Source organism: Vicugna pacos, unplaced genomic scaffold, assembly GCF_048564905.1.
Source record: "Vicugna pacos unplaced genomic scaffold, VicPac4 SAC-SAT, whole genome shotgun sequence".
NCBI lineage: Eukaryota > Metazoa > Chordata > Mammalia > Artiodactyla > Camelidae > Vicugna > Vicugna pacos.
In genome coordinates, this window is record NW_027328721.1 from 33,969,583 (window position 1) to 34,040,977 (window position 71,395).

The window sequence follows — 71,395 nt, forward strand, 5'->3', positions numbered from 1 at the left end:
CAGTCACAGGTGTTCCCTGTTCGGGGAAGTCGGAGAAATACGTTCCCTGACCTTGGGGAGGCAGCCTCTGTCACTGGGAGTTCCTGAAAACCCCCCGTAGCATTCCCTGGCACAGAGACATTAGGGAAACCCTCAGGGGACACGAGCTCAGGCATCCCGTTAGAACCCACGCGCTTCCGACCGTTGGTGGAACCTCCCAACGCTCAAAATTCCGGAACCATTGTCGGTGTGTGGGGGAGCTCGAGAGACAACTCCACGCAGCTCTCTTCAGTCACAGGTGTTCCCTGTTCGGGGAAGTCCGAGAAATACTTTCCCTGACCTTGGGGAGGCAGCCTCTGTCACTGGGATTTCCTGCAAACCCCCCCTACTATTCCCTGGCACAGAGACATTAGGAAAATCTCAGGGGAGACGAGCTCAGGCATCCCGTTAGAACCAACGCGCTGCCGACCGTTGTTGAAACCTCCCCACGCTCATGATTCCGGAACAATTGTCAGTGCGTGGGGGAGCTCGAGAGACAAGTCCACGCAGCTCTCTTCAGTCACAGGTGTTCCCTGTTCGTTGAAGTCCGAGAAATACGTTCCCTGGCCTTGGGGACGCAGCCTCTGTCACTGGGATTTCCTGCAAAACCCCCCTAGCATTCCCTGGCACAGAGACATTAGGAAAACCCTCAGGTGAGACGAGGTCAGACATCCCGTTAGAACCCAAGCGCTGCCGACCGTTGGTGGAACCTCCCCACGCTCCGGATTCCGGAACCATTGTCAGTGCGTGGGGGAGCTCGAGAGACAACTCCACGCAGCTCTCTTCAGTCACAGGTGTTCCCTGTTCGGGGAAGTCCGAGAAATACATTCCCTGACCTTGAAGAGGCAGCCTCTGTCACTGGGATTTCCTACAACCCCCCCGTAGCATTCCCTGGCACAGAGACATTATGGAAACCCTCAGGGGATATGAGCTCAGGCATCCCGTTAGAACCCACGCGCTGCCGAACGTTGGTGGAACCTCCCCACGCTCATGATTCCGGAACCATTTTCAGTGCGTGGGGGAGCTCGAGAGACAACTCCACGTAGCTCTCTTCTGTCACAGGTGTTCCCTGTTCGGGGAAGTCCGAGAAATACCTTCCCTGACCTTGGGGAGGCAGCCTCTGTCACTGGGATTTCCTGCAAACCCCCCGTAACATTCCCTGGCACAGAGATATTAGGGAAACACTCAGCGGACACGAGCTCAGGCATTCCGTTAGAAAACACGCGCTGCCGACGGTTGGTGGAACCTCCCAACGCTCAGGATTCCGGAACCATTGTCAGTGCGTGGGGGAGCTCGAGAGACAACTCCACGCAGCTCTCTTCAGTCACAGGTGTTCCCTGGTCGGGGAAGTCCGAGAAATACCTTCCCTGACCTTGGGGAGGCAGCCTCTGTCACTGGGATTTCCTGCAAACCTCCCCTAGCATTCCCTGGCACAGAGAAATTAGGAAAACCCTCAGGGGAGCCGAGCTCAGGCATCCCATTCGAACCCACGCGCTGCCGACCGTTGGTGGAACCTCCCCACGCTCAGGATTCCGGAACCATTGTCAGTGCGTGGGGGAGCTCGAGAGACAACTCCACGCAGCTCTCTTCAGTCACAGGTGTTCCCTGTTCGGGGAAGTCCGAGAAATACATTCCCTGACTTGGGGAGGCAGCCCCTGTCACTGGGATTTCCTGCAAACCCCCCCTAGCATTCCCTGGCACAGAGACATTAGGAAAACCCTCAGGGGAGATGACTCAGACATTCCGTTCGAACCCACGCGCTGCCGACCGTTGGAGGAACCTCCCCACGCTCAGGATTCCGGAACCATTGTCAGTGCGTGGGGGAGCTCGAGAGACAAGTCCACGCAGCTCTCTTCAGTCACAGGAGTTCCCTGTTCGGGGAAGTCCGAGAAATACCTTCCCTGACCTTGGGGAGGCAGGCTCTGTCACTGGGATTTCCTGCAAACCACCCCTAGCATTCCCTGGCGCAGAGACATTAGGGAAACCCTCAGGAGAGACGAGCTCAGGCATCCAGTTCGAACCCACGCGCTGCCGACCGTTGGTGGAACCTCCCCACGCTCAGGATTCCGGAACCATTGTCAGTGCGTGGGGGAGCTCGAGAGACAACTCCACGCAGCTCTCTTCAGTCACAGGTGATCCCTGTTCGGGGAAGTCCGAGAAATACATTCCCTGACCTTGGGGAGGCAGCCTCTGTCACTGGGATTTCCTGCAAACCACCACTAGCATTCCCTGGCACAGAGACATTAGGGAAACCCTCAGGGGAGACGAGATCAGGCATCCCGTTAGAACCCACGCGCTGCCGATCGTTGGTGGAACCTCCCCACGCTCAGGATTCCGGAACCATTGTCAGTGCGTGGGGGAGCTCGAGAGACAACTCCACGCAGCTCTCTTCAGTCACAGGTGTTCCCTGTTCGGGGAAGTCCGAGAAATACCTTCCCTGAAATTGCGGAGGCAGCCTCTGTCACTGGGATTTCCTGCAAACCCCCCCTAGCATTCCCTGGCACAGAGACATTAGGAAAACCCTCAGGGGAGACGAGCTCAAGCATCCCGTTAGAACCCACGCGCTGCCTACCGTTGGTGGAACTTCCACACGCTCAGGATTCCGGAACCATTGTCAGTGCGTGGGGGAGCTCGAGAGACAAGTCCACGCAGCTCTTTCCAGTCACAGGTGTTCCCTGTTCGGGGAAGTCCGAGAAATACCTTCCCTGACCTTGGGGAGGCAGCCTCTGTCACTGGGATTTCCTGCAAACCCCCCCTAGCATTCCTTGGCACAGAGACATTAGGGAAACCCTCAGGGGAGACGAGCTCATGCATCCCGTTAGAACCCACGCGCTGCCGACCGTTGGTGGATCCTCCCCACGCTCAGGATTCCGGAACCATTGTCAGTGCGTGGGGGAGCTCGAGAGACAACTCCACGCAGCTCTCTTCAGTCACAGTTGTTCCCTGTTCGGGGAAGTCCGAGAAATACCTTCCCTGAACTTGGGGAGGCAGCCTCTGTCACTGGGATTTCCTGCAAACACCCCCTAGCATTCCCTGGCACAGAGACATTAGGAAAACCCTCAGGGGAGACGAGCTCAGGCATCCCGTTAGAACCCACGCGCTGCCGACCGTTGGTGGAACCTCCCCACGCTCAGTATTCGGGAACCATTGTCAGTGCGTGGGGGAGCTCGAGAGACAAGTCCACGCAGCTCTCTTCAGTCACAGGTGTTCCCTGTTCGGGGAAGTCCGAGAAATACCTTCCCTGACCTTGGGGAGGCAGCCTCTGTCACTGGGATTTCCTGCAAACCCCCCCTAGCATTCCCTGGCTCAGAGACATTAGGAAAACCCTCAGGGGAGACGAGCTCAGGCATCCCTTTAAAACCCACGCGCTGCCGACCGTTGGTGGAACCTCCCCACTTCCAGGATTCCGGAACAATTGTCAGTGCGTGGGGGAGCTCGAGAGATATGTCCACGCAGCTCTCTTCAGTCACAGGTGTTCCCTGTTCGGGGAAGTCCGAGAAATAACTTCCCTGAAATTGGGGAGGCAGCCTCTGTCACTGGGAATTCCTGCAAACACCCCCTAGCATTCCCTTGCACAGAGACATTAGGAAAACCCCCAGGGGAAACGAGCTCAGGCATCCCGGTAGAACCCATGCGCTGCCGACCGTTGGTGGAACCTCCCCACGCTCAGGATTCCAGAACCATTGTCAGTGCGTGGGGGAGTTCGAGAGACAACTCCACGCAGCTCTCTTCATTCACAGGTGTTCCCTGTTCGGGGAAGTCCGAGAAATACCTTCCCTGACCTTGGGGATGCAGCCTCTGTCACTGGGATTTTCTGCAAACCCCCCCTAGCATTCCCTGGCACAGAGACATTAGGGAAACCCTCAGGGGAGACGAGCTCATGCATCCCGTTCGAACCCACGCGCTGCCGACGGTTGGTGGAACCTCCCCGCGCTCAGGATTCCGGAAACATTGTCAGTGCGTGGGGGAGCTCGAGAGACAACTCCACGCAGCTCTCTTCAGTCACAGGTGTTCCCTGTTTGGGGAAGTCCGAGAAATACCTTCCCTGACCTTGGGAAGGCAGCCTCTGTCACTGGGATTTCCTGCAAACACCCCCTAGCTTTCCCTGGCACAGAGACATTAGGAAAACCCTCAGGGGAGATGAGCTCTGGCATCCCGTTCGAACCCACGCGCTGCCGACCGTTGGTGTAACCTCCCCACGCTCAGGATTCCGGAACAATTGTCAGTGCGTGGGGGAGCTCGAGAGACAACTCCACGCAGCTTTCTTCAGTCACAGGTGTTCCCTGTTCGGGGAAGTCAGAGAAATACCTTCCCTGACCTTGGGGAGGCAGCCTCTGTCACTGGGATTTCCTGCAAACCACCCCTAGCATTCCCTGGCACAGAGACATTAGGGAAACCCTCAGGAGAGACGAGCTCAGGCATCCAGATCGAACCCACGCGCTGCCGACCGTTGGTGGAACCTCCCCACGCTCAGGATTCCGGAAAAATTGTCAGTGCGTGGGGGAGCTCGAGAGACAACTCCACGCAGCTCTCTTCAGTCACAGGTGTTCCCTGTTCGGGGAAGTCCGAGAAATACCTTCCCTGACCTTGGGGAGTCAGCCTCTGTCACTGGGATTTCCTGCAAACCTCCCCTAGCATTCCCTGGCACAGAGACATTAGGAAAACCCTCAGGGGAGACGAGATCAGGCATCCCGTTAGAACACACGCGCTGCCGATCGTTGGTGGAACCTCCCTCGCTCAGGATTCCGGAACCATTGTCAGTGCGTGGGGGAGCTCGAGAGACAACTCCACGCAGCTCTCTTCAGTCACAGGTGTTCCCTGTTCGGGGAAGTCCGAGAAATACCTTCCCTGAAATTGCGGAGGCAGCCTCTGTCACTGGGATTTCCTGCAAACCCCCCCCTAGCATTCCCTGGCACAGAGAAATTAGGAAAACCCTCAGGGGAGACGAGCTCAAGCATCCCGTTAGAACCCACGCGCTGCCTACCGTTGGTGGAACCTCCCCACGCTCAGGATTCCGGAAACATTGTCAGTGCGTGGGGGAGCTCGAGAGACAAGTCCACGCAGCTCTTTCCAGTCACATGTGTTCCCTGTTCGGGGAAGTCCGAGAAATACCTTCCCTGACCTTGGGGAGGCAGCCTCTGTCACTGGGATTTCCTGCAAACCCCCCCTAGCATTCCTTGGCACAGAGACATTAGGGAAACCCTCAGGGGAGACGAGCTCATGCATCTCGTTAGAACCCACGCGCTGCCGACCGTTGGTGGATCCTCCCCACGCTCAGGATTCCGGAACCATTGTCAGTGCGTGGGGGAGCTCGAGAGACAACTCCACGCAGCTCTCTTCAGTCACAGTTGTTCCCTGTTCGGGGAAGTCCGAGAAATACCTTCCCTGAACTTGGGGAGGCAGCCTCTTTCACTGGGATTTCCTGCAAACACCCCCTAGCATTCCCTGGCACAGAGACATTAGGAAAACCCTCAGGGGAGATGAGCTCAGGCATCCCGTTAGAACCCACGCGCTGCCGACCGTTGGTGGAACCTCCCCACGCTCAGGATTCGGGAACCATTGTCAGTGCGTGGGGGAGCTCGAGAGACAAGTCCACGCAGCTCTCTTCAGTCACAGGTGTTCCCTGTTCGGGGAAGTCCGAGAAATACCTTCCCTGTCCTTGGGGAGGCAGCCTCTGTCACTGGGATTTCCTGCAAAACCCCCCTAGCATTCCCTGGCACAGAGACATTAGGAAAACCCTCAGGGGAGACGCGCTCAGGCATCCCGTTAGAACCCATGCGCTGCCGACCGTTGGTGGAACCTCCCCACGCTCAGGATTCGGGAACCATTGTCAGTGCGTGGGGCAGCTCGAGAGAAAAGTCCACGCAGCTCTCTTCAATCACAGGTGTTCCCTGTTCGGGGAAGTCCGAGAAATACCTTCCCTGACTTTGGGGAAGCAGCCTCTGTCACTGGGATTCCCTGCAAACCCCCCCTAGCATTCCCTGGCACAGAGACTTTAGGGAAACCTTCAGGGGAGACGAGCTAAGGCATCCCGTTAGAACCCACGTGCTGCCGACCTTTGGTGGAACCTCCCCACGCTCAGGATTCCGGAACCATTGTCAGTGAGTGGGGGAGCTCGAGAGACAACTCCACGCAGCTCTCTTCAGTCACAGGTGTTCCCTGTTCGGGGAAGTCTGAGAAATACCTTCCCTGACCTTTGGGAGGCAGCCTCTGTCACTGGGATTTCCTGCAAACCCTCCCTAGCATTCCCTGGCACAGAGATATTAGGGAAACTCTCAGGGGAGTCGAGCTCAGGCATCCCGTTCGAACCCACGTGCTGCCGACCGTTGGTGGAACCTCCCCACGCTCAGGATACTGGGACCATTGTCAGTGCGTGGGAGAGCTCGAGAGAAAACTCCACGCAGCTCTCTTCAGTCACAGGTGTTCCCTGTTCGGGGAAGTCCGAGAAATACCTTCCCTGACCTTGGGGAGGCAGCCTCTGTAACTGGGACCGACTGCAAACCCCCCCTAGCATTCCCTGGCACAGAGACATTAGGGAAACCCTCAGGGGAGACGAGCTCAGGCATCCCGTTAGATCATACGCGCTGCCGACCGTTGGTGGAACTTCCCCACGCTCAGGATTCCGGAACCATTGTCAGTGCGTGGGGGAGCTCGAGAGACAACTCCACGCAGCTCTTTTCAGTCACATGTGTTCCCTGTTCGGGGAAGTCCGAGAAATACCTTCCCTGACCTTGGGGAGGCAGCCTCTGTCACTGGGATTTCCTTCAAACCCACCCTAGCATTCCCTGGCACAGAGACATTAGGGAAACCCTCAGGGGAGACGAGCTCAGGCATCCCGTTCGAACCCACGCGCTGCCGACCGTTGGTGGAACCTCCCCACGCTCAGGATTTCGGAACCATTGTCAGTGCGTGGGGGAGCTCGAGAGACAACTCCTCGCAACTCTCTTCAGTCACAGGTGTTCCCTGTTCGGGGAAGTCCGAGAAATATCTTCCCTGAACTTGGGGAGGCAACCTCTGACACTGGGATTTCCTGCAAACCCCCCCTAGCATTCCCTGGCACAGAGACATTAGGGACACCCTCAGGGGAGACGAGCTCAGGCATCCCGTTAGAACCGACGCGCTGCCGACCGTTTGTGGAACCTCCCCACGCTCAGGATTCCGGAAGCATTGTCAGTGCGTGGGGGAGCTCGAGAGACAACTCCACGCAGCTCTCTTCAGTCACAGGTGTTCCCTGTTCGGGGAATTCCGGGAAATAACTTCCCTGACCTTGGGGAGGCAGCCACTGTCACTTGGATTTCCTGCAAACCCCCCCTAGCATTCCCTGGCACAGAGACATTAGGGAAAACCTCAGGGGACACGAGCTCAGGCATCCCGTTAGAACCAACGCGCTGCCGACCGTTGGTGGTACCTCAACACGCTCAGGATTCCGGAAACATAGTCAGTGCGTGGGGGAGCTCGAGAGACAACTCCACGCATCTCTCTTCAGTCACAGGTGTTCCCTGTTCGGGGAAGTCCGAGAAATACCTTCCCTGACCTTGGGGAGGCAGCCTCTGTCACTGGGATTTTCTGCAAAACCCCCCTAGCATTCCCTGGCACAGGGAAATTAGGGAAAACCTCAGGGGAGACGAGCTCAGGCATCCCGTTAGAACCCACGCGCTGCCGACCGTTGGTGGAACCTCCCCACGCTCAGGATTCCGGAACCATTGTCAGTGCGTGGGGGAGCTCGAGAGACAACTCCACGCAGCTCTCTTCAGTCACAGGTGTTCCCTGTTCGGGGAAGTCCGAGAAATACCTTCCCTGAACTTGGGGAGGCAGCCACTGTCAGTGGGATTTCCTGCAAACCCCCCCTAGCATTTCCTGGCACAGAGACATTAGGAAAACCCTCAGGGGAGACGAGCTCAGGCATCCCGTTAGAACCCCCGCGCTGCCGACCGTTGGTGGAACCTCCCCACGCTCAGGATTCCGGAACCGTTGTCAGGGCGTGGGGGAGCTCGAGAGAAAACTCCACGAAGCTCTCTTCAGTCACAGGTGTTCCCTGTTCGGGGAAGTCCGAGAAATACCTTCCCTGACCTTGGGGAGGCAGCCTCTGTCACTGGGATTTCCTGCAAACCCCCCCTTGCATTCTCTGTCACAGAGACTTTAGGGAAACGCTCAGGGGAGACAAGCTCAGGCATCCCGTTAGAACCCACGCGCTGCCGACCGTTGGTGGAACCTCCCCACGCTCAGGATTCCGGAAATATTTTCAGTGCGTGTGGGAGCTCGAGAGACAACTCCACGCAGCTCTCTTCAGTCACAGGTGTTCCCTGTTCGGGGAAGTCCGAGAAGTACCTTTCCTGACCTTGGGGAGGCAGCCTCTGTCACTGGGATTTCCTGCAAACCCCCCCTAGCATTCCCTGGCACAGAGATATTAGGGAAACACTCAGGGGAGACGAGCTCAGGCATCCCGTTCGAACCCACGCGCTGCCGACCGTTGGTGGAACCTCCCCACGCTCAGGATTCTGGAACTATTTTCAGTGCGTGGGGGAGCTCGAGAGAAAACTCCACGCAGCTCTCTTCAGTCACAGGTGTTCCCTGTTCGGGGAAGTCCGAGAAATACCTTCCCTGACCTTGGGGAGGCAGCCTCTGTCACTGGGATTTCCTGCAAACCACCCCTAGCATTCCCTGGCAAAGAGACATTAGGAAAACCCTCAGGGGAGACGAGCTCAGGCATCCCGTTAGAACCCACGCGCTGCCGACCGTTGGTGGAACCTCCCCAAGCTCAGGATTCCGGAAATGTTGTCAGTGCGTGGGGGAGATCGAGAGAAAACTCCACGCAGCTCTCTTCAGTCACAGGTGTTCCCTGTTCGGGGAAGTCCGAAAAATACCTTCCCTGACCTTGGGGAGGCAGCAACTGTCACTGGGATTTCCTGCAAACCCCCCCTAGCAATCCCTGGCACAGAGACATTAGGGAAACCCTCAGGGGAGACGAGCTCAGGCATCCCGTTAGAACCGACGCGCTGCCGACCGTTGGTGGAACCTCCCCACGCTCAGGATTCCGGAAGCATTGTCAGTGCGTGGGGGAGCTCGAGAGACAACTCCACGCAGCTCTCTTCAGTCACAGGTGTTCCCTGTTCGGGGAATTCCGGGAAATAACTTCCCTGACCTTAGGGAGGCAGCCACTGTAACTTGGATTTCCTGCAAACCCCCCCTAGCATTCCCTGGCACAGAGCCATTAGGGAAACACTCAGGGGAGACGAGCACAGGCATCCCGGTAGAACCCACGCGCTGCCGACCGTTGGTGGAACCTCCCCACGCTCAGGATTCCGGAAACATTGTCAGTGCGTGGGGGAGCTCGAGAGACAACTCCACGCATCTCTCTTCAGTCACAGGTGTTCCCTGTTCGGGGAAGTCCGAGAAATACCTTCCCTGTCCTTCGGGAGGCAGCCTCTGTCACTGGGATTTCCTGCAAACCCCCCCTAGCATTCCCTGGCACAGAGTAATTAGGGAAACACTCAGGGGAGACGAGCTCAGGCATCCCGTTCGAACCCACGCGCTGCCGACCGTTGGTGGAACCTCCCCACGCTCAGGATTCCGGAACCGTTGTCAGTGCGTGGGGGAGCTCGAGAGAAAACTCCACGCAGCTCTCTTCAGTCACAGGTGTTCCCTGTTCGGGGAAGTCCGAGAAATACCTTCCCTGACCTTGGGGAGGCAGCCTCTGTCACTGGGATTTTCTGCAAAACCCCCCTAGCATTCCCTGGCACAGAGAAATTAGGGAAAACTTCAGGGGAGACGAGCTCAGGCATCCCGTTAGAACCCACGCGCTGCCGACCGTTGGTGGAACCTCCCCAAGCTCAGGATTCCGGAAAAATTGTCAGTGCGTGGGGGAGCTCAAGAGACAAGTCCACGCAGCTCTCTACTTTCACAGGTGTTCCCTGTTCGGGGAAGTCCGAGAAATACCTTCCCTGACCTTGGGGAGGCAGCCTCTGTCACTGAGATATCCTGCAAACCCCCCCTAGTATTCCCTGGCACAGAGACATTAGGGAAACCCTCAGGGGAGACGAGCTCAGGCATCCCGTTAGAACCCACGCGCTGCCGACCGTTGGTGGAACCTCCCCACGCTCAGGATTCCGGAAGCATTGTCAGTGCGTGGGGGAGCTCGAGAGACAACTGCACGCAGCTCTCTTCAGTCACAGGTGTTCCCTGTACGGGGAAGTCCGAGAAATACCTTCCCTGACCTTTGGGAGGCAGCCTCTGTCACTGGGATTTACTGCAAACCCCCCCTAGCATTCACTGGCACAGAGATATTAGGGAAACACTCAGGGGAGACGAGCTCAGGCATCCCGTTCGAACCCACGCGCTGCCGACCGTTGGTGGAACCTCCCCACGCTCAGGATACTGGAACCATTGTCAGTGCGTGGGGGAGCTCGAGAGAAAACTCCACGCAGCTCTCTTCAGTCACAGGTGTTCCCTGTTCGGGGAAGTCCGAGAAATACCTTCCCTGACCTTGGGGAGGCAGCCTCTGTCACTGGGATTTCCTGCAAACACCCCCTAGCATTCCCTGGCACAGAGACTTAAGGGAAACACTCAGGGGAGACGAGCTCAGGCATCCCTTTTTAATCCAAGCGCTGCCGACCGTTGGTGGAACCTCCCCACGCTCAGGATTCTGGAACCATTGTCAGTGCGTGGGGGAGCTCGAGAGACAACTCCACGCAGCTCTCTTCATTCACAGGTGTTCCCTGTTCGGGGAAGTCCGAGAAATACCTTCCCTGACCTTGGGGAGGCAGCCTCTGTCACTGGGATTTCCTTCAAACCCACCCTAGCATTCCCTGGCTCAGAGACATTAGGGAAACACTCAGGGGAGACGAGCTCAGGCATCCCGTTCGAACCCACGCGCTGCCGACCGTTGGTGGAACCTCCCCACGCTCAGGATTCCGGAAGCATTGTCAGTGCGTGGGGGAGCTCGAGAGAAAACTCCACGCAGCTCTCTTCAGTCACAGGTGTTCCCTGTTCGGGGAATTCCGGGAAATAACTTCCCTGACCTTGGGGAGGCAGCCACTGTCACTTGGATTTCCTGCAAACCCCCCCTAGCATTCCCTGGCACAGAGACATTAGGGAAAACCTCAGGGGACACGAGCTCAGGCATCCCGTTAGAACCAACGCGCTGCCGACCGTTGGTGGTACCTCCCCACGCTCAGGATTCCGGAAACATTGTCAGTGCGTGGGGGAGCTCGAGAGACAACTCCACGCATCTCTCTTCAGTCACAGGTGTTCCCTGTTCGGGGAAGGCCGAGAAATACCTTCCCTGACCTTGGTTAGGCAGAATCTGTCACTGGGACTTTCTGCAAACCCCCCCTAGCATTCCCTGGCACAGGGAAATTAGGGAAAACCTCAGGGGAGGCGAGCTCAGGCATCCCGTTCGAACCCACGCGCTGCCGACCGTTGGTGGAACCTCCCCACGCTCAGGATTCCGGAACCGTTGTCAGTGCGTGGGGGAGCTCGAGAGAAAACTCCACGCAGCTCTCTTCAGTCACAGGTGTTCCCTGTTCGGGGAAGTCCGAGAAATACCTTCCCTGACCTTGGGGAGGCAGCCTCTGTCACTGGGATTTCCTGCAAAAACCCCCTAGCATTCCCTGGCACAGAGAATTTAGGGAAACACTCAGGGGAGACGAGCTCAGGCATCCCGTTAGAACCGATGCGCTGCCGACCGTTGGTGGAACCTCCCCACGCTCAGGATTCCGGAAGCATTGTCAGTGCGTGGGGGAGCTCGAGAGACAACTCCACGCAGCTCTCTTCAGTCACAGGTGTTCCCTGTTCGGGGAATTCTGGGAAATAACTTCCCTGTCCCTGGGGAGGCAGCCTCTGTCACTGGGATTTCCTGCAAACCCCCCCTAGCATTCCCTGGCACAGAGATATTAGGGAAACCCTCAGGGGAGACGAGCTCAGGCATCCCGTTAGAACCCACGCGCTGCCGACCGTTGGTGGAACCTCCCCACGCTCAGGATTCCGGAAACATTGTCAGTGCGTGGGGGAGCTCGAGAGACAACTCCACGCATCTCTCTTCAGTCACAGGTGTTCCCTGTTCGGGGAAGTCCGAGAAATACCTTCCCTGACCTTGGGGAGGCAGCCTCTGTCACTGGGATTTTCTGCAAACCCCCCCTAGCATTCCCTGGCACAGAGAAATTAGGGAAAACCTCAGGGGAGACGAGCTCAGGCTTCCCGTTAGAACACACGCGCTGCCGACCGTTGGTGGAACCTCCCCAAGCTCAGGATTCCGGAAAAATTGTCAGTGCGTGGGGGAGCTCAAGAGACAAGTCCACGCAGCTCTCTACTTTCACAGGTGTTCCCTGTTAGGGGAAGTCCGAGAAATACCTTCCCTGACTTTGGGGAGGCAGCCTCTGTCACTGGGATATCCTGCAAACCCCCCCTAGTATTCCCTGGCACAGAGACATTAGGGAAACCCTCAGGGGAGACGAGCTCAGGCATCCCGTTAGAACCCACGCGCTGCCGACCGTTGGTGCAACCTCCCCACGCTCAGGATTCCGAAATCATTGTCAGTGCGTGTGGGAGCTCGAGAGACAACTCCACGCAGCTCTCTTTAGTCACAGGTGTTCCCTGTTCGGATAAGTCCGAGAAGTACCTTTCCTGATCTTGGGGAGGCAGCCTCTGTCACTGGGATTTCCTGCAAACCCCCCATAGCATTCCCTGGCACAGAGATATTAGGGAAACACTCAGGGGAGACGAGCTCAAGCATCCCGTTCGAACCCACGCGCTGCCGACCGTAGGTGGAACCTCCCCACGCTCAGGATTCTGGAACTATTGTCAGTGCGTGGGGGAGCTCGAGAGAAAACTCCACGCAGCTCTCTTCAGTCACAGGTGTTCCCTGTTCGGGGAAGTCCGAGAAATACCTTCCCTGACCTTGGGGAGGCAGCCTCTGTCACTGGGATTTCCTGCAAACCCCCCCTAGCATTCCCTGGCACAGAGACATTAGGAAAACCCTCAGGGGAGACGAGCTCAGGCATCCCGTTAGAACCCACGCGCTGCCGACCGTTGGTGGAACCTCCCCACGCTCAGAATTCCGGAACCGTTGTCAGTGCGTGGGGGAGATCGAGAGAAAACTCCACGCAGCTCTCTTCAGTCACAGGTGTTCCCTGTTCGGGGAAGTCCGAGAAATACCTTCCCTGACCTTGGGGAGGCAGCCTCTGTAACTGGGATTTCCTACAAACCCCCCCTAGCATTCCCTGGCACAGAGACATTAGGGAAACCCTCAGGGGAGACGAGCTCAGGCATCCCGTTAGAACCCACGCGCTGCCGACCATTGGTGGAACCTCCCAACGCTCAGGATTCCGGAACCATTGTCAGTGCGTGGGGGAGCTCGAGAGACAACTCCACGCAGCTCTCTTCAGTCACAGGTGTTCCCTGTTCGGGGAAGTCAGAGAAATACCTTCCCTGTCCTTGGGGAGGCAGCCTCTGTCACTGGGATTTCCTGCAAACCTCCCCTAGCATTCCCTGGCACAGAGAATTTAGGGAAACCCTCAGGGGAGACGAGCTCAGGCATCCCGTTAGAACCGACGCGCTGCCGACCGTTGGTGGAACCTCCCCACGCTCAGGATTCCGGAAGCATTGTCAGTGCGTGGGGGAGCTCGAGAGACAACTCCACGCATCTCTCTTCAGTCACAGGTGTTCCCTGTTCGGGGAAGTCCGGGAAATAACTTCCCTGTCCCTGGGGAGGCAGCCTCTGTCACTGGGATTTCCTGCAAACCCCCCCTAGCATTCCCTGGCACAGAGATATTAGGGAAACACTCAGGGGAGACGAGCTCAGGCATCCCGTTAGAACCCACGCGCTGCCGACCGTTGGTGCAACCTCCCCACGCTCAGGATTCCGAAATCATTGTCAGTGCGTGTGGGAGCTCGAGAGACAACTCCACGCAGCTCTCTTCAGTCACAGGTGTTCCCTGTTCGGGGAAGTCCGAGAAATACCTTCCCTGACCTTGGGGAGGCAGCCTCTGTCACTGGGATTTCCTGCAAACCCCCCCTAGCATTCCCTGGCACAGAAATATTAGGGAAACCCTCAGGGGAGACGAGCTCAGGCATCCCGTTAGAACCCACGCGCTGCCGACCGTTGGTGGAACCTCCCCACGCTCAGGATTCCGGAACCGTTGTCAGTGCGTGGGGGAGATCGAGAGAAAACTCCACGCAGCTCTCTTCAGTCACAGGTGTTCCCTGTTCGGGGAAGTCCGAGAAATACCTTCCCTGACCTTGGGGAGGCAGCCTCTGTCACTGGGATTTCCTGCAAACCCCCCCTAGCATTCCCTGGCACAGAAATATTAGGGAAACCCTCAGGGGAGACGAGCTCAGGCATCCCGTTAGAACCCACGCGCTGCCGACCGTTGGTGGAACCTCCCAACGCTCAGGATTCCGGAAACATTGTCAGTGCGTGGGGGAGCTCGAGAGACAACTCCACGCAGCTCTCTTCAGTCACAGGTATTCCCTGTTCGGGGAAGTCAGAGAAATACCTTCCCTGTCCTTGGGGAGGCAGCCTCTGTCACTGGGATTTCCTGCAAACCCCCCCTAGCATTCCCTGGCACAGAGATATTAGGGAAACACTCAGGGGAGACGAGCTCAGGCATCCCGTTCGAACCCACACGCTGCCGACCGTTGGTGGAACCTCCACACGCTCAGGATTCTGGAACCATTGTCAGTGCGTGGGGGAGCTCGAGAGAAAACTCCACGCAGCTCTCTTCAGTCACAGGTGTTCCCTGTTCGGGGAAGTCCGAGAAATACCTTCCCTGATCTTGGGGAGGCAGCCTCTGTCACTGGGATTTCCTGCAAACACCCCCTAGCATTCCCTGGAACAGAGACATTAGGGAAACCCTCAGGGGAGACGAGCTCAGGCATCCCGTTAGAACCGACGCGCTGCCGACCGTTGGTGGAACCTCCCCACGCTCAGGATTCCGGAACCATTGTCAGTGCGTGGGGGAGCTCGAGAGACAACTCCACGCAGCTCTCTTCAGTCACAGGTGTTCCCTGTTCGGGGAATTCCGGGAAATAACTTCCCTGTCCCTGGGGAGGCAGCCTCTGTCACTGGGATTTCCTGCAAACCCCCCCTAGCATTCCCTGGCACAGAGATATTAGGGAAACCTTCAGGGGAGACGAGCTCAGGCATCCCGTTAGAACCCACGCGCTGCCGACCGTTGGTGGAACCTCCCAACGCTCAGGATTCCGGAAACATTGTCAGTGCGTGGGGGAGCTCGAGAGACAACTCCACGCATCTCTCTTCAGTCACAGGTGTTCCCTGTTCGGGGAAGTCCGAGAAATACCTTCCCTGACCTTGGGGAGGCAGCCTCTGTCACTGGGATTTTCTGCAAAACCCCCCTAGCATTCCCTGGCACAGAGAAATTAGGGAAAACCTCAGGGGAGACGATCTCAGGCATCCCATTAGAACCCACGCGCTGCCGACCGTTGGTGGAACCTCCCCAAGCTCAGGATTCCGGAAACATTGTCAGTGCGTGGGGGAGCTCAAGAGACAAGTCCATGCAGCTCTCTACTTTCACAGGTGTTCCCTGTTCGGGGAAGTCCGAGAAATACCTTCCCTGACCTTGGGGAGGCAACCTCTGTCACTGGGATATACTGCAAACCCCCCCTAGTATTCCCTGGCACAGAGACATTAGGGAAACCCTCAGGGGAGACGAGCTCAGTCATCCCGTTAGAACCCACGCGCTGCCGACATTTGGTGGAACCTCCCCACGCTCAGGATTCCGGAACAATTGTCAGTGCGTGGGGGAGCTCGAGAGACAACTCCACGCAGCTCTCTTCAGTCACAGTTGTTCCCTGTTCGGGGAAGTCCGAGAAATACATTCCCTGACTTTGGGGAGGCAGCCTCTGTCACTGGGATTTCCTGCAAACCCCCCCTAGCATTCCCTGGCACAGAGACATTAGGAAAACCCTCAGGGGAGACGAGCTCAGGCTTCCCTTTAGAACCCACGCGCTGCCGACCGTTGGTGGAACCTCCCCACGCTCAGGATTCCGGAACCGTTGTCAGTGCGTGGGGGACCACGAGAGAAAACTCCACGCAGCTCTCTTCAGTCACAGGTGTTCCCTGTTCGGGGAAGTCCGAGAAATACATTCCCTGACCTTGGGGAGGCAGCCTCTGTCACTGGGATTTCCTACAAACCCCCCCTAGCATTGCCTGGCACAGAGACATTAGGGAAACCCTCAGGGGAGACGAGCTCAGGCATCCCGTTCTAACCCACGCGCTGCCGACCGTTGGTGGAACCTCCCCACCCTCAGGATTGCGGAAACATTGTCAGTGCGTGGGGGAGCTCGAGAGAAAACTCCACGCAGCTCTCTTCAGTCACAGGAGTTCCCTGTTCGGGGAAGTCCGAGAAAAACTTCCCTGACCTTGGGGAGGCAGCCTCTGTCACTGGGATTTTCTGCAAACCCCCCCTAGCATTCCCTGGCAAAGAGACATTAGGAAAACCCTCAGGGGAGACGAGCTCAGGCATCCCGTTAGAACCCACGCGCTGCCGACAGTTGGTGGAACCTCCCCACGCTCAGGATTCCGGAACCGTTGTCAGTGCGTGGGGGAGCTCGAGAGAAAATTCCACGCAGCTCTCTTCAGTCACAGGTGTTCCCTGTTCGGTTAAGTCCGAGAAATACCTTCCCTGACCTTGGGGAGGCAGCCTCTGTCACTGGGATTTCCTGCAAACCCCCCCTAGCATTCCCTGGCACAGAGACATTAGGAAAACCCTCAGGGGAGACGAGCTCTGGCATCCCGTTAGAACCCACGCGCTGCCGACCGTTGGTGGAACCTCCCCACGCTCAGGATTGAGGAAAAATTGTCAGTGCGTGGGGGAGCTCGAGAGACAAGTCCACGCAGCTCTCTTCAGTCACAGGTGTTCCCTGTTCGGGTAAGTCCGAGAAATACCTTCCCTGACATTGGGGAGGCAGCCTCTGTCACTGGGATTTCCTGCAAACCCCCCCTAGCATTCCCTGGCACAGAGACATTAGGAAAACCCTCAGGGGAGACGAGCTCAGGCATCCCGTTAGAACCCACGCGCTGCCGACCGTTGGTGGAACCTCCCCACGCTCAGGATTCCGGAACCATTGTCAGTGCGTGGGGGAGCTCGAGAGACAACTCCACGCAGCTCTCTTCAGTCACAGGTGTTCCCTGTACGGAGAAGTCTGAGAAATACCTTCCCTGAACTTGGGGAGGCAGCCTCTGTCACTGGGATTTCCTGCAAACCACACCTAGCATTCCCTGGCACAGAGACATTAGGAAAACCCTCAGGGGAGACGAGCTCAGGCATCCCGTTAGAACCCACGCGCTGCCGACCGTTGGTGGAACCTCCCCACGCTCTGGATTCCGGAACCTTTGTCAGTGCGTGGGGGAGCTCGAGAGACAACTCCACGAAGCTCTCTTCAGTCACAGGTGTTCCCTGTTAGGGGAAGTCCGAGAAATACCTTCCCTGACCTTGGGGAGGCAGCCTCTGTCACTGGGATATCCTGCAAACCCCTCCTAGCATTCCCTGGCACAGAGACATTAGGGAAACCCTCAAGGGATACGAGCTCAGGCGTCCCGTTAGAACCCACGCGCTGCCGACCGTTGGTGGAACCTCCCCACGCTCAGGATTCTGGAACCATTGTCAGTGCGTGGGGGAGCTCGAGAGACAACTCCACGCAGCTCTCTTCAGTCACAGGTGTTCCCTGTTCGGGGAAGTCCGAGAAATACCTTCCCTGACCTTGGGGAGGCAGCCTCTGTCACTGGGAATTCCTGCAAACCACCCCTAGCATTCCCTGGCACAGAGACATTAGGAAAACCCTCAGGGGAGACGAGCTCAGGCATCCCGTTAGAACCCACGCGCTGCCGACCGTTGGTGGAACCTCCCCACGCTCAGGATTCCGGAACCATTGTCAGTGCGCGGGGGAGCTCGAGAGACAACTCCACGCAGCTCTCTTCAGTCACAGGTGTTCCCTGTTCGGGGAAGTCCGAGAAATACCTTCCCTGACCTTGGGGAGGCAGCCTCTGTCACTGGGATTTCCTGCAAACCCCCCCTAGCATTCCCTGGCACAGAGACATTAGGAAAACCCTCAGGGGAGACGAGCTCAGGCATCCCGTTAGAACCCATACGCTGCCGACCGTTGGTGGAACCTCCCCACGTTCAGGATTCCGGAACCATTATCAGTGCGTGGGGAACTCGAGAGACAACTCCTCGCAACTCTCTTCAGTCACAGGTGTTCCCTGTTCGGGGAAGTCCGAGAAATATCTTCCCTGACCTTGGGGAGGCAACCTCTGACACTGGGATTTCCTGCAAACCCCCCCTAGCATTCCCTGGCACAGATACATTAGGAAAACCCTCAGGGGAGACGAGCTCAGGCATCCCGTTAGAACCGACGCGCTGCCGACCGTAGGTGGAACCTCCCCACGCTCAGGATTTCGGAAGCATTGTCAGTGCGTGGGGGAGCTCGAGAGACAACTCCACGCAGCTCTCTTCATTCACAGGTGTTCCCTGTTCGGGGAAGTCCGAGAAATAACTTCCCTGACCTTGGGGAGACACCCACTGTCACTTGGATTTCCTGCAAACCCCCCCTAGCATTCCCTGGCACAGAGACATTAGGAAAACCCTCAGGGGAGACGAGCTCAGGCATCCCGTTAGAACCCACGCGCTGCCGACCGTTGGTGGAACCTCCCCACGCTCAGGATTCCGGAACCATTGTCAGCGCGTGGGGGAGCTCGAGAGACAACTCCACGCAGCTCTCTTCAGTCACAGGTGTTCCCTGTTCGGGGAAGTCCGTGAAATACCTTCCCGGACAATGGGGAGGCAGCCTCTGTCATTGGGATTTCCTGCAAACCCCCCCTAGCATTCCCTGGCACAGAGATATTAGGAAAAACCTCAGGGGAGACGAGCTCAGGCATCCCGTTAGAACCCATGCGCTGCCGAACGTTGGTGGAACCTCCCCACGCTCAGGATTCCGGAACCATTGTCAGTGCGTGGGGGAGCTCGAGAGACAACTCCACGCAGCTCTCTTCAGTCACAGGTGTTCCCTGTTCGGGGAAGTCCGAGAAATACCTTCCCTGACCTTGGGGAGGCAGCCTCTGTCACTGGGATTCCTGCAAACCCCCCCTAGCATTCCCTGGCACAGAGACATTAGGGAAACCCTCAGGGGAGTCGAGCTCAGGCATCCCGTTAGAACCCACGCGCTGCCGACCGTTGGTGGAACCTCCCCACGCTCAGGATTCCGGAAATATTCTCAATGCGTGGGGGAGCTCGAGAGACAAGTCCACGCAACCCTCTTCAGTCACAGGTGTTCCCTGTTCGGGAAAGTCAGAGAAATACATTCCCTGTCCTTGGGGAGGCACCCTCTGTCACTGGGATTACCTGGAAACCCCCCCTAGCATTCCATGGCACAGAGATATTAGGGAGAACCTCAGGGGAGACGAGCTCAGGCATCCCGATAGAACCCACGCGCTGCCGACCGTTGGTGGAACCTCCCCACGCTCAGGATTCCGGAAACATTTCAGTGCGTGGGGGAGCTCGAGAGACAATTCCACGCAGCTCTCTTCAGTCACAGGAGTTCCCTGTTCGGGGAAGTCCGAGAAATACCTTCCCTGACCTTGGGGAGGCAGCCTCTGTCACTGGGATTTCCTGCAAACCACCCCTAGCATTCCCTGGCAATGAGACATTAGGGAAACCCTCAGGGGAGACGAGCTCAGGCATCCCGTTAGCACCCACGCGCTGCCGACCGTTGGTGGAACCTTCCCACGCTCAGGATTCCGGAACCATTGTCAGTGCGTGGGGGAGCTAGAGATAAAATTCCACGCAGCTCTCTTCAGTCACAGGTGTTCCCTGTTCGGGGAAGTCCGAGAAGTACATTTCCTGACCTTGGGGAGGCAGCCTCTATCACTGGGATATCCTGCAATCCCTCCCTAGCATTCCCTGGCACAGAGACATTAGGAAAACCCTCAGGGGAGACGAGCTCAGGCATCCCGTTAGAAACCACGCGCTGCCGACCGTTGGTGGAACCTCCCCACCCTCAGGATTCCGGAACCATTGTCAGTGCGTGGGGGAGCTCGAGAGACAACTCCACGCAGCTCTCTTCAGTCACAGGTGTTCCCTGTTCGGGGAAGTCCGAGAAATACATTCCCTATCCTTGGGGAGGCAGCCTCTGTCACTGGGATTTCCTGCAAACCCCCCCTAGCATTCCCTGGCACAGAGACATTAGGAAAACCATCAGGGGAGACGAGCTCAGGCATCCCGTTAGAACCCACGCGCTGCCGACAGTTGGTGGAACCTCCCCACGCTCAGGATTCCGGAACCATTGTCAGTGCGTGGGGGAGCTCGAGAGACAACTCCACGCAGCTCTCTTCAGTCACAGGTGTTCCCTGTTCGGGGAAGTCCGAGAAATACATTCCCTGACCTTGGGGAGGCAGCCTCTGTCACTGGGATTTCCTGCAAACCCCCCCTAGCATTCCCTGGCACAGAGACATTAGGAAAACCCTCAGCGGAAACGAGATCAGGCATTCCGTTAGAACCCACGCGCTGCCGACATTTGGTGGAACCTCCCCACGCTCAGGATTCCGGAAACAATATCAGAGCGTGGGGGAGCTCGAGAGACAACTCCACGCAGCTCTCTTCAGTCACATGTGTTCCCTGTTCGGGGAAGTCCGAGAAATACCTTCCCTGACCTTGGGGAGGCAGCCTCTGTCACTGGGATATCCTGCAAACCCCCCCTAGCATTCCCTGGCACAGAGACATTAGGAAAACCCTCAGGGGAGACGAGCTCAGGCATCCCCTTAGAACCCACGCGCTGCCGACCGTTGGTGGAACCTCCCCACGCCCAGGATTCCGGAACCATTCTCAGTGCGTGGGGGAGCTCGAGAGACAAATCCACGCAGCTCTCTTCAGTCACAGGTGTTCCCTGTTCGGGGAAGTCCGAGAAATACCTTCCCTGACTTTGGGGAGGCAGCCTCTGTCACTGGGAATTCCTGCAAACCAACCCTAGCATTCCCTGGCACAGAGACATTAGGAAAACCCTCAGGGGAGACGAGCTCAGGCATCCCGTTAGAACCCACGCTCTGCCGACAGTTGGTGGAACCTCCCCACGCTCAGGATTCCGGAACCATTGTCAGTGCGTGGGGGAGCTCGAGAGACAAATCCACGCAGCTCTCTTCAGTCACAGGTGTTCCCTGTTCGGGGAAGTCCGAGAAATACATTCCCTGTCCTTGGGGAGGCAGCCTCTGTCACTGGGATTCCCTGGAAACACCCCCTAGCATTCCATGGCACAGAGATATTAGGGAAAACCTCAGGGGAGACGAGCTCAGGCATCCCGATAGAACCCACGCGCTGCCGACCGTTGGTGGAACCTCCCCACGCTCAGGATTCCGGAACCATTGTCAGTGCGTGGGGGAGCTCGAGAGACAACTCCACGCAGCTCTCTTCAGTCACAGGTGTTCCCTGTTCGGGGAAGTCCGAGAAATACCTTCCCTGACCTTGGGGAGGCAGCCTCTGTCACTGGGATTTCCTGCAAACCCCCCCTAGCATTCCCTGGCACAGAGACATTAGGAAAACCCTCAGGGGACACGAGCTCAGGCATCCCATTAGAACCCACCCGCTGCCGACAGTTGGTGGAACCTCCCCACGCTCAGGATTCCGGAACCAATGTCAGTGCGTGGGGGAGTTCGAGAGACAACTCCACGCAGCTCTCTTCAGTCACAGGTGTTCCCTGTTCGGGGAAGTCCGAGAAATACATTCCCTGTCATTTGGGAGGCAACCTCTGTCACTGGGATTTCCTGCAAACCCCCCCTAGCATTCCCTGGCACAGAGACATTAGGAAAACCCTCAGGGGAGACGAGCTCAGGCATCCCGTTAGAACCCACGCGCTGCCGACCGTTGGTGGAACCTCCCTACGCTCAGGATTCCGGAACCATTGTCAGTGCGTGGGGGAGCTCGAGAGACAAGTCCACGCAGCTCTCTTCAGTCACAGGTGTTCCCTGTTCGGGGAAGTACGATAAATAACTTACCTGACCTTGGGGAGGCAGCCTCTGTCACTGGGATTTCCTGCAAAACCCCCCTAGCATTCCCTGGCACAGAGAAATTAGGAAAACCCTCAGGGGAGACGAGCTCAGGCATCCCGTTAGAACCCACGCGCTGCCGACCGTTGGTGGAACCTCCCCACGCTCAGGATTCCGGAACCATTGTCAGTGCGTGGGGGAGCTCGAGAGACAAGTCCACGCAGCTCTCGTCAGTCACAGGTGTTCCCTGTTCGGGGAAGTCCGAGAAATACCTTCCCTGATCTTGGGGAGGCAGCCTCTGTCACTGGGATTTCCTGCAAACACCCCCTAGCATTCCCTGGCACAGAGACATTAGGAAAACCCTCAGGGGAGACGAGCTCAGGCATCCCGTGAGAACCCACGCGCTGCCAACCGTTGGTGGAACTTCCGCACACTCAGGATTCCGGAACCATTGTGAGTGCGTGGGGGACCTCGAGAGAGAACTCCACGCAGCTCTCTTCAGTCACAGGTGTTCCCTGTTCTGGGAAGTCCGAGAAATACCTTCCCTGACATTGGGGAGGCAGCCTCTGACACTGGGATTTCCTGCAAACCCCCCCTAGCATTCCCTGGCACAGAGATATTAGGAAAACCCTCAGGGGAAACGAGCTCAGGCATCCCGTTAGAACCCACGCGCTGCCCACCGTTGGTGGAACCTTCCCACGCTCAGGATTCCGGAACCATTGTCAGTGCGTGGGGGAGCTCGAGAGACAACTCCACGCAGCTCTCTTAAGTCACAGGTGTTCCCTGTTCGGGGAAGTCCGAGAAATACCTTCCCTGACCTTGGGGAGGCAGCCTCTGTCACTGAGAATTCCTGCAAACCCCCCGTAGCATTCCCTGGCACAGAGACTTTAGGGAAACACTCAGGGGAGACGAGCTCAGGCATCCCGTTAGAACCCACGCGCTGCCGACCTTTGGTGGAACCTCCCCACGCTCAGGATTCCGGAACCATTGTCAGTGCGTGGGGGAGCTCGAGAGACAAGTCCACAAAGCTCTCTTAAGTCACAGGTGTTCCCTGTTCGGGGAAGTCCGAGAAATACCTTCCCTGACCTTGGGGAGGCAGCCTCTGTCACTGGGATTTCCTGCAAATCCCCCCTAGCATTCCCTGGCAAAGAGACATTAGGGAAACCCTCAGGGGAGACGAGCTCAGGCATCCCGTTAGCACCCACGCGCTGCCGACCGTTGGTGGAACCTTCCCACGCTCAGGATTCCGGAACCATTGTCAGTGCGTGGGGGAGCTAGAGATAAAATTCCACGCAGCTCTCTTCAGTCACAGGTGTTCCCTGTTCGGGGAAGTCCGAGAAGTACATTTCCTGACCTTGGGGAGGCAGCCTCTATTACTGGGATATACTGCAATCCCTCCCTAGCATTCCCTGGCACAGAGACATTAGGAAAACCCTCAGGGGAGACGAGCTCAGGCATCCCGTTAGAAACCACGCGCTGCCGACCGTTGGTGGAACCTCCCCACCCTCAGGATTCCGGAACCATTGTCAGTGCGTGGGGGAGCTCGAGAGACAACTCCACGCAGCTCTCTTCAGTCACAGGTGTTCCCTGTTCGGGGAAGTCCGAGAAATAAATTCCCTGTCCTTGGGGAGGCAGCCTCTGTCACTGGGATTTCCTGCAAACCCCCCCTAGCATTCCCTGGCACAGAGACATTAGGAAAACCATCAGGGGAGACGAGCTCAGGCATCCCGTTAGAACCCACGCGCTGCCGACAGTTGGTGGAACCTCCCCACGCTCAGGATTCCGGAACCATTGTCAGTGCGTGGGGGAGCTCGAGAGACAACTCCACGCAGCTCTCTTCAGTCACAGGTGTTCCCTGTTCGGGGAAGTCCGAGAAATACATTCCCTGACCTTGGGGAGGCAGCCTCTGTCACTGGGATTTCCTGCAAACCCCCCCTAGCATTCCCTGGCACAGAGACATTAGGAAAACCCTCAGCGGAGACGAGCTCAGGCATCCCGTTAGAACCCACGCGCTGCCGACCTTTGGTGGAACCTCCCCACGCTCAGGATTCCGGAAACAATGTCAGAGCGTGGGGGAGCTCGAGAGACAACTCCACGCAGCTCTCTTCAGTCACAGGTGTTCCCTGTTCGGGGAAGTCCGAGAAATACCTTCCCTGACCTTGGGGAGGCAGCCTCTGTCACTGGGATATACTGCAAACCCCCCCTAGCATTCCCTGGCACAGAGACATTAGGAAAACCCTCAGGGGAGACGAGCTCAGGCATCCCCTTAGAACCCACGCGCTGCCGACAGTTGGTGGAACCTCCCCACGCTCAGGATTCCGGAACCATTGTCAGTGCGTGGGGGAGCTCGAGAGACAAATCCACGCAGCTCTCTTCAGTCACAGGTGTTCCCTGTTCGGGGAAGTCCGAGAAATACCTTCCCTGACCTTGGGGAGGCAGCCTCTGTCACTGGGAATTCCTGCAAACCAACCCTAGCATTCCCTGGCACAGAGACATTAGGAAAACCCTCAGGGGAGACGAGCTCAGGCATCCCGTTAGAACCCACGCTCTGCCGACAGTTGGTGGAACCTCCCCACGCTCAGGATTCCGGAACCATTGTCAGTGCGTGGGGGAGCTCGAGAGACAAATCCACGCAGCTCTCTTCAGTCACAGGTGTTCCCTGTTCGGGGAAGTCCGAGAAATACCTTCCCTGACCTTGGGGAGGCAGCCTCTGTCACTGGGATTTCCTGCAAACCCCCCCTAGCATTCCCTGGCAAAGAGACATTAGGAAAACACTCAGGGGAGACGAGCTCAGGCATCCCGTTAGAACCCACGCGCTGCCGACCGTTGGTGGAACCTCCCCACGCTCAGGATTCCGGAACCAATGTCAGTGCGTGGTGGAGCTCGAGAGACAAATCCACGCAGCTCTCTTCAGTCACAGGTGTTCCCTGTTCGGGGAAGTCCGAGAAATACCTTCCCTGACCTTGGGGAGGAAGCCTCTGTCACTGGGATTTCCTGCAAGCACCCCCTAGCATTCCCTGGCACAGAGACATTAGGAAAACCCTCAGGGGAGACGAGCTCAGGCATCCCGTTAGAACCCACGCGATGTCGACCGTTGGTGGAACCTCCCCACGCTCAGGATTCCGGAACCATTGTCAGTGCGTGGGGGAGCTCGAGAGACAAATCCACGCAGCTCTCTTCAGTCACAGGTGTTCCCTGTTCGGGGAAGTCGAGAAATACATTCCCTGTCCTTGGGGAGGCAGCCTCTGTCACTGGGATTTCCTGCAAACCCCCCCTAGCATTCCCTGGCAAAGAGACATTAGGAAAACCATCAGGGGAGACGAGCTCAGGCATCCCGTTAGAACCCACGCGCTGCCGACAGTTGGTGGAACCTCCCCACGCTCAGGATTCCGGAACCATTGTCAGTGCGTGGGGGAGCTCGAGAGACAACTCCACGCAGCTCTCTTCAGTCACAGGTGTTCCCTGTTCGGGGAAGTCCGAGAAATACATTCCCTGACCTTGGGGAGGCAGCCTCTGTCACTGGGATCTCCTGCAAACCCCCCCTAGCATTCCCTGGCACAGAGACATTAGGAAAACACTCAGGGGAGACGAGCTCAGGCATCCCGTTAGAACCCACGCACTGCCGACCGTTGTTGGAACCTCCCCAAGCTCAGGATTCCAGAACCATTGTCAGTGCGTGGGGGAGCTCGAGAGACAACTCCACGCAGCTCTCTTCAGTCACAGGTGTTCCATGTTCGGGGAAGTCCGAGAAATACCTTCCCTGACCTTGGGGAGGCAGCCTCTGTCACTGGGATTTCCTGTAAACCCTCCCTCACATTCCCTGGCACAGAGACATTAGGAAAACCCTCAGGGGAGACGAGCTCAGGCATCCCGTTAGAACCCACGCGCTGCCGACCGTTGGTGGAACCTCCCCACGCTCAGGATTCCGGAACCATTGTCAGTGCGTGGGGGAGCTCGAGAGACAACTCCACGCAGCTCTCTTCAGTCACAGGTGTTCCCTGTTCGGGGAAGTCCGAGAAATACCTTCCCTGTCCTTGGGGAGGCAGCCTCTGTCACTGGGATTTCCTGCAACCCCCCCCTAGCATTCCCTGGCACAGAGATATTAGGAAAACACTCAGGGGAGACGAGTTCAGGCATTCCGTTAGAACCCACGCGCTGCCGACCGTTGGTGGTACCTTCCCACGCTCAGGATTCCGGAAACATTGTCAGTGCGTGGGGGAGCTCGAGAGACAAGTCCACAAAGCTCTCTTCAGTCACAGGTGATCCCTGTTCGGGGAAGTCCGAGAAATACCTTCCCTGACCTTTTGGAGGCAGCCTCTGTCACTGGGATTTCCTGCAAATCCCCCCTAGCATTCCCTGGCAAAGAGACATTAGGGAAACCCTCAGGGGAGACGTACTCAGGCATCCCGTTAGCACCCACGCGCTGCCGACCGTTGGTGGAACCTTCCCACGCTCAGTATTCCGGAATCATTGTCAGTGCGTGGGGGAGCTAGAGATAAAATTCCACGCAGCTCTCTTCAGTCACAGGTGTTCCCTGTTCGGGGAAGGCCGAGAAGTACATTTCCTGACCTTGGGGAGGCAGCCTCTATCACTGGGATATCCTGAAATCCCTCCCTAGCATTCCCTGGCACAGAGACATTAGGAAAACCATCAGGGGAGACGAGCTCAGGCATCCCGATAGAACCCACGCACTGCCGACCGTTGTTGGAACCTCCCCACGCTCAGGATTCCGGAAACATTGTCAGTGCGTGGGGGAGCTCGAGAGACAACTCCACGCAGCTCTCTTCAGTCACAGGTGTTCCCTGTTCGGGGAAGCCCGAGAAAGACATTCCCTGTCCTTTGGGAGGCAGCCTCTGTCACTGGGATTTCCTGTAAACCCCCCCTCACATTCCCTGGCAAAGAGATATTAGGAAAACCCTCAGGGGAGACGAGCTGAGGCATCCCGTTAGAACCCACGCGCTGCCGACCGTTGGTGGAACCTCCCCACGCTCAGGATTCCGGAACCATTGTCAGTGCGTGGGGGAGCTCGAGAGACAAGTTCACGCAGCTCTCGTCACTCACAGGTGTTCCCTGTTCGGGGAAGTCCGAGAAATACCTTCCCTGATCTTGGGGAGGCAGCCTCTGTCACTGGGATTTCCTGCAACCCCCCCCTAGCATTCCCTGGCACAGAGACATTAGGAAAACCCTCAGGGGAGACGAGCTCAGGCATCCCGTGAGAACCCACGCGCTGCCAACCGTTGGTGGAACTTCCGCACGCTCAGGATTCCAGAACCATTGTCAGTGCGTGGGGGACCTCGAGAGACAACTCCACGCAGCTCTCTTCAGTCACAGGTGTTCCCTTTTCGGGGAAGTCCGAGAAATACCTTCCCTGACCTTGGGGAGGCAGCCTCTGACACTGGGATTTCCTGCAAACCCCCCCTAGCATTCCCTGGCACAGAGATATTAGGAAAACCCTCAGGGGAAACGAGCTCAGGCATCCCGTTAGAACCCACGCGCTGCCGACCGTTGGTGGAACCTTCCCACGCTCAGGATTCCGGAAACATTGTCAGTGCGTGTGGGAGCTCGAGAGACAACTCCACGCAGCTCTCTTCAGTCACAGGTGTTCCCTATTCGGGGAAGTCCGAGAAATACCTTCCCTGACCTTGGGGAGGCAGCCTCTGTCACTGGGATTTCCTGCAAACCCCCCGTAGCATTCCCTGGCACAGAGACTTTAGGGAAACACTCAGGGGAGACGAGCTCAGGCATCCCGTTAGAACCCACGCGCTGCCGACCTTTGGTGGAACCTCCCCACGCTCAGGATTCCGGAACCATTGTCAGTGCGTGGGGGAGCTCGAGATACAAGTCCACAAAGCTCTCTTCAGTCACAGGTGTTCCCTGTTCGGGGAAGTCCGAGAAATACATTCCCTGACCTTGGGGAGGCAGCCTCTTTCACTGGGATTTCCTGCAAATCCCCCCTAGCATTCCCTGGCAAAGAGACATTAGGGAAACCCTCAGGGGAGACGAGCTCAGGCATCCCGTTAGCACCCACGCGCTGCCGACCGTTGGTGGAACCTTCCCACGCTCAGGATTCCGGAACCATTGTCAGTGCGTGGGGGAGCTAGAGATAAAATTCCACGCAGCTCTCTTCAGTCACAGGTGTTCCCTGTTCGGGGAAGTCCGAGAAGTACATTTCCTGACCTTGGGGAGGCAGCCTCTATCACTGGGATATCCTGCAATCCCTCCATAGCATTCCCTGGCACAGAGACATTAGGAAAACCCTCAGGGGAGACGAGCTCAGGCATCCCGTTAGAAACCACGCGCTGACGACCGTTGGTGGAACCTCCCCACGCTCAGGATTCCGGAACCATTGTCAGTGCGTGGGGGAGCTCGAGAGACAACTCCACGCAGCTCTCTTCAGTCACAGGTGTTCCATGTTCGGGGAAGTCCGAGAAATACCTTCCCTGACCTTGGGGAGGCAGCCTCTGTCACTGGGATTTCCTGCAAACCCCCCCTAGAATTCCCTGGCTCAGAGACATTAGGTAAACCCTCAGGGGAGAAGAGCTCAGGCATCCCGTTAGAACCCACGTGCTGCCGACCGTTGGTGGACCCTCCCTACGCTCAGGATTCCGGAAAAATTGTCAGTGCGTGGGGGAACTCGGGAGACAACTCCACGCAGCTCTCTTCAGTCACAGGTGTTCCCTGTTCGGGGAAGTCCGAGAAATATCTTCCCTGACCTTGGGGAGGCAGCCTCTGTCACTGGGATTTCCTGCAAACCCCCCCTATCATTCCCTGGCACAGACACATTAGGAAAACCCTCAGGGGAGACGAGCTCAGGCATCCCGTTAGAACCCACGCGCTGACGACAGTTGGTGGAACCTCCCCACGCTCAGGATTCCGGAAACAATGTCAGTGCGTGGGGGAGCTCGAGAGACAACTCCACGCAGCTCTCTTCAGTCACAGGTGTTCCCTGTTCGGGGAAGTCCGAGAAATACCTTCCCTGATCTTGGGGAGGCAGCCTCTGACACTGGGATTTCCTGCAAACCACCCCTAGCATTCCCTGGCACAGAGACATTAGGAAAACCCTCAGGGGAGACGAGCTCAGGCATCCCGTTAGAACCCACGCGCTGCCGACCGTTGGTGGAACCTCCCCACGCTCAGGATTCCGGAACCATTGTCAGTGCGTGGGGGAGCTCGAGAGACAACTCCACGCAGCTCTCTTCAGTCACAGGTGTTCCCTGTTCGGGGAAGTCCGAGAAATACCTTCCCTGACCTTGGGGAGGCAGCCTCTGTCACTGGGATTTCCTGCAAACCCCCCCTAGCATTCCTTGGCAAAGAGACATTAGGAAAACCCTCAGGGGAGACGAGCTCAGGCATCCCGTTAGAACCCACGCGCTGCCGACCGTTGGTGGAACCTCCCCACGCTCAGGATTCCGGAACCAATGTCAGTGCGTGGGGGAGCTCGGGAGACAAGTCCACGCAGCTCTCTTCAGTCACAGGTGTTCCCTGTTCGGGGAAGTCCGAGAAATACCTTCCCTGACCTTGGGGAGGCAGCCTCTGTCACTGGGATTTCCTGCAAGCACCCCATAGCATTCCCTGGCACAGAGACATTAGGAAAACCCTCAGGGGAGACGAGCTCAGGCATCCCGTTAGAACCCACGCGATGTCGACCGTTGGTGGAACCTCCCCACCCTCAGGATTCCGGAACCATTGTCAGTGCGTGGGGGAGCTCGAGAGACAACTCCACGCAGCTCTCTTCAGTAACAGGTGTTCCCTGTTCGGGGAAGTCCGAGAAATACATTCCCTGTCTTTGGGGAGGCAGCCTCTGTCACTGGGATTCCCTGGAAACAACCCCTAGCATTCCATGGCACAGAGATATTAGGGAAAATCTCAGGGGAGACGAGCTCAGGCATCCCGATAGAACCCACGCGCTGCCGACCGTTGGTGGAACCTCCCCACGCTCAGGATTCCAGAAGCATTGTCAGTGCGTGGGGGAGCTCGAGAGACAACTCCACGCAGCTCTCTTCATTCACAGGTGTTCCCTGTTCGGGGAAGTCCGAGAAATACCTTCCCTGACCTTGGGGAGGCAGCCTCTGTCACTGGGATTTCCTGCAAACCCCCCCTAGCATTCCCTGGCACAGAGACATTAGGAAAACACTCAGGGGAGACGAGCTCAGGCATCCCGTTAGAACCCACGCGCTGCCGACCGTTGGTGGAACCTCCCCACGCTCAGGATTCCGGAACCATTGTCAGTGCGTGGGGGAGCTCGAGAGATAAGTCCACGCAGCTCTCTTCACTCACAGGTGTTCCCTGTTTGGGGAAGTCCGAGAAATACCTTCCCTGACCTTGGGGAGGCAGCCTCTGTAACTGGGAATTCCTGCAAACCAACCCTAGCATTCCCTGGCACAGAGACATTAGGAAAACCCTCAGGGGAGACGAGCTCAGGCATCCCGTTAGAACCCACGCGCTGCCGACAGTTGGTGGAACCTCCCCACGCTCAGGATTCCAGAAACATTGTCAGTGCGTGGGGGAGCTCGAGAGACAAATCCACGCAGCTCTCTTCAGTCACAGGTGTTCCCTGTTCGGGGAAGTCCGAGAAATACCTTCCCTGACTTTGGGGCGGCAGCCTCTGTCACTGGGATTTCCTGCAAGCACCCCATAGCATTCCCTGGCACAGAGACTTTAGGAAAACCCTCAGGGGAGACGAGCTCAGGCATCCCGTTAGAACCCACGCGATGTCGACCGTTGGTGGAACCTCCCCACGCTCAGGATTCCGGAACCATTATCAGTGCGTGGGGGAGCTCGAGAGACAAATCCACGCAGCTCTCTTCAGTAACAGGTGTTCTCTGTTTGGGGAAGTCCGAGAAATACATTCCGTGTCCTTGGGGAGGCAGCCTCTGTCACTGGGATTCCCTGGAAACAACCCCTAGCATTCCATGGCACAGAGATATTAGCGAAAATCTCAGGGGAGACGAGCTCAGGCATCCCGATAGAACCCACGCGCTACCGACCGTTGGTGGAACCTCCCCACGCTCAGGATTCCGGAAGCATTGTCAGTGCGTGGGGGAGCTCGAGAGAAAACTCCACGCAGCTCTCTTCAGTCACAGGTGTTCCCTGTTCGGGGAAGTCCGAGAAATACCTTCTCTGACCTTGGGGAGGCAGCCTCTGTCACTGGGATTCCCTGCAAACCCCCCCTAGCATTCCCTGGCACAGAGACATTAGGGAAACCCTCAGGGGAGACGAGCTCAGGCATCCCGTTAGAACCGACGCGCTGCCGACCGTTGGTGGAACCTCCCCACGCTCAGGATTCCGGAAGCATTTTCAGTGCGTGGGGGAGCTCGAGAGACAACTCCACGCAGCTCTCTTCAGTCACAGGTGTTCCCTGTTCGGGGAATTCCGGGAAATAACTTCCCTGTCCTTGGGGAGGCAGCCTCTGTCACTGGGATTTCCTGCAAACCCCCCCTAGCATTCCCTGGCACAGAGATATTAGGGAAACCTTCAGGGGAGACGAGCTCAGGCATCCCGTTAGAACCCACGCGCTGCCGACCGTTGGTGGAACCTCCCCACGCTCAGGATCCGGAACCATTGTCAGTGCGTGGGGGAGCTCGAGAGACAACTCCACGCAGCTCTCTTCAGTCACAGTTGTTCCATGTTCGTGGAAGTCCAAGAAATACCTTCCCTGACCTTGGGGAGGCAGCCTCTGTCACTGGGATTTCCTGCAAACCCCCCCTAGCATTCCCTGGCACAGAGACATTAGGAAAACCCTCAGGGGAGACGAGCTCAGGCTTCCCTTTAGAACCCACGCGCTGCCGACCGTTGGTGGAACCTCCCCACGCTCAGGATTCCGGAACCGTTGTCAGTGCGTGGGGGACCACGAGAAAAAACTCCACGCAGCTCTCTTCAGTCACAGGTGTTCCCTGTTCGGGGAAGTCCGAGAAATACCTTCCCTGACCTTGGGGAGGCAGCCTCTGTCACTGGGATTTCCTGCAAACCCCCCCTAGCATTGCCTGACAAAGAGACATTAGGGAAACCCTCAGGGGAGACGAGCTCAGGCATCCCGTTCTAACCCACGCGCTGCCGACCTTTGGTGGAACCTCCCCACGCTCAGGATTGCGGAAACATTGTCAGTGCGTGGGGGAGCTCGAGAGACAACTCCACGCAGCTCTCTTCAGTCACAGGAGTTCCCTGTTCAGGGAAGTCCGAGAAAAACTTCCCTGACCTTGGGGAGGCAGCCTCTGTCACTGGGATTTTCTGCAAACCCCCCCTAGCATTCCCTGGCAAAGAGACATTAGGAAAACCCTCAGGATAGACGAGCTCAGGCATCCCGTTCGAACCCACGCGCTGCCGACCGTTGGTGGAACCTCCCCACGCTCAGGATTCCGGAAGCATTGTCAGTGCGTGGGGGAGCTCGAGAGACAACTCCACGCAGCTCTCTTCAGTCACAGGTGTTCCCTGTTCGGGGAAGTCCGAGAAATACCTTCCCTGACCTTGGGGAGGCAGCCTCTGTCACTGGGATTTTCTGCAAAACCCCCCTAGCATTCCCTGGCACAGGGAAATTAGGGAAAACCTCAGGGGAGGCGAGCTCAGGCATCCCGTTCGAACCCACGCGCTGCCGAACGTTGGTGGAACCTCCCCACGCTCAGGATTCCGGAACCGTTGTCAGTGCGTGGGGGAGCTCGAGAGAAAACTCCACGCAGCTCTCTTCAGTCACAGGTGTTCCCTGTTCGGGGAAGTCCGAGAAATATCTTCCCTGACCTTGGGGAGGCAGCCTCTGTCACTGGGATTTCCTGCAAACCTCCCCTAGCATTCCCTGGCACAGAGAATTTAGGGAAACCCTCAGGGGAGACGAGCTCAGGCATCCCGTTAAAACCGACGTGCTGCCGACCGTTGGTGAAACCTCCCCACGCTCAGGATTCCGGAAGCATTGTCAGTGCGTGGGGGAGCTCGAGAGACAACTCCACGCAGCTCTCTTCAGTCACAGGTGTTCCCTGTTCGGGGAATTCCGGGAAATAACTTCCCTGTCCCTGGGGAGGCAGCCTCTGTAACTGGGATTTCCTGCAAACCCCCCCTAGCATTCCCTGGCACAGAGATATTAGGGAAACCCTCAGGGGAGACGAGCTCAGGCATCCCGTTAGAACCCACGCGCTGCCGACCGTTGGTGGAACCTCCCCACGCTCAGGATTCCGGAAACATTGTCAGTGCGTGGGGGAGCTCGAGAGACAACTCCACGCATCTCTCTTCAGTCACAGGTGTTCCCTGTTCGGGGAAGTCCGAGAAATACCTTCCCTGACCTTGGGGAGGCAGCCTCTGTCACTGGGATTTTCTGCAAAACCCCCCTAGCATTCCCTGGCACAGAGAAATTAGGGAAAAACTCAGGGGAGACGAGCTCAGGCATCCCGTTAGAACCCACGCGCTGCCGACCGTTGGTGGAACCTCCCCAAGCTCAGGATTCCGGAAAAATTGTCAGTGCGTGGGGGAGCTCAAGAGACAAGTCCACGCAGCTCTCTACTTTCACAGGTGTTCCCTGTTAGGGGAAGTCCGAGAAATACCTTCCCTGAACTTGGGGAGGCAGCCTCTGTCACTGGGATTTCCTGCAAACCCCCCCTAGTATTCCCTGGCACAGAGACATTAGGGAAACCCTCAGGGGAGACGAGCTCAGGCATCCCGTTAGAACCCACGCGCTGCCGACCGTTGGTGCAACCTCCCCACGCTCAGGATTCCGAAATCATTGTCAGTGCGTGTGGGAGCTCGAGAGACAACTCCACGCAGCTCTCTTCAGTCACAGGTGTTCCCTGTTCGGGGAAGTCAGAGAAATACCTTCCCTGACCTTGGGGAGGCAGCCTCTGTCACTGGGATTTCCTGCAAACCCCCCCTAGCATTCCCTGGCACAGAGACATTAGGAAAACCCTCAGGGGAGACGAGCTCAGGCATCCCGTTAGAACCCACGCGCTGCCGACCGTTGGTGGAACCTCCCCACGCTCAGGATTCCGGAACCGTTGTCAGTGCGTGGGGGAGATCGAGAGAAAACTCCACGCATCTCTCTTCAGTCACAGGTGTTCCCTGTTCGGGGAAGTCCGAGAAATACCTTCCCTGACCTTGGGGAGGCAGCCTCTGTCACTGGGATTTCCTGCAAACCCCCCCTAGCATTCCCTGGCACAGAGATATTAGGGAAACCCTCAGGGGAGACGAGCTCAGGCATCCCGTTAGAACCCACGCGCTGCCGACCGTTGGTGGAACCTCCCAACGCTCAGGATTCCGGAACCATTGTCAGTGCGTGGGGGAGCTGGAGAGACAACTCCACGCAGCTCTCTTCAGTCACAGGTATTCCCTGTTCGGGGAAGTCAGAGAAATACATTCCCTGTCCTTGGGGAGGCAGCCTCTGTCACTGGGATTTCCTGCAAACCCCCCCTAGCATTCCCTGGCACAGAGATATTAGGGAAACACTCAGGGGAGACGAGCTCAGGCATCCCGTTCGAACCCACACGCTGCCGACCGTTGGTGGAACCTCCCCACGCTCAGGATTCTGGAACCATTGTCAGTGCGTGGGGGAGCTCGAGAGAAAACTCCACGCAGCTCTCTTCAGTCACAGGTGTTCCCTGTTCGGGGAAGTCCGAGAAATACCTTCCCTGACCTTGGGGAGGCAGCCTCTGTCACTGGGATTTCCTGCAAACCCCCCCTAGCATTCCCTGGCACAGAGACTTTAGGGAAACCCTCAGGGGAGACGAGCTCAGGCATCCCGTTAGAACCGACGCGCTGCCGACCGTTGGTGGAACCTCCCCAAGCTCAGGATTCCGGAACCATTGTCAGTGCGTGGGGGAGCTCGAGAGACAACTCCACGCAGCTCTCTTCAGTCACAGGTGTTCCCTGTTCGGGGAATTCCGGGAAATAACTTCCCTGTCCCTGGGGAGGCAGCCTCTGTCACTGGGATTTCCTGCAAACCCCCCCTAGCATTCCCTGGCACAGAGATATTAGGGAAACCTTCAGGGGAGACGAGCTCAGGCATCCCGTTAGAACCCACGCGCTGCCGACCGTTGGTGGAACCTCCCCAAGCTCAGGATTCCGGAACCGTTGTCAGTGCGTGGGGGACCACGAGAGAAAACTCCACGCAGCTCTCTTCAGTCACAGGTGTTCCCTGTTCGGGGAAGTCCGAGAAATACCTTCCCTGACCTTGGGGAGGCAGCCTCTGTCACTGGGATTTCCTGCAAACCCCCCCTAGCATTGCCTGGCACAGAGACATTAGGGAAACCCTCAGGGGAGACGAGCTCAGGCATCCCGTTCTAACCCACGCGCTGCCGACCGTTGGTGGAACCTCCCCACCCTCAGGATTGCGGAAACATTGTCAGTGCGTGGGGGAGCTCGAGAGAAAACTCCACGCAGCTCTCTTCAGTCACAGGAGTTCCCTGTTCGGGGAAGTCCGAGAAAAACTTCCCTGACCTTGGGGAGGCAGCCTCTGTCACTGGGATTTTCTGCAAACCCCCCCTAGCATTCCCTGGCAAAGAGACATTAGGAAAACCCTCAGGGGAGACGAGCTCAGGCATCCCGTTAGAACCCACGCGCTGCCGACAGTTGGTGGAACCTCCCCACGCTCAGGATTCCGGAACCGTTGTCAGTGCGTGGGGGAGCTCGAGAGAAAACTCCACGCAGCTCTCTTCAGTCACAGGTGTTCCCTGTTCGGTTAAGTCCGAGAAATACCTTCCCTGACCTTGGGGAGGCAGCCTCTGTCACTGGGATTTCCTGCAAACCCCCCCTAGCATTCCCTGGCACAGAGACATTAGGAAAACCCTCAGGGGAGACGAGCTCTGGCATCCCGTTAGAACCCACGCGCTGCCGACCGTTGGTGGAACCTCCCCACGCTCAGGATTCCGGACCCATTGTCAGTGGGTGGGGAACTCGAGAGACAACTCCACGCAGCTCTCTTCAGTCACAGGTGTTCCCTGTTCGGGGAAGTCCGAGAAATACCTTCCCGAATTTTGGGGAGGCAGCCTCTGTCATTGGGATTTCCTGCAAACCCCCCGTAGCATTCCCTGGCACAGAGATATTAGGAAAAACCTCAGGGGAGACGAGCTCAGGCATCCCGTTAGAACCCACGCGCTGCCGACCGTTGGTGGAACCTCCCCACGCTCAGTATTCCGGAACCATTGTCAGTGCATTGGGGAGCTCGAGAGACAACTCCACGCAGCTCTCTTCAGTCACAGGCGTTCCCTGTTCGGGGAAGTCCGTGAAATACCTTCCCGGACAATGGGGAGGCAGCCTCTGTCATTGGGATTTCCTGCAAACCCCCCCTAGCATTCCCTGGCACAGAGATATTAGGAAAAACCTCAGGGGAGACGAGCTCAGGCATCCCGTTATAACCCATGCTCTGCCGAACGTTGGTGGAACCTCCCCACGCTCAGGATTCCGGAACCATTGTCAGTGCGTGGGGGAGCTCGAGAGACAACTCCACGCAGCTCTCTTCAGTCACAGGTGTTCCCTGTTCGGGGAAGTCCGAGAAATACCTTCCCTGACCTTGGGGAGGCAGCCTCTGTCACTGGGATTCCTGCAAACCCCCCCTAGCATTCCCTGGCACAGAGACATTAGGGAAACCCTCAGGGGAGTCGAGCTCAGGCATCCCGTTAGAACCCACGCGCTGCCGACCGTTGGTGGAACCTCCACACGCTCAGGATTCCGGAAATATTCTCAATGCGTGGGGGAGCTCGAGAGACAAGTCCACGCAACCCTCTTCAGTCACAGGTGTTCCCTGTTCGGGGAAGTCAGAGAAATACATTCCCTGTCCTTGGGGAGGCAGCCTCTGTCACTGGGATTACCTGGAAACCCCCCTAGCATTCCTTGGCACAGAGATATTAGGGAGAACCTCAGGGGAGACGAGCTCAGGCATCCCGATAGAACCCACGCGCTGCCGACCGTTGGTGGAACCTCCCCACGCTCAGGATTCCGGAACCATTTCAGTGCGTGGGGGAGCTCGAGAGACAATTCCACGCAGCTCTCTTCAGTCACAGGAGTTCCCTATTCGGGGAAGTCCGAGAAATACCTTCCCTGACCTTGGGGAGGCAGCCTCTGTCACTGGGATTTCCTGCAAACCACCCCTAGCATTCCCTGGCAAAGAGACATTAGGGAAACCCTCAGGGGAGACGAGCTCAGGCATCCCGTTAGCACCCACGCGCTGCCGACCGTTGGTGGAACCTTCCCACGCTCAGGATTCCGGAACCATTGTCAGTGCGTGGGGGAGCTAGAGATAAAATTCCACGCAGCTCTCTTCAGTCACAGGTGTTCCCTGTTCGGGGAAGTCCGAGAAGTACATTTCCTGACCTTGGGGAGGCAGCCTCTATCACTGGGATATCCTGCAATCCCTCCCTAGCATTCCCTGGCACAGAGACATTAGGAAAACCCTCAGGGGAGACGAGCTCAGGCATCCCGTTAGAAACCACGCGCTGCCGACCGTTGTTGGAACCTCCCCACCCTCAGGATTCCGGAACCATTGTCAGTGCGTGGGGGAGCTCGAGAGACAACTCCACGCAGCTCTCTTCAGTCACAGGAGTTCCCTGTTCGGGGAAGTCCGAGAAATACATTCCCTATCCTTGGGGAGGCAGCCTCTGTCACTGGGATTTCCTGCAAACCCCCCCTAGCATTCCCTGGCACAGAGACATTAGGAAAACCATCAGGGGAGACGAGCTCAGGCATCCCGTTAGAACCCACGCGCTGCCGACAGTTGGTGGAACCTCCCCACGCTCAGGATTCCGGAACCATTGTCAGTGCGTGGGGGAGCTCGAGAGACAACTCCACGCAGCTCTCTTCAGTCACAGGTGTTCCCTGTTCGGGGAAGTCCGAGAAATACATTCCCTGACCTTGGGGAGGCAGCCTCTGTCACTGGGATTTCCTGCAAACCCCCCCTAGCATTCCCTGGCACAGAGACATTAGGAAAACCCTCAGCGGAAACGAGCTCAGGCATTCCGTTAGAACCCACGCGCTGCCGACATTTGGTGGAACCTCCCCACGCTCAGGATTCCGGAAACAATATCAGAGCGTGGGGGAGCTCGAGAGAGAACTCCACGCAGCTCTCTTCAGTCACAGGTGTTCCCTGTTCGGGGAAGTCCGAGAAATACCTTCCCTGACCTTGGGGAGGCAGCCTCTGTCACTGGGATATCCTGCAAACCCCCCCTAGCATTCCCTGGCACAGAGACATTAGGAAAACCCTCAGGGGAGAAGAGCTCAGGCATCCCGTTAGAACCCACGCGCTGCCGACCGTTGGTGGAACCTCCCTACGCTCAGGATTCCGGAAAAATTGTCAGTGCGTGGGGGAGCTCGGGAGACAACTCCACGCAGCTCTCTTCAGTCACAGGTGTTCCCTGTTCGGGGAAGTCCGAGAAATACATTCCCTGTCCTTGGGGAGGCAGCCTCTGTCACTGGGATTTCCTGCAAACCCCCCCTAGCATTCCCTGGCACAGAGACATTAGGAAAACCCTCAGGGGAGACGAGCTCAGGCATCCCGTTAGAACCCACGCGCTGCCGACCGTTGGTGGAACCTCCCCACGCTCAGGATTCCGGAACCATTGTCAGTGCGTGGGGGATCTCGAGAGACAAGTCCACGCAGCTCTCGTCAGTCACAGGTGTTCCCTGTTCGGGGAAGTCCGAGAAATACCTTCCCTGATCTTGGGGAGGCAGCCTCTGTCACTGGGATTTCCTGCAAACACCCCCTAGCATTCCCTGGCACAGAGATATTAGGAAAACCCTCAGGGGAGACGAGCTCAGGCATCCCGTGTGAACCCACGCGCTGCCAACCGTTGGTGGAACTTCCGCACACTCAGGATTCCGGAACCATTGTGAGTGCGTGGGGGACCTCGAGAGACAACTCCACGCAGCTCTCTTAAGTCACAGGTGTTCCCTGTTCGGGGAAGTCCGAGAAATACCTTCCCTGACCTTGGGGAGGCAGCCTCTGACACTGGGATTTCCTGCAAACCCCCCCTAGCATTCCCTGGCACAGAGATATTAGGAAAACCCTCAGGGGAAACGAGCTCAGGCATCCCGTTAGAACCCACGCGCTGCCCACCGTTGGTGGAACCTTCCCACGCTCAGGATTCCGGAACCATTGTCAGTGCGTGGGGGAGCTCGAGAGACAACTCCACGCAGCTCTCTTAAGTCACAGGTGTTCCCTGTTCAGGGAAGTCCGAGAAATACCTTCCCTGACCTTGGGGAGGCAGCCTCTGTCACTGAGATTTCCTGCAAACCCCCCGTAGCATTCCCTGGCACAGAGACTTTAGGGAAACACTCAGGGGAGACGAGCTCAGGCATCCCGTTAGAACCCACGCGCTGCCGACCTTTGGTGGAACCTCCCCACGCTCAGGATTACGGAACCATTGTCAGTGCGTGGGGGAGCTCGAGAGACAAGTCCACAAAGCTCTCTACAGTCACAGGTGTTCCCTGTTCGGGGAAGTCCGAGAAATACCTTCCCTGACCTTGGGGAGGCAGCCTCTGTCACTGGGATTTCCTGCAAATCCCCCCTAGCATTCCCTGGCAAAGAGACATTAGGGAAACCCTCAGGGGAGACGAGCTCAGGCATCCCGTTAGCACCCACGCGCTGACGACCGTTGGTGGAACCTTCCCACGCTCAGGATTCCGGAAACATTGTCAGTGCGTGGGGGAGCTAGAGATAAAATTCCACGCAGCTCTCTTCAGTCACAGGTGTTCCCTGTTCGGGGAAGTCCGAGAAGTACATTTCCTGACCTTGGGGAGGCAGCCTCTATCACTGGGATATACTGCAATCCCTCCCTAGCATTCCCTGGCACAGAGACATTAGGAAAACCCTCAGGGGAGACGAGCTCAGGCATCCCGTTAGAAACCACGCGCTGCCGACCGTTGGTGGAACCTCCCCACCCTCAGGATTCCGGAACCATTGTCAGTGCGTGGGGGAGCTCGAGAGACAACTCCACGCAGCTCTCTTCAGTCACAGGTGTTCCCTGTTCGGGGAAGTCCGAGAAATAATTTCTCTGTCCTTGGGGAGGCAGCCTCTGTCACTGGGATTTCCTGCAAACCCCCCCTAGCATTCCCTGGCACAGAGACATTAGGAAAACCATCAGGGGAGACGAGCTCAGGCATCCCGTTAGAACCCACGCGCTGCCGACAGTTGGTGGAACCTCCCCACTCTCAGGATTCCGGAACCATTGTCAGAGCGTGGGGGAGCTCGAGAGACAACTCCACGCAGCTCTCTTCAGTCACAGGTGTTCCCTGTTCGGGGAAGTCCGAGAAATACATTCCCTGACCTTGGGGAGGCAGCCTCTGTCACTGGGATTTCCTGCAAACCCCCCCTAGGATTCCCTGGCACAGAGACATTAGGAAAACCCTCAGCGGAGACGAGCTCAGGCATCCCGTTAGAACCCAAGCGCTGCCGACCTTTGGTGGAACCTCCCCACGCTCAGGATTCCGGAAACAATGTCAGAGCGTGGGGGAGCTCGAGAGACAACTCCACGCAGCTCTCTTCAGTCACAGGTGTTCCCTGTTCGGGGAAGTCCGAGAAATACCTTCCCTGACCTTGGGGAGGCAGCCTCTGTCACTGGGATATCCTGCAAACCCCCCCTAGCATTCCCTGGCACAGAGACATTAGGAAAACCCTCAGGGGAGACGAGCTCAGGCATCCCCTTAGAACCCACGCGCTGCCGACAGTTGGTGGAACCTCCCCACGCTCAGGATTCCGGAACCATTGTCAGTGCGTGGGGGAGCTCGAGAGACAAATCCACGCAGCTCTCTTCAGTCACAGGTGTTCCCTGTTCGGGGAAGTCCGAGAAATACCTTCCCTGACCTTGGGGAGGCAGCCTCTGTCACTGGGAATTCCTGCAAACCAACCCTAGCATTCCCTGGCACAGAGACATTAGGAAAACCCTCAGGGGAGACGAGCTCAGGCATCCCGTTAGAACCCACGCTCTGCCGACAGTTGGTGGAACCTCCCCACGCTCAGGATTCCGGAACCATTGTCAGTGCGTGGGGGAGCTCGAGAGACAAATCCACGCAGCTCTCTTCAGTCACAGGTGTTCCCTGTTCGGGGAAGTCCGAGAAATACCTTCCCTGACCTTGGGGAGGCAGCCTCTGTCACTGGGATTTCCTGCAAACCCCCCCTAGCATTCCCTGGCAAAGAGACATTAGGAAAACACTCAGGGGAGACGAGCTCAGGCATCCCGTTAGAACCCACGCGCTGCCGACCGTTGGTGGAACCTCCCCACGCTCAGGATTCCGGAACCAATGTCAGTGCGTGGTGGAGCTCGAGAGACAAATCCACGCAGCTCTCTTCAGTCACAGGTGTTCCCTGTTCGGGGAAGTCCGAGAAATACCTTCCCTGACCTTGGGGAGGCAGCCTCTGTCACTGGGATTTCCTGCAAGCACCCCCTAGCATTCCCTGGCACAGAGACATTAGGAAAACCCTCAGGGGAGACGAGCTCAGGCATCCCGTTAGAACCCACGCGATGTCGACCGTTGGTGGAACCTCCCCACGCTCAGGATTCCGGAACCATTGTCAGTGCGTGGGGGAGCTCGAGAGACAAATCCACGCAGCTCTCTTCAGTCACAGGTGTTCCCTGTTCGGGGAAGTCGAGAAATACATTCCCTGTCCTTGGGGAGGCAGCCTCTGTCACTGGGATTCCCTGGAAACACCCCCTAGCATTCCATGGCACAGAGATATTAGGGAAAACCTTAGGGGAGACGAACTCAGGCATCCCGATAGAACCCACGCGCTGCCGACCGTTGGTGGAACCTCCCCACGCTCAGGATTCCGGAACCATTGTAAGTGCGTGGGGGAGCTCGAGAGACAACTCCACGCAGCTCTCTTCAGTCACAGGTGTTCCCTGTCCGGGGAAGTCCGAGAAATACCTTCCCTGTCCTTTGGGAGGCAGCCTCTGTCACTGGGATTTCCTGCAAACCCCCCCTAGCATTCCCTGGCACAGAGACATTAGGAAAACCCTCAGGGGAGGCGAGCTCAGGAATCCCGTTAGAACCCACGCGCTGCCGACCGTTGGTGGAACCTCCACACGCTCACGATTCCGGAACCATTGTCAGTGCGTGGGGGAGTTCGAGAGACACTCCACGCAGCTCTCTTCAGTCACAGGTGTTCCCTGTTCGGGGAAGTCCGAGAAATAAATTCCCTGACCTTTGCGAGGCAGCCTCTGTCACTGGGATTTCCTGCAAACCCCCCCTAGTATTCCCTGGCAGAGAGACATTAGGAAAACCCTCAGGGAAGACGAGCTCAGGCATCCCGTTAGAACCCACGCACTGCCGACCGTTGTTGGAACCTCCCCAAGCTCAGGATTCCAGAACCATTGTCAGTGCGTGGGGGAGCTCGAGAGACAACTCCACGCAGCTCTCTTCAGTCACAGGTGTTCCATGTTCGGGGAAGTCCGAGAAATACCTTCCCTGACCTTGGGGAGGCAGCCTCTGTCACTGGGATTTCCTGTAAACCCCCCCTAGCATTCCCTGGCACAGAGACATTAGGAAAACCCTCAGGGGAGACGAGCTCAGGCATCCCGTGAGAACCCACGCGCTGCCAACCGTTGGTGGAACTTCCGCACGCTCAGGATTCCGGAACCATTGTCAGTGCGTGGGGGACCTCGAGAGACAACTCCACGCAGCTCTCTTCAGTCACAGGTGTTCCCTGTTCGGGGAAGTCCGAGAAATACCTTCCCTGACCTTGGGGAGGCAGCCTCTGACACTGGGATTTCCTGCAAACCCCCCCTAGCATTCCCTGGCACAGAGATATTAGGAAAACCCTCAGGGGAAACGAGCTCAGGCATCCCGTTAGAACCCACGCGCTGCCGACCGTTGGTGGAACCTTCCCACGCTCAGGTTTCCGGAAACATTGTCAGTGCGTGGGGGAGCTCGAGAGACAACTCCACGCAGCTCTCTTCAGTCACATGTGTTCCCTGTTCGGGGAAGTCCGAGAAATACCTTCCCTGACCTTTTGGAGGCAGCCACTGTCACTGGGATTTCCTGCAAATCCCCCCTAGCATTCCCTGGCAAAGAGACATTAGGGAAACCCTCAGGGGAGACGTGCTCAGGCATCCCGTTAGCACCCACGCGCTGCCGACCGTTGGTGGAACCTTCCCACGCTCAGTATTCCGGAACCATTGTCAGTGCGTGGGGGAGCTAGAGATAAAATTCCACGCAGCTCTCTTCAGTCACAGGTGTTCCCTGTTCGGGGAAGTCCGAGAAGTACATTTCCTGACCTTGGGGAGGCAGCCTCTATCACTGGGATATCCTGCAATCCCTCCCTAGCATTCCCTGGCACAGAGACATTAGGAAAACCATCAGGGGAGACGAGCTCAGGCATCCCGTTAGAAACCACGCGCTGCCGACCGTTGGTGGAACCTCCCCACGCTCAGGATTCCGGAACCATTGTCAGTGCGTGGGGGAGCTCGAGAGACAACTCCACGCAGCTCTCTTCAGTCACAGGTGTTCCCTGTTCGGGGAAGTCCGAGAAATACATTCCCTGTCCTTGGGGAGGCAGCCTCTGTCACTGGGATTTCCTGCAAACCCCCAATAGCATTCCCTGGCAAAGAGACATTAGGAAAACCATCAGGGGAGACGAGCTCAGGCATCCCGTTAGAACCCACGCGCTGCCGACAGTTGGTGGAACCTCCCCACGCTCAGGATTCCGGAACCATTGTCAGTGCGTGGGGGAGCTCGAGAGACAACTCCACGCAGCTCTCTTCAGTCACAGGTGTTCCCTGTTCGGGGAAGTCCGAGAAATACATTCCCTGACCTTGGGGAGGCAGCCTCTGTCACTGGGATTTCCTGCAAAACCCCCTAGCATTCCCTGGCACAGAGACATTAGGAAAACACTCAGGGGAGACGAGCTCAGGCATCCCGTTAGAACCCACGCACTGCCGACCGTTGTTGGAACCTCCCCAAGCTCAGGATTCCAGAACCATTGTCAGTGCGTGGGGGAGCTCGAGAGACAACTCCACGCAGCTCTCTTCAGTCACAGGTGTTCCATGTTCGGGGAAGTCCGAGAAATACCTTCCCTGACCTTGGGGAGGCAGCCTCTGTCACTGGGATTTCCTGTAAACCCTCCCTCACATTCCCTGGCACAGAGACATTAGGAAAACCCTCAGGGGAGACGAGCTCAGGCATCCCGTTAGAACCCACGCGCTGCCGACCGTTGGTGGAACCTCCCCACGCTCAGGATTCCGGAACCATTGTCAGTGCGTGGGGGAGCTCGAGAGACAACTCCACGCAGCTCTCTTCAGTCACAGGTGTTCCCTGTTCGGGGAAGTCCGAGAAATACCTTCCCTGTCCTTGGGGAGGCAGCCTCTGTCACTGGGATTTCCTGCAACCACCCCCTAGCATTCTCTGGCACAGACACATTAGGAAAACCCTCAGGGGTGACGAGCTCAGGCTTCCCGTTAGAAACCACGCGCTGACGACCGTTGGTGGAACCTCCCCACGCTAAGGATTCCGGAACAATTGTCAGTGCGTGGGGGAGCTCGAGAGACAACTCCACGCAGCTCTCTTCAGTCACAGGTGTTCCGTGTTCGGGGAAGTCCGAGAAATACCTTCCCTGTCCTTGGGGAGGCAGCCTCTGTCACTGGGATTTCCTGCAATCCCCCCCTAGCATTCCATGTCACAGAAACATTAGGGAAAACCTCAGGGGAGACGAGCTCCGTTATCCCGATAGAACCCACGCGCTGCCGACCGTTGGTGGAACCTCCCCACGCTCAGGATTCCGGAACCATTGTCAGTGCGTGGGGGAGCTCGAGAAACAACTCCACGCAGCTCTCTTCAGTCACAGGTGTTCCCTGTTCGGGGAAGTCCGAGAAATACCTTCCCTGACCTTGGGGAGGCAGCCTCTGTCACTGGGATTTCCTGCAAACCACCCCTAGCATTCCCTGGCACATAGACATTAGGGAAACTCTCAGGGGAGAATATCTCAGGCATCCCGTTAGAACCCACGCCCTGCCGACCGTTGGTGGAACCTCCCCACGCTCAGGATTCTGGAACCATTGTCAGTGCGTGGGGGAGCTCGAGAGACAACTCCACGCAGCTCTCTTCATTCACAGGTGTTCCCTGTTCGGGGAAGTCCGAGAAATACCTTCCCTGACCTTGGGGAGGCAGCCTCTGTCACTGGGATTTCCTGCAAACCACCCCTAGCATTCCCTGGCACATAGACATTAGGGAAACCCTCAGGGGAGACGAGCTCAGGCATCCCGTTAGAACTCACGCGCTGCCGACCGTTGGTGGAACCTCCCCACGCTCAGGATTCCGGAACCATTGTCAGTGCGTGGGGGAGCTCGAGAGACAAGTCAACGAAGCTCTCTTCAGTCACAGGTGTTCCCTGTTCGGGGAAGTCCGAGAAATACATTCCCTGACCTTGGGCAGGCAGCCTCTGACACTGGGATTTCCTGCAACCCCCCCCTAGCATTCCCTGGCACAGAGATATTAGGAAAACACTCAGGGGAGACGAGCTCAGGCATTCCGTTAGAACCCACGCGCTGCCGACCGTTGGTGGAACCTTCCCACGCTCAGGATTCCGGAAACATTGTCAGTGCGTGGGGGAGCTCGAGAGACAACTCCACGCAGCTCTCTTCAGTCACAGGTGTTCCCTGTTAGGGGAAGTCCAAGAAATACCTTCCCTGTCCTTTGGGAGGCAGCCTCTGTGACTGGGATTTCCTGCAAACCCCCCCTAGCATTCCCTGGCACAGAGACATTAGGAAAACCCTCAGGGGAGACGAGCTCAGGCATCCCGTTAGAACCCACGCGATGTCGACCGTTGGTGGAACCTCCCCACGCTCAGGATTCCGGAACCATTATCAGTGCGTGGGGGAGCTCGAGAGACAAATCCACGCATCTCTCTTTAGTAACAGGTGTTCCCTGTTTGGGGAAGTCCGAGAAATACATTCCCTGTCCTTGGGGAGGCAGCCTCTGTCACTGGGATTCCCTGGAAAAACCCCTAGCATTCCATGGCACAGAGATATTAGGGAAAATCTCAGGGGAGACGAGCTCAGGCATCCCGATAGAACCCACGCGCTGCCGACCGTTGTTGGAACCTCCCCACGCTCAGGATTCCGGAAGCATTGTCAGTGCGTGGGGGAGCTCGAGAGACAACTCCACGCAGCTCTCTTCATTCACAGGTGTTCCCTGTTCGGGGAAGTCCGAGAAATACCTTCCCTGACCTTGGGGAGGCAGCCTCTGTCACTGGGATTTCCTGCAAACCCCCCCTAGCATTCCCTGGCACAGAGACATTAGGAAAACCCTCAGGGGAGACGAGCACAGGCATCCCGTTAGAACCCACGCGCTGCCGACCGTTGGTGGAACCTCCCCACGCTCAGGATTCCGGAACCATTGTCAGTGCGTGGGGGAGCTCGAGAGACAACTCCACGCAGCTCTCTTCAGTCACAGGTGTTCCCTGTTCGGGGAAGTCCGAGAAATACCTTCCCTGACCTTGGGGAGGCAGCCTCTGTCACTGGGATTTCCTGCAAACACCCCCTAGCATTCCCTGGCACAGAGACATTAGGAAAACCTTCAGGGGAGACGAGCTCAGGCATCCCGTTAGAACCCACGCGCTGCCGACCGTTGGTGGAACCTCCCCACGCTCAGGATTCCGGAACCATTGTCAGTGCGTGGGGGAGCTTGAGAGACTAATCCACGCAGCTCTCTTCAGTCACAGGTGTTCCCTGTTCGGGGAAGTCCGAGAAGTACATTTCCTGACCTTGGGGAGGCAGCCTCTATCACTGGGATATCCTGCAATCCCTCCCTAGCATTCCCTGGCACAGAGACATTAGGAAAACCATCAGGGGAGACGAGCTCAGGCATCCCGTTATAACCCACGCGCTGCCGACAGTTGGTGGATCCTCCCAACGCTCAGGATTCCGGAACCATTGTCAGTGCGTGGGGGATCTCGAGAGACAACTCCACGCAGCTCTCTTCAGTCACAGGTGTTCCCTGTTCGGGGAAGTCCTAGAAATACCTTCCCTGACCTTTTGGGAGGCAGCCTCTGACACTGGGATTTCCTGCAAACCCCCCCTAGCATTCCCTGGCACAGAGATATTAGGAAAACCCTCAGGGTAAACGAGCTCAGGCATCCCGTTAGAACCCACGCGCTGACGACAGTTGGTGGAACCTTCCCACGCTCAGGATTCCGGAACCATTGTCAGTGCGTGGGGGAGCTCGAGAGACTACTCCACGCAGCTCTCTTCAGTCACAGGTGTTCCCTATTCGGGGAAGTCCGAGAAATACCTTCCCTGACCTTGGGGAGGCAGCCTCTGTCACTGGGATTTCCTGCAAACCCCCCGTAGCATTCCCTGGCACAGAGACTTTAGGGAAACACTCAGGGGAGACGAGCTCAGGCATCCCGTAAGAACCCACGCGCTACCGACCTTTGGTGGAACCTCCCCACGCTCAGGATTCCGGAACCATTGTCAGTGCGTGGGGGAGCTCGAGATACAAGTCCACAAAGCTCTCTTCAGTCACAGGTGTTCCCTGTTCGGGGAAGTCCGAGAAATATTTTCCCTGACCTTGGGGAGGCAGCCTCTGTCACTGGGATTTCCTGCAAATCCCCCCTAGCATTCCCTGGCAAAGAGACATTAGGGAAACCCTCAGGGGAGACGAGCTCAGGCATCCCGTTAGCACCCACGCGCTGCCGACCGTTGGTGGAACCTTCCCACGCTCAGTATTCCGGAACCATTGTCAGTGCGTGGGGGAGCTAGAGATAAAATTCCACGCAGCTCTCTTCAGTCACAGGTGTTCCCTGTTCGGGGAAGTCCGAGAAGTACATTTCCTGACCTTGGGGAGGCAGCCTCTATCACTGGGATATCCTGCAATCCCTCCCTAGCATTCCCTGGCACAGAGACATTAGGAAAACCCTCAGGGGAGACGAGCTCAGGCATCCCGGTAGAAACCACGCGCTGCCGACCGTTGGTGGAACCTCCCCACGCTCAGGATTCCGGAACCATTGTCAGTGCGTGGGGGAGCTCGAGAGACAACTCCACGCAGCTCTCTTCAGTCACAGGTGTTCCCTGTTCGGGGAAGTCCGAGAAATACCTTCCTTTACCTTGGGGAGGCAGCCTCTGTCACTGGGATTTACTGCAAACCCCCCCTAGCATTCCCTGGCTCAGAGACATTAGGTAAACCCTCAGGGGAGAAGAGCTCAGGCATCCCGTTAGAACCCACGCGCTGCCGACCGTTGGTGGAACCTCCCTACGCTCAGGATTCCGGAAAAATTGTCAGTGCGTGGGGGAACTCGGGAGACAACTCCACGCAGCTCTCTTCAGTCACAGGTGTTCCCTGTTCGGGGAAGTCCGAGAAATATCTTCCCTGACCTTGGGGAGGCAGCCTCTGTCACTGGGATTTCCTGCAAAACCCCCCTATCATTCCCTGACACAGACACATTAGGAAAACACTCAGGGGAGACGAGCTCAGGCATCCCGTTAGAACCCACGCGCTGACGACAGTTGGTGGAACCTCCCCAAGCTCAGGAACCCGGAAACAATGTCAGTGCTTGGGGGAGCTCGAGAGACAACTCCACGCAGCTCTCTTCAGTCACAGGTGTTCCCTGTTCGGGGAAGTCCGAGAAATACATTCCCTCATCTTGGGGAGGCAGCCTCTGACACTGGGATTTCCTGCAAACCCCCCCTAGCATTCCCTGGCACAGGGAAATTAGGAAAACACTCAGGGGAGACGAGCTCAGGCATCCCGTTAGAATCCACGCGCTGCCGACAGTTGGTGGAACCTCCCCACGCTCAGGATTCCGGAACCATTGTCAGTGCGTGGGGGAGCTCGAGAGATAAGTCCACGCAGCTCTCTTCACTCACAGGTGTTCCCTGTTTGGGGAAGTCCGAGAAATACCTTCCCTGACCTTGGGGAGGCAGCCTCTGTCACTGGGAATTCCTGCAAACCAACCCTAGCATTCCCTGGCACAGAGACATTAGGAAAACCCTCAGGGGAGACGAGCTCAGGCATCCCGTTAGAACCCACGCGCTGTCGACAGTTGGTGGAACCTCCCCACGCTCAGGATTCCGGAACCAATGTCAGTGCGTGGGGGAGCTCGAGAGACAACTCCACACAGCTCTCTTCAGTCACAGGTGTTCCCTGTTCGGGGAAGTCCGAGAAATACCTTCCCTGACCTTGGGGAGGCAGCCTCTGTCACTGGGATTTCCTGCAAACCCCCCCTAGCATTCCCTGGCACAGAGACATTAGGAAAACCCTCAGGGGAGACGAGCTCAGGCATCCCGTTAGAACCCACGCGATGTCGACCGTTGGTGGAACCTCCCCACGCTCAGGATTCCGGAAACATTGTCAGTGCGTGGGGGAGCTCGAGAGACAAATCCACGCAGCTCTCTTCAGTAACAGGTGTTCCCTGTTAGGGAAGTCCGAGAAATACATTCCCTGTCCTTGGGGAGGCAGCCTCTGTCACTGGGATTCCCTGGAAACAACCCCTAGCATTCCATGGCACAGAGATATTAGGGAAAATCTCAGGGGAGACGAGCTCAGGCATCCCGATAGAACCAACGCGCTGCCGACCGTTGGTGGAACCTCCCCACGCTCAGGATTCCGGAAGCATTGTCAGTGCGTGGGGGAGCTCGAGAGACAACTCCACGCAGCTCTCTTCATTCACAGGTGTTCCCTGTTCGGGGAAGTCCGAGAAATAACTTCCCTGACCTTGGGGAGGCAGCCTCTGTCACTGGGATTTCCTGCAAACCCCCCCTAGCATTCCCTGGCACAGAGACATTAGGAAAACCCTCAGGGGAGACGAGCTCAGGCATCCCGTTAGAACCCACGCGCTGCCGACCATTGGTGGAACCTCCCCACGCTCAGGATTCCGGAACCATTGTCAGTGCGTGGGGGAGCTCGGGAGACAACTCCACGCAGCTCTCTTCAGTCACAGGTGTTCCCTGTTCGGGGAAGTCCGAGAAATACCTTCCCTGACCTTGGGGAGGCAGCCTCTGACACTGGGATTTCCTGCAAACCCCCCCTAGCATTCCCTGGCACAGAGACATTAGGAAAACCCTCAGGGGAGACGAGCTCAGGCATCCCGTTAGAACCCACGCGCTGACGACCGTTGGTGGAACCTCCCCACGCTCAGGATTCCGGAACCATTGTCAGTGCGTGGGGGAGCTCGAGAGACAACTCCACGCAGCTCTCTTCAGTCACAGGTGTTCCCTGTTCGGGGAAGTCCGCGAAAAACCTTCCCTGAACTTGGGGAGGCAGCCTCTGACACTGGGATTTCCTGCAACCACCCCCTTGCATTCTCTGGCACAGACACATTAGGAAAACCCTCAGGGGTGACGAGGTCAGGCATCCCGTTAGAAACCACGCGCTGCCGACCGTTGGTGGAACCTCCCCACGCTCAGGATTCCGGAACCATTGGCAGTGCGTGGGGGAGCTCGAGAGACAACTCCACGCAGCTCTCTTCAGTCACAGGTGTTCCGTGTTCGGGGAAGTCCGAGAAATACCTTCCCTGTCCTTGGGGAGGCAGCCTCTGTCACTGGGATTTCCTGCAATCCCCCCCTAGCATTCCATGTCACAGAAACATTAGGGAAAACCTCAGGGGAGACGAGCTCCGTTATCCCGATAGAACCCACGCGCTGCCGACCGTTGGTGGAACCTCCCCACGCTCAGGATTCCGGAACCATTGTCAGTGCGTGGGGGAGCTCGAGAGACAACTCCACGCAGCTCTCTTCAGTCACAGGTGTTCCCTGTTCGGCGAAGTCCGAGAAATACCTTCCCTGACCTTGGGGAGGCAGCCTCTGTCACTGGGATTTCCTGCAAACCACCCCTAGCATTCCCTGGCACATAGACATTAGGGAAACTCTCAGGGGAGAATAGCTCAGGCATCCCGTTAGAACCCACGCCCTGCCGATCGTTGGTGGAACCTCCCCACGCTCAGGATTCCGGAACCATTGTCAGTGCGTGAGGGAACTCGAGAGACAACTCCACGCAGCTCTCTTCAGTCACAGGTGTTCCCTGTTCGGGGAAGTCCGTGAAATACCTTCCCTGACCTTGGGGAGGCAGCCTCTGTCACTGGGATTCCCTGCAAACACCCCTAGCATTCCCTGGCACAGAGACATTTGAAAAACCCTCAGGGGAGACGAGCTCAGGCATCCCGTTAGAACCCACGCGCTGCCGACCGTTGGTGGAACCTCCCCACGCTCAGGATTCCGGAACCATTGTCAGTGCATGGGGGAGCTCGAGAGACAACTCCACGCAGCTCTTTTCAGTCACAGGTGTTCCCTGTTCGGGGAAGTCCGAGAAATACCTTCCCTGACCTTGGGGAGGCAGCCTCTGTCACTGGGAATTCCTGCAAACCCCCCCTAGCATTCCCTGGCACAGAGAGATTAGGAAAACACTCAGGGGACACGAGCTCAGGCATCCCGTTAGAACCAACGCGCTGCCGACAGTTGGTGGAACCTGCCCACGCTCAGGATTCCGGAACCATTGTCATTGCGTGGGGGAGCTCGAGAGACAACTCCACGCAGCTTTCTTCAGTCACAGGAGTTCCCTGTTCGGGGATGTCCGAGAAATAAATTCCCTGACCTTGGGGAGGCAGCCTCTTTCACTGGGATTTCCTGCAAACCCCCCCTAGCATTCCCTGGCACAGGGAAATTAGGAAAACACTCAGGGGACACGAGCTCAGGCATCCCGTTAGAACCCACGCGCTGCCGACAGTTGGTGGAACCTCCCCACGCTCAGTATTCCGGAACCATTGTCAGTGCGTGGGGGAGCTCGAGAGATAAGTCCATGCAGCTCTCTTCACTCACAGGTGTTTCCTGTTTGGGGAAGTCCGAGAAATACCTTCCCTGACCTTGGGAAAGCAGCCTCTGTCACTGGGATTTCCTGCAAACCCCCCCTAGCATTCCCTGGCACAGAGACATTAGGAAAAACCTCAGGGGAGACGAGATCAGGTATACCGTTAGAACCCACGCGCTGCCGACCGTTGGTGGAACCTCCCCACGCTCAGGATTCCGGAACCATTGTCAGTGCGTGGGGGAGCTCGAGAGACACTCCACGCAGCTCTCTTCAGTCATAGGTGTTCCCTGTTCGGGGAAGTCCGACAAATACATTCCCTGACCTTTGGGAGGCAGCCTCTGTCACTGGGATTTCCTGCAAACCCCCCCCAGAATTCCTTGGCAGAGAGACATTAGGAAAACCCTCAGGGGAGACGAGCTCAGGCTTCCCGTTAGAACCCATGCGCTGCCGACCGTTGGTGGAACCTCCCCAAGCTCAGGATTCCGGTACAATTGTCAGTGGGTGGGGGAGCTCGAGAGACAACTCCACGCAGCTCTCTTCAGTCACAGGTGTTCCCTGTTCGGGGAAGTCCGAGAAATACCTTCCCTGACCTTGGGGAGGCAGCCTCTGACACTGGGATTTCCTGCAAACCCCCCCTAGCATTCCCTGGCACAGAGACATTAGGAAAACCCTCAGGGGAGACGAGCTCAGGCATCCCGTTAGAACCCACGCGCTGACGACCGTTGGTGGAACCTCCCCACGCTCAGGATTCCGGAACCATTGTCAGTGCGTGGGGGAGCTCGAGAGACAACTCCACGCAGCTCTCTTCAGTCACAGGTGTTCCCTGTTCGGGGAAGTCCGCGAAAAACCTTCCCTGAACTTGGGGAGGCAGCCTCTGACACTGGGATTTCCTGCAACCACCCCCTTGCATTCTCTGGCACAGACACATTAGGAAAACCCTCAGGGGTGACGAGGTCAGGCATCCCGTTAGAAACCACGCGCTGCCGACCGTTGGTGGAACCTCCCCACGCTCAGGATTCCGGAACCATTGGCAGTGCGTGGGGGAGCTCGAGAGACAACTCCACGCAGCTCTCTTCAGTCACAGGTGTTCCGTGTTCGGGGAAGTCCGAGAAATACCTTCCCTGTCCTTGGGGAGGCAGCCTCTGTCACTGGGATTTCCTGCAATCCCCCCCTAGCATTCCATGTCACAGAAACATTAGGGAAAACCTCAGGGGAGACGAGCTCCGTTATCCCGATAGAACCCACGCGCTGCCGACCGTTGGTGGAACCTCCCCACGCTCAGGATTCCGGAACCATTGTCAGTGCGTGGGGGAGCTCGAGAGACAACTCCACGCAGCTCTCTTCAGTCACAGGTGTTCCCTGTTCGGCGAAGTCCGAGAAATACCTTCCCTGACCTTGGGGAGGCAGCCTCTGTCACTGGGATTTCCTGCAAACCACCCCTAGCATTCCCTGGCACATAGACATTAGGGAAACTCTCAGGGGAGAATAGCTCAGGCATCCCGTTAGAACCCACGCCCTGCCGATCGTTGGTGGAACCTCCCCACGCTCAGGATTCCGGAACCATTGTCAGTGCGTGAGGGAACTCGAGAGACAACTCCACGCAGCTCTCTTCAGTCACAGGTGTTCCCTGTTCGGGGAAGTCCGTGAAATACCTTCCCTGACCTTGGGGAGGCAGCCTCTGTCACTGGGATTCCCTGCAAACACCCCTAGCATTCCCTGGCACAGAGACATTTGAAAAACCCTCAGGGGAGACGAGCTCAGGCATCCCGTTAGAACCCACGCGCTGCCGACCGTTGGTGGAACCTCCCCACGCTCAGGATTCCGGAACCATTGTCAGTGCATGGGGGAGCTCGAGAGACAACTCCACGCATCTCTTTTCAGTCACAGGTGTTCCCTGTTCGGGGAAGTCCGAGAAATAACTTCCCTGACCTTGGGGAGGCAGCCTCTGTCACTGGGAATTCCTGCAAACCCCCCCTAGCATTCCCTGGCACAGAGAGATTAGGAAAACACTCAGGGGACACGAGCTCAGGCATCCCGTTAGAACCCACGCGCTGCCGACAGTTGGTGGAACCTGCCCACGCTCAGGATTCCGGAACCATTGTCATTGCGTGGGGGAGCTCGAGAGACAACTCCACGCAGCTTTCTTCAGTCACAGGAGTTCCCTGTTCGGGGATGTCCGAGAAATAAATTCCCTGACCTTGGGGAGGCAGCCTCTTTCACTGGGATTTCCTGCAAACCCCCCCTAGCATTCCCTGGCACAGGGAAATTAGGAAAACACTCAGGGGACACGAGCTCAGGCATCCCGTTAGAACCCACGCGCTGCCGACAGTTGGTGGAACCTCCCCACGCTCAGTATTCCGGAACCATTGTCAGTGCGTGGGGGAGCTCGAGAGATAAGTCCATGCAGCTCTCTTCACTCACAGGTGTTTCCTGTTTGGGGAAGTCCGAGAAATACCTTCCCTGACCTTGGGAAAGCAGCCTCTGTCACTGGGATTTCCTGCAAACCCCCCCTAGCATTCCCTGGCACAGAGACATTAGGAAAAACCTCAGGGGAGACGAGATCAGGTATACCGTTAGAACCCACGCGCTGCCGACCGTTGGTGGAACCTCCCCACGCTCAGGATTCCGGAACCATTGTCAGTGCGTGGGGGAGCTCGAGAGACACTCCACGCAGCTCTCTTCAGTCATAGGTGTTCCCTGTTCGGGGAAGTCCGACAAATACATTCCCTGACCTTTGGGAGGCAGCCTCTGTCACTGGGATTTCCTGCAAACCCCCCCCAGAATTCCTTGGCAGAGAGACATTAGGAAAACCCTCAGGGGAGACGAGCTCAGGCTTCCCGTTAGAACCCATGCGCTGCCGACCGTTGGTGGAACCTCCCCAAGCTCAGGATTCCGGTACAATTGTCAGTGGGTGGGGGAGCTCGAGAGACAACTCCACGCAGCTCTCTTCAGTCACAGGTGTTCCATGTTCGGGGAAGTCCGAGAAATACCTTCCCTGACCTTGGGGATGCAGCCTCTGTCACTGGGATTTCCTGCAAACCCCCCCTAGCATTCCCTGGCGCAGAGACATTAGGAAAACCCTCAGGGGAGTCGAGCTCAGGCATCTCGTTAGAACCCACGCGCTGCCGACCGTTGGTGGAACCTCCCCACGCTCAGGATTCCGGAACCATTGTCAGTGCGTGGGGGAGCTCGAGAGACAAGTCAACGCAGCTCTCTTAAGTCACAGGTGTTCCCGGTTCGGGGAAGTCCGTGAAATACCTTCCCTGACCTTGGGGAGGCAGCCTCTGACACTGGGATTTCCTGCAACCCCCCCCTAGCATTCCCTGGCACAGAGATATTAGGAAAACTCTCAGGGGAGACGAGCTCAGGCATCCCGTTAGAACCCACGCGCTGCCTACCGTTGGTGGAACCTTCCCACGCTCAGGATTCCGGAAATATTGTCAGTGCGTGGGGGAGCCCGAGAGACAACTCCATGCATCTCTCTTCAGTCACAGGTGTTCCCTGTTCGGGGAAGTCCGAGAAATACCTTCCCTGACCTTGGGGAGGCAGCCTCTGTAACTGGGATACCCAGCAAACCCCCCGTAGCATTCCCTGGCACAGAGACTTTAGGGAAACACTCAGGGGAGACGAGCTCAGGCATCCCGTTACAACCCACGCGCTGCCGACCTTTGGTGGAACCTCCCCACGCTCAGGATTCCGGAACCATTGTCAGTGCGTGGGGGAGCTCGAGAGACAAGTCCACGCAGCTCTCTTCAGTCACAAGTGTTCCCTGTTCGGGGAAGTCCGAGAAATAAATTCCCTGACCTTGGGGAGTCAGCCTCTGTCAATGGGATTTACTGCAAACCCCCCCTAGCATTCCCTGGCACAGAGACATTAGGAAAACCCTCAGGGGAGACGAGCTCAGGCATTCCGTTAGAACCCACGCGCTGCCGACCGTTGGTGGAACCTCCCCACGCTCAGGATTCCGGAACCATTGTCAGTGCGTGGGGGAGCTCGAGAGACAACTCCACGCAGCTCTCTTCATTCACAGGTGTTCCCTGTTCGGGGAAGTCCGAGAAATACCTTCCCTGACCTTGGGGAGGCAGCCTCTGTCACTGGGATTTCCTGCAAACCACCCCTAGCATTCCCTGGCACAGAGACATTAGGTAAACCCTCAGGGGAGAAGAGCTCAGGCATCCCGTTACAACCCACGCGCTGCCGACCGTTCGTGGAACCTCCCTACGCTCAGGATTCCGGAACAATTGTCAGTGCGTTGGGGAGCTCGAGAGACAACTCCACGCAGCTCTCTTCAGTCACAGTTTTTCCCTGTTCGGGGAAGTCCGAGAAATACCTTCCCTGACCTTGGGGAGGCAGCCTCTGTCACTGGGATTTCCTGCAAACCCCCCCTAGCATTCCCTGGCACAGAGATATTAGGAAAACCCTCAGGGGAGACGAGCTCATGCATCCCGTTAGAACCCACGCTCTGCCGACAGTTGGTGGAACCTCCCCACGCTCAGGATTCCGGAACCATTGTCAGTGCGTGGGGGAGCTCGAGAGACAACTCCACGCAGCTCTCTTCAGTCACAGGTGTTCCGTGTTCGGGGAAGTCCGAGAAATACCTTCCCTGTCCTTGGGGAGGCAGCCTCTGTCACTGGGATTTCCTGCAATCCCCCCCTAGAATTCCATGGCACAGAGACATTAGGGAAAACCTCAGGGGAGACGAGCTCGGTTATCCCGATAGAACCCACGCGCTGCCGACCGTTGGTGGAACCTCCCCACGCTCAGGATTCCGGAACCATTGTCAGTGCGTGGGGGAGCTCGAGAGACAACTCCACGCAGCTCTCTTCAGTCACAGGTGTTCCCTGTTCGGGGAAGTCCCAGAAATAAATTCCCTGACCTTGGCGAGGCAGCCTCTGTCACTGGGATGTCCTGCAAACCATCGCTAGCATTCCCTGGCACAGAGACATTAGGAAAACACTCAGGGGAGACGAGCTCAGGCATCCCGTTAGAACCCACGCGCTGCCGACCGTTGGTGGATCCTCCCCACGCTCAGGATTCCGGAAACATTGTCAGTGCGTGGGGGAGCTCGAGAGATAAGTCCACGCAGCTCTCTTCAGTCATAGGTGTTCCCTGTTTGGGGAAGTCCGAGAAATAACTTCCCTGACCTTGGGGAGGCAACCTCTGACACTGGGATTTCCTGCAACCCCCCCCTAGCTTTCCCTGGCACAGAGATATTAGGAAAACACTCAGGGGAGACGAGCTCAGGCATTCCGTTAGAACCCACGCGCTGCCGACCGTTGGTGGAACCTTCCCACGCTCAGGATTCCGGAAACATTGTCAGTGCGTGGGGGAGCTCGTGAGACAACTCCACGCAGCTCTCTTCAGTCACAGGTGTTCCCTGTTCGGGGAAGTCCGAGAAATACCTTCCCTGACCTTGGGGAGGCAGCCTCTGTCACTGGGTTTTCCTGCAAACCCCCCGTAGCATTCCCTGGCACAGAGACTTTAGGGAAACACTCAGGGGAGACGAGCTCAGGCATCCCGTTACAACCCACGCGCTGCCGACCTTTGGTGGAACCTCCCCACGCTCAGGATTCCGGAACCAATGTCAGTGCGTGGGGGAGCTCGAGAGACATGTCCACAAAGCTCTCTTCAGTCACAGGTGTTCCCTGTTCGGGGAAGTCCGAGAAATACTTTCCCTGACCTTGGGGAGGCAGCCACTGTCACTGGGATTTCCTGCAAATCCCCCCTAGCATTCCCTGGAACAGAGACATTACGGAAACAATCAGGGGAGACGAGATCAGGCATCCCGTTATCATCCACGCGCTGCCGACCGTTGGTGGAAACTTCCCACGCTCAGGATTCCGGAACCATTGTCAGTGCGTGGGGGAGCTAGAGATACAATTCCACGCAGCTCTCTTCAGTCACAGGTGTTCCCTGTTCGGGGAAGTCCGAGAAGTACCTTTCCTGTCCTTGGGGAGGCAGCCTCTGTCACTGGGATTTCCTGCAATCCCCTCCTAGCATTCCCTGGCACAGAGACATTAGGAAAACCATCAGGGGAGACGAGCTCAGGCATCCCGTTAGAACCCACGCGCTGCCGACCGTTGGTGGAACCTCCCCACGCTCAGGATTCCGGAACCACTGTCAGTGCGTGGGGGAGCTCGAGAGACAACTCCACGCAGCTCTCTTCAGTCACAGGTGTTCCCTGTTCGGGGAAGTCCGAGAAATAACTTCCCTGACCTTGGCGAGGCAGCCTCTGTCACTGGGATTTCCTGCAAACCATCGCTAGCATTCCCTGGCACAGAGACATTAGGAAAACACTCAGGGGAGACGAGCTCAGGCATCCCGTTAGAACCCACGCGCTACCGACAGTTGGTGGAACCTCCCCACGCTCAGGATTCCGGAACCATTGTCAGTGCGTGGGGGATCTCGAGAGACAACTCCACGCAGCTCTCTTCAGTCACAGGTGTTCCCTGTTCGGGGACGTCCGAGAAATAACTTCCCTGACCTTGGGGAGGCAGCCTCTGTCACTGGGATTTACTGCAAACCCCCCCTAGCATTCCCTGGCACAGAGACATTAGGAAAACCCTCAGGGGAGACGAGCTCATGCATCCCGTTAGAACCCACGCGCTGCCGACCGTTGGTGGAACCTCCCCACGCTCAGGATTCCGGAACCAATGTCAGTGCGTGGGGGAGCTCGAGAGACAACTCCACGCAGCTCTCTTCAGTCACAGGTGTTCCCTGTACGGGGAAGTCCGAGAAATACCTTCCCTGACCTTGGGGAGGAAGCCTCTGTCACTGGGATTTCCTGCAAACCCCCCCTAGCATTCCCTGGCACAGAGACATTACGAAAACCCTCAGGGGAGACGAGCTCAGGCATCCCGTTCGAACCCACGCGCTGCCGACCGTTGGTGGAACCTCCCCACGCTCAGGATTCCGGAACCATTGTCAGTGCGTGGGGGAGCTCGAGAGACAAATCCACGCAGCTCTATTCAGTCACAGGTGTTCCCTGTTCGGGGAAGTCCGAGAAATACCTTCCCTGACCTTGGGGAGGCAGCCTCTGTCACTGGGAATTCCTGCAAAACCCCCTAGCATTCCCTGGCACAGAGAAATTAGGAAAACCCTAGGGGAGACGAGCTCAGGCATCCCGTTATAACCCACGCGCTGCCGACAGTTGGTGGAACCTCCACACGCTCAGTATTCCGGAACCATTGTCAGTGCGTGGGGGAGCTCGAGAGACAACTCCACGCAGCTCTCTTCAGTCACAAGTGTTCCCTGTTCGGGGAAGTCCGAGAAAAACCTTCCCTGACCTTGGGGAGGCAGCCCCTGTCAATGGGATTTACTGCAAACCCCCCCTAGCATTCCCTGGCAGAGAGATATTAGGAAAACCCTCAGGGGAGACGAGCTCAGGCATCCCGTTAGAACCCACGCGCTGCCGACCGTTGGTGGAACATCCCCACGCTCAGGATTCCGGAACCATTGTCAGTGCGTTTGGGAGCTCAAGAGACAACTCCACGCAGCTCTCTTCAGTCACAGGTGTTCCCTGTTCGTGGAAGTCCGAGATATAACTTCCCTGACCTTGGGGAGGCAGCCTCTGTCACTGGGATTTCCTGCAAACCCCCCCTAGCATTCCCTGGCACAGAGACATTAGGAAAACCCTCAGGGGAGACGAGCTCAGGCATCCCGTTAGAACCCACGCGCTGCAGACCGTTGGTGAAACCTCCCCACGCTCAGGATTCCGGAAACATTGTCAGTGCGTGGGGGATCTCGAGAGACAACTCCAAGCAGCTCTCTTCAGTCACAGGTGTTCCCTGTACGGGGAAGTCCGTGAAATAACTTCCCCGAATTTGGGGAGGCAGCCTCTGTCACTGGGATTTCCTGCAAACCCCCCCTAGAATTCCCTGGTACAGAGACATTAGGAAAACCCTCAGGGGAGACGAGCTCAGGCATCCCGTTAGAACCCACGCGCTGCCGACCGTTGGTGGAACCTCCCCACGCTCAGGATTCCGGACCCATTGTCAGTGCGTGGGGGAGCTCGAGAGACAACTCCACGCAGCTCTCTTCAGTCACAGGTGTTCCCTGTTCGGGGAAGTCCGAGAAATACCTTCCCTGACCTTGGGGAGGCAGCCTCTGTCACTGGGATTTCCTGCAAACCCCCCCTCGCATTCCCTGGCACAGAGATATTAGGAAAACCTTCAGCGGAGACGAGCTCAGGCACCCCGATAGAACCCACGCGCTGCCGCCCGTTGGTGGAACCTCCCCACGCTCAGGATTCCGGAATCATTGTCAGTGCGTGGGGGAGCTCGAGAGACAACTCCACGCAGCTCTCTTCAGTCACAGGTGTTCCCTGTTCGGGGAAGTCCGAGAAATACCTTCCCTGACCTTGGGGAGGCAGCCTCTGTCACTGGGATTTCCTGCAAACCCCCCCTAGCATTCCCTGGCACAGAGACATTAGGAAAACCCTCAGGGGAGACGAGCTCAGGCATCCCGTTAGAACCCACGCGCTGCTGACCGTTGGTGGAACCTCCCCACGCTCAGGATTCCGGAACCATTGTCAGTGCGTGGGGGAGCTCGAGAGATATCTCCACCCAGCTCTCTTCGGTCACAGGTGTTCCCTGTTCGGGGAAGTCCGAGAAAGACCTTCCCTGACCTTGGGGAGGCAGCCTATGTAACTGGGATTTCCGGCAAACCCCCCCTAGCTTTCCCTGGCACAGAGATATTAGGAAAACCCTCAGGGGAGACGAGCTCAGGCATCCCGTTAGAAACCACGCGCTGCCGACCGTTGGTGGAACCTCCCCAAGCTCAGGATTCCGGAACCATTTTCAGTGCGTGGGGGAGCTCGAGAGACAACTCCACGCAATTCTCTTCAATCACAGGTGTTCCCTGTTCGGGGAAGTCCGAGAAATACCTTCCCTGACCTTGGGGAGGCAGCCTCTGTCACTGGGATTTCCTGCAAACCCCCCCTAGCATTCCCTGCACAGAGATATTAGGAAAACCCTCAGGGGAGGCGAGCTCAGGCATCCCGTTAGAACCCACGATCTGCCGACCGTTGGTGGAACCTCCCCACGCTCAGGATTCCGGAACCATTGTCAGTGCGTGGGGGAGCTCGAGAGACAACTCCAGGAAGCTCTCTCCAGTCACAGGTGTCCCCTGTTCGGGGAAGTCCGAGAAATACCTTCCCTGACCTTCGGGAGGCAGCCTCTGTCACTGGGATTTCCTGCAAACCCCCCCTAGCATTCCCTGGCACAGAGACATTAGGAAAACCCTCAGGGGAGACGAGCTCAGGCATCCCGTTAGAACCCACCCGCTGCCGACCGTTGGTGGAACCTCCCCATGCTCAGGATTCCGGAAAAAATGTCAGTGCGTGGGGGAGCTCGAGAGATAACTCCACGCAGCTCTCTTCAGTCAAACGGGTTCCCTGTTCGGGGAAGTCCGAGAAATACCTTCCCTGACCTTGGGGAGGCAGCCTCTGTCACTGGGATTTCCTGCAAACCCCCCCAAGCATTCCCTGGCACAGAGATATTAGGGAAAACCTCAGGGGAGACGAGCTCAGGCATCCCGTTAGAACCCACGCGCTGCCGACCGTTGGTGAAACCTCCCCACGGTCAGGATTCCGGAAAAATTGTCAGTGCGTGGGGGAGCTCGAGAGACAACTCCACGAAGCTCTCTACTATCACAGGTGTTCCCTGTTCGGGGAACTCCGAGGAATACCTTCCCTGAACTTGGGGAGGCAGCCTCTGTCACTGGGATTTCCTGCAAACCCCCCCTAGCATTCCCTGGCACAGAGACATTAGGAAAACCCTCAGGGGAGACGAGCTCAGGCATCCCGTTAGAACCCAGGCGCTGCCGACCGTTGGTGGAACCTCCCCACGCTCAGGATTCAGGAACCATTGTCAGTGCGTCGGGGAGCTCAAGAGACAACTCCACGCAGCTCTCATCAGTCACAGGTGTTCCCTGTTCGGGGAAGTCCGAGAAATACATTCCCTGACCTTGGGGAGGCAGCCTCTGTCACTGGGATTTCCTGCAAACCCCCCCTAGCATTCCCTGGCACAGAGACATTAGGAAAACCCTCAGGGGAGACGAGCTCAGGCTTCCAGTTATAACCCACGCGCTGCCGACCGTTGGTGGAACCTCCCCACGCTCAGGATTCCGGAACCATTGTCAGTGCGTGGGGGAGCTCGAGAGACAATTCCACGCAGCTCTCTTCAGTCACAGGTGTTCCCTGTTCGGGGAAGTCTGAGAAATACATTCCCTGACCTTGGGGAGGCAGCCTCTCTCACTGGGATTTCCTGCAAACCCCCCATAGCATTCCCTGGCACAGAGACATTAGGAAAACAATCAGGGGAGACGAGCTCAGGCATCCCGTTAGAACCCACGCGCTGCCGACAGTTGGTGGAACCTCCCCACGCTCAGGATTCCGGAAATATTGTCAGTGCGTGGGGGAGCTCGAGAGACAACTACACGAAGCTCTCTTCAGTCACAGGTGTTCCCTGTTCTGGGAAGTCCGAGAAATACCTTCCCTGACCTTGGGGAGGCAGCCTCTGTCACTGGGATTTCCTGCAAACACCCCCAAGCTTTCCCTGGTAGAGAGACATTAGGAAAACCCTCAGGGGAGACGAGCTCAGGCATCCCGTTATAACCCACGCGCTGCCGACCGTTGGTGGAACCTCCCCACGCTCAGGATTCCGGAACCATTGTCAGTGCGTGGGGGAGCTCGAGAGACAACTCCACGCAGCTCTCTTCAGTCACAGGTGTTCCCTGTTCGGGGAAGTCCGAGAAATACCTTCCCTGACCTTGGGGAGGCAGCCTCTGTCACTGGGATTTCCTGCAAAACCCCCCTAGCATTCCCTGGCACAGAGACATTAGGAAAACCCTCAGGGGAGACGAGCTCAGGCATCCTGTTAGAAAACAAGCGCTGCCGACCGTTGGTGGAACCTCCCCACGCTCAGGATTCCGGAACCATTGTCAGTGCGTTGGGGAGCAAGAGAGACATCTCCACGCAGCTCTCTTCAGTCACAGGTGTTCCCTGTTCGGGGAAGTCCGAGAAATACCTTCCCTGACCTTGGGGAGGCAGCCTCTGTCACTGGGATTTCCTGCAAACCCCCCCTAGCATTTCCTGGCACAGAGACATTAGGAAAACCCTCAGCGGAGACGAGCTCAGGCATCCCGTTAGAACCCACGCGCTGCCGACCGTTGGTGGAACCTCCCCACGCTCAGGATTCCGGAAACATTGTCAGTGAGTGGGGGAGCTCGAGAGACAAGTCCACGCCGTTCTCTTCAGTCACAGGTGTTCCCTGTTCTGGGAAGTCCGAGAAAACTTTCCCTGACCTTGGGGAGGCAGCCTCTGTCACTGGGATTTCCTGCAAACCCCCCCTAGCATTCCCTGGCACAGAGACATTAGGAAAACCCTCAGGGGAGACGAGCTCAGGCATCCCGTTCGAACCCACGAGCTGCCGACCGTTGGTGGAACCTCCCCACGCTCAGGATTCCGGAACCATTGTCAGTGCGTGGGTGAGCTCGAGAGACAAGTCCACGCAGCTCTCTTCAGTCACAGGTGTTCCCTGTACGGGGAAGTCCGAGAAATACCTTCCGTGATCTTGAGGAAGCAACCTCTGTCACTGGGATTTCCTGCAAACCACCCCTAGCATTCCCTGGCACAGAGACTTTAGGGAAACACTCAGGGGAGACGAGCACAGGCATCCCGTTAGAACCCACGCGCTGCCGACCGTTGGTGGAACCTCCCCACGCTCAGGATTCCAGTAACATTGTCAGTGCGTGGGGGAGCTCGAGAGACAAGTCCAAGAAGCTCTCTTCAGTCACAGGTGTTCCCTGTTCGGGGAAGTCCGTGAAATACCTTCCCTGACCTTGGGGAGGCAGCCTCTGTCACTGGGATTTCCTGCAAATCCCCCCTAGCATTCCCTGGCACAGAGATATTAGGAAAACCCTCAGGGGAGACGAGCTCAGGCATCCCGATAGAACCCACGCGCTGTCGACCGTTGGGGGAACCTCCCCACTTCCAGGATTCCGGAAATATTGTCAGTGAGTGGGGGAGCTCGAGAGACAACTCCACGAAGCTCTCTTCAGTCACAGGTGTCCCCTGTTCGGGGAAGTCCGAGAAATACCTTCCCTGACCTTCGGGAGGCAGCCTCTGTCACTGGGATTTCCTGCAAACCCCCCCTAGCATTCCCTGGCACAGAGACATTAGGAAAACCCTCAGGGGAGACGAGCTCAGGCATCCCGTTAGAACCCACCCGCTGCCGACCGTTGGTGGAACCTCCCCATGCTCAGGATTCCGGAAAAATTGTCAGTGCGTGGGGGAGCTCGAGAGATAACTCCACGCAGCTCTCTACAGTCACAGGTGTTCCATGTTCGGGGAACTCCGAGAAATACCTTCCCTGACCTTGGGGAGGCAGCCTCTGTCCCTGGGAATTCCTGCGAACCCCCCCTAGCATTCCCTGGCACAGAGATATTAGGAAAACCCTCAGTGGAGACGAGCTCAGGCATCCCGTTAGAACCCACGCGCTGCCGACCGTTGGTGGAACCTCCCCACGCTCAAGTTTCCGGAAACATTGTCAGTGCGTGGGGGAGCTCGAGAGACAAGTCCACGCAGCTCTCTTCAGTCACAGGTGTTCCCTGTTCGGGGAAGTCCGAGAAATACCTTCCCTGACCTTGGGGTGGCAGCCTCTGTCACTGGGATTTCCTGCAATCCCCCTCTAGCATTTCCTGGCACAGAGACATTAGGAAAACCCTCAGGGGAGACGAGCTCAGGCATCCCGTTAGAACGCACGCGCTGCCCACCGTTGGTGGAACCTCCCCACGCTCAGGATTCCCTAACCATTGTCAGTGCGTGGGGGAGCTCAAGAGACAAGTCCACGCAGCTCTCTTCAGTCACAGGTGTTCCCTGTTCGAGGAAGTCTGAGAAATATCTTCCCTGATCTTGGGGAGGCAGCCTCTGTCACTGTGATTTACTGCAAACCCCCCCTAGCATTCCCTGGCACAGAGAAATTAGGAAAACACTCAGGGGAGACGAGCTCAGGCATCCCGTTATAACCCACGCGCTGCCGAACGTTGGTGGAACCTCCCCACGCTCAGGATTCCGGAACCATTGTCAGTGCGTGGGGGAGCTCGAGAGACAACTCCACGCAGCTCTCTTCAGTCACAGGTGTTCCCTGTTCGGGGAAGTCCGAGAAATACCTTCCCTGACCTTGGGGAGGCAGCCTCTGTCACTGGGATTTCCTGCAAAACCCCCCTAGCATTCCCTGTCACAGAGACATTAGGAAAACACTCAGGGGAGACGAGCTCAGGCATCCCGTTAAAACCCACGCGCTGTCGACCGTTGGTGGAACGTCCCCACGCTCAGGATTCCGGAACCATTGTCAGTGCGTGGGGGTTCTCGAGAGACAAGTCCAGGCAGCTCTCTTCAGTCACAGGTGTTCCCTGTTCGGGGAAGTCCGAGAAATACATACCCTGACCTTCGGGAGACAGCCGCTGCCACTGGGATTTCCTGCAAACCCCCGCAGCATTCCCTGGCAAAGGGACATTAGGATAATCCTCAGGGGAGTCGAGCTCAGGCATCCCGTTAGAACCCACGCGCTGCCGACCGTTGGTGGAACCTCCCCACGCTCAGGATTCCGGAACCATTGTCTGTGCGTGGGGGAGCTCGAGAGACAAGTCCACGCAGCTCTCTTCAGTCACAGGTGTTCCCTGTTCTGGGAAGTCCGAGAAATACATTCCCTGACCTTGGGGAGGCAGCCTCTTTCACTGGGATTTCCTGCAAACCCCCCCTAGCATTCCCTGGCACAGAGACATTAGGAATACCCTCAGCCGAAACGAGCTCAGGAATCCCGTTAGAACCCACGCGCTGCCGACCGTTGGTGGAACCTACTCACTCTCAAGATTCCGGAACCATTGTCAGTGCGTGGGGGAGCTCGAGAGACAACTCCACGCAGCTCTCTTCAGTCAAAGGGGTTCCCTGTTCGGGGAAGTCCGAGAAATACCTTCCCTGACCTTGGGGAGGCAGCCTCTGTCACTGGGATTTCCTGCAAACCCCCCCAAGCATTCCCTGGCACAGAGATATTAGGGAAAACCTCAGGGGAGACGAGCTCAGGCATCCCGTTAGAACCCACGCGCTGCCGACCGTTGGTGAAACCTCCCCACGGTCAGGATTCCGGAAAAATTGTCAGTGCGTGGGGGAGCTCGAGAGACAACTCCACGAAGCTCTCTACAATCACAGGTGTTCCCTGTTCGGGGAACTCCGAGGAATACCTTCCCTGAACTTGGGGAGGCAGCCTCTGTCACTGGGATTTCCTGCAAACCCCCCCTAGCATTCCCTGGCACAGAGACATTAGGAAAACCCTCAGGGGAGACGAGCTCAGGCATCCCGTTAGAACCCAGGCGCTGCCGACCGTTGGTGGAACCTCCCCACGCTCAGGATTCAGGAACCATTGTCAGTGCGTCGGGGAGCTCAAGAGACAACTCCACGCAGCTCTCATCAGTCACAGGTGTTCCCTGTTCGGGGAAGTCCGAGAAATACCTTCCCTGACCTTGGGGAGGCAGCCTCTGTCACTGGGATTTCCTGCAAACCCCCCCTAGCATTCCCTGGCACAGAGACATTAGGAAAACCCTCAGGGGAGACGAGCTCAGGCTTCCAGTTATAACCCACGCGCTGCCGACCGTTGGTGGAACCTCCCCACGCTCAGGATTCCGGAACCATTGTCAGTGCGTGGGGGAGCTCGAGAGACAATTCCACGCAGCTCTCTTCAGTCACAGGTGTTCCCTGTTCGGGGAAGTCTGAGAAATACATTCCCTGACCTTGGGGAGGCAGCCTCTCTCACTGGGATTTCCTGCAAACCCCCCATAGCATTTCCTGGCACAGAGACTTTAGGAAAACAATCAGGGGAGACGAGCTCAGGCATCCCGTTAGAACCCACGCGCTGCCGACAGTTGGTGAAACCTCCCCACGCTCAGGATTCCGGAAATATTGTCAGTGCGTGGGGGAGCTCGAGAGACAACTACACGAAGCTCTCTTCAGTCACAGGTGTTCCCTGTTCTGGGAAGTCCGAGAAATACCTTCCCTGACCTTGGGGAGGCAGCCTCTGTCACTGGGATTTCCTGCAAACACCCCCAAGCTTTCCCTGGTAGAGAGACATTAGGAAAACCCTCAGGGGAGACGAGCTCAGGCATCCCGTTATAACCCACGCGCTGCCGACCGTTGGTGGAACCTCCCCACGCTCAGGATTCCGGAACCATTGTCAGTGCGTGGGGGAGCTCGAGAGACAACTCCACGCAGCTCTCTTCAGTCACAGGTGTTCCCTGTTCGGGGAAGTCCGAGAAATACCTTCCCTGACCTTGGGGAGGCAGCCTCTGTCACTGGGATTTCCTGCAAAACCCCCCTAGCATTCCCTGGCACAGAGACATTAGGAAAACCCTCAGGGGAGACGAGCTCAGGCATCCTGTTAGAACCCAAGCGCTGCCGACCGTTGGTGGAACCTCCCCACGCTCAGGATTCCGGAACCATTGTCAGTGCGTTGGGGAGCAAGAGAGACATCTCCACGCAGCTCTCTTCAGTCACAGGTGTTCCCTGTTCGGGGAAGTCCGAGAAATACCTTCCCTGACCTTGGGGAGGCAGCCTCTGTCACTGGGATTTCCTGCAAACCCCCCCTAGCATTTCCTGGCACAGAGACATTAGGAAAACCCTCAGCGGAGACGAGCTCAGGCATCCCGTTAGAACCCACGCGCTGCCGACCGTTGGTGGAACCTCCCCACGCTCAGGATTCCGGAAACATTGTCAGTGAGTGGGGGAGCTCGAGAGACAAGTCCACGCCGTTCTCTTCAGTCACAGGTGTTCCCTGTTCTGGGAAGTCCGAGAAAACTTTCCCTGACCTTGGGGAGGCAGCCTCTGTCACTGGGATTTCCTGAAAACCCCCCCTAGCATTCCCTGGCACAGAGACATTAGGAAAACCCTCAGGGGAGACGAGCTCAGGCATCCCGTTCGAACCCACGCGCTGCCGACCGTTGGTGGAACCTCCCCACGCTCAGGATTCCGGAACCATTGTCAGTGCGTGGGTGAGCTCGAGAGACAAGTCCACGCAGCTCTCTTCAGTCACAGGTGTTCCCTGTACGGGGAAGTCCGAGAAATACCTTCCGTGATCTTGAGGAAGCAACCTCTGTCACTGGGATTTCCTGCAAACCACCCCTAGCATTCCCTGGCACAGAGACTTTAGGGAAACACTCAGGGGAGACGAGCACAGGCATCCCGTTAGAACCCACGCGCTGCCGACCGTTGGTGGAACCTCCCCACGCTCAGGATTCCAGTAACATTGTCAGTGCGTGGGGGAGCTCGAGAGACAAGTCCAAGAAGCTCTCTTCAGTCACAGGTGTTCCCTGTTCGGGGAAGTCCGAGAAATACCTTCCCTGACCTTGGGGAGGCAGCCTCTGTCACTGGGATTTCCTGCAAATCCCCCCTAGCATTCCCTGGCACAGAGATATTAGGAAAACCCTCAGGGGAGACGAGCTCAGGCATCCCGATAGAACCCACGCGCTGTCGACCGTTGGGGGAACCTCCCCACTTCCAGGATTCCGGAAATATTGTCAGTGAGTGGGGGAGCTCGAGAGACAACTCCACGAAGCTCTCTTCAGTCACAGGTGTCCCCTGTTCGGGGAAGTCCGAGAAATACCTTCCCTGACCTTCGGGAGGCAGCCTCTGTCACTGGGATTTCCTGCAAACCCCCCCTAGCATTCCCTGGCACAGAGACATTAGGAAAACCCTCAGGGGAGACGAGCTCAGGCATCCCGTTAGAACCCACCCGCTGCCGACCGTTGGTGGAACCTCCCCATGCTCAGGATTCCGGAAAAATTGTCAGTGCGTGGGGGAGCTCGAGAGATAACTCCACGCAGCTCTCTACAGTCACAGGTGTTCCATGTTCGGGGAACTCCGAGAAATACCTTCCCTGACCTTGGGGAGGCAGCCTCTGTCACAGGGAATTCCTGCGAACCCCCCCTAGCATTCCCTGGCACAGAGATATTAGGAAAACCCTCAGTGGAGACGAGCTCAGGCATCCCGTTAGAACCCACGCGCTGCCGACCGTTGGTGGAACCTCCCCACGCTCAAGTTTCCGGAAACATTGTCAGTGCGTGGGGGAGCTCGAGAGACAAGTCCACGCAGCTCTCTTCAGTCACAGGTGTTCCCTGTTCGGGGAAGTCCGAGAAATACCTTCCCTGACCTTGGGGAGGCAGCCTCTGTCACTGGGATTTCCTGCAATCCCCCTCTAGCATTTCCTGGCACAGAGACATTAGGAAAACCCTCAGGGGAGACGAGCTCAGGCATCCCGTTAGAACCCACGCGCTGCCCACCGTTGGTGGAACCTCCCCACGCTCAGGATTCCCTAACCATTGTCAGTGCGTGGGGGAGCTCAAGAGACAAGTCCACGCAGCTCTCTTCAGTCACAGGTGTTCCCTGTTCGGGGAAGTCTGAGAAATATCTTCCCTGATCTTGGGGAGGCAGCCTCTGTCACTGTGATTTACTGCAAACCCCCCCTAGCATTCCCTGGCACAGAGAAATTAGGAAAACACTCAGGGGAGACGAGCTCAGGCATCCCGTTATAACCCACGCGCTGCCGAACGTTGGTGGAACCTCCCCACGCTCAGGATTCCGGAACCATTGTCAGTGCGTGGGGGAGCTCGAGAGACAACTCCACGCAGCTCTCTTCAGTCAAAGGTGTTCCCTGTTCGGGGAAGTCCGAGAAATACCTTCCCTGACCTTGGGGAGGCAGCCTCTGTCACTGGGATTTCCTGCAAAACCCCCCTAGCATTCCCTGTCACAGAGACATTAGGAAAACCCTCAGGGGAGACGAGCTCAGGCATCCCGTTAAAACCCACGCGCTGTCGACCGTTGGTGGAACGTCCCCACGCTCAGGATTCCGGAACCATTGTCAGTGCGTGGGGGATCTCGAGAGACAAGTCCAGGCAGCTCTCTTCAGTCACAGGTGTTCCCTGTTCGGGGAAGTCCGAGAAATACCTTCCCTGACCTTGGGGAGGCAGCCTCTGTCACTGGGATCTCCTGCAAACCCCCCCTAGCATTCCCTGGCACAGAGACATTAGGAATACCCTCAGCCGAAACGAGCTCAGGAATACCGTTAGAACCCACGCGCTGCCGACCGTTGGTGGAACCTTCCCACTCTCAAGATTCCGGAACCATTGTCAGTGCGTGGGGGAGCTCGAGAGACAACTCCACGCAGCTCTCTTCAGTCACAGGGGTTCCCTGTTCGGGGAAGTCCGAGAAATACCTTCCCTGACCTTGGGGAGGCAGCCTCTGTCACTGGGATTTCCTGCAAACCCCCCCAAGCATTCCCTGGCACAGAGACATTAGGAAAACCCTCAGGGGAGACGAGCTCAGACATTCCGTTAGAACCCACGCGCTGCCGACCGTTGGTGGAACCTCCACACGCTCAGGATTCCGGAAACATTGTCAGTGCGTGGGGGAGCTCGAGAGAAAACTCCACGCAGCTCTCTTCAGTCACAGGTGTTCCCTGTTCGGGGAAGTCCGAGAAATACCTTCCCTGACATTGGGGAGGCAGCCTCTGTCACTGGGATTTCCTGCAAAACCCCCCTAGCATTCCCTGGCAAAGAGAAATTAGGAAAACTCTCAGCGGAGACCAGCTCAGGCATCCCGTTAGAACCCACGCGCTGCCGACAGTTGGTGGAACCTCCCCACGCTCAGGATTCCGGAACAAGTGTCAGTGAGTGGGGGAGCTCGAGAGACAACTCCACGCAGCTCTCCTCAGTCACAGGTGTTCCCTGTTCGGGGAAGTCCGAGAAATACCTTCCCTGACCTTGGGGAGGCATCCTCTGCCACTGGGATTTCCTGCAAACACCCCCTAGCATTCCTTGGCACAGAGACATTAGGAAACACTCAGGGGAGACGAGCTCAGGCATCCCGTTAGAACCCACGCCCTGCCGACAGTTGGTGGAACCTCCCCACGCTCAGAATTCCGGAACCATTGTCAGTGTGTGGGGGAGCTCGAGAGACAACTCCACGCAGCTCTCTTCAGTCACAGGTGTTCCATGTACGGGGAAGTGTGAGAAATACCTTCCCTGACCTTGAGGAAGCAACCTTTGTCACTTGGATTTCCTGCAAACCACCCCTAGCATTCCCTGGCACAGAGATATTAGGGAAAACCTCAGGGGAGACGAGCTCAGGCATCCCGTTAGAACCCACGCGCTGCCGACCGTTGGTGGAACCTCCCCACTGTCAGGATTCCGGAAAAATTGTCAGTGCGTGGGGGAGCTCGAGAGACAACTCCACGCAGCTCTCTACTATCACAGGTGTTCCCTGTTCGGGGAACTCCGAGGAATACCTTCCCTGAACTTGGGGAGGCAGCCTCTGTCACTGGGATTTCCTGCAAACCCCCCCTAGCATTCCCTGGCACAGAGACATTAGGAAAACCCTCAGGGGAGACGAGCTCAGGCATCCCGTTAGAACCCAGGCGCTGCCGACCGTTGGTGGAACCTCCCCACGCTCAGGATTCAGGAAACATTGTCAGTGCGTCGGGGAGCTCAAGAGACAACTCCACGCAGCTCTCATCAGTCACAGGTGTTCCCTGTTCGGGGAAGTCCGAGAAATACCTTCCCTGACCTTGGGGAGGCAGCCTCTGTCACTGGGATTTCCTGCAAACACCCCCTAGCATTCCCTGGCACAGAGAAATTAGGAAAACCCTCAGG